At 37.8% G+C, this 57,171-nt stretch overlaps 2 protein-coding genes and 1 pseudogene across 2 annotated transcripts; all 3 read left to right on the top strand.

Annotated features, from left to right (window-relative positions):
• Positions 1–22,327: 22,327 nt before the first annotated feature.
• Positions 22,328–24,054, top strand: LOC143579279 (uncharacterized). Its single transcript, XM_077062627.1, has 4 exons — positions 22,328–22,892; positions 23,381–23,450; positions 23,567–23,658; positions 23,822–24,054. Exons 1-3 carry the CDS (start codon positions 22,713–22,715, stop codon positions 23,623–23,625), a joined length of 309 nt encoding a protein of 102 aa, XP_076918742.1. The 5' UTR covers positions 22,328–22,712; the 3' UTR covers positions 23,626–23,658; positions 23,822–24,054.
• An 802-nt stretch (positions 24,055–24,856) lies between these two features.
• LOC143579278 (copper transport protein ATX1-like) lies at positions 24,857–25,917 on the top strand. The gene is made up of 3 exons (XM_077062626.1): positions 24,857–25,044; positions 25,129–25,204; positions 25,286–25,917. The coding sequence occupies exons 1-3, from the start codon at positions 25,036–25,038 to the stop codon at positions 25,426–25,428; spliced, it is 228 nt and encodes a 75-aa protein (XP_076918741.1). The 5' UTR covers positions 24,857–25,035; the 3' UTR covers positions 25,429–25,917.
• Positions 25,918–27,253: 1,336 nt separating this feature from the next.
• On the top strand, positions 27,254–27,841 carry LOC143579277 (PRA1 family protein B3 pseudogene; annotated as a pseudogene).
• The last annotated feature ends 29,330 nt before the right edge of the window (positions 27,842–57,171 follow it).

The raw sequence follows: 57,171 nt of genomic DNA, 5'->3' as shown, positions 1-57,171 counted from the left end.
AAGAAACAATAAACATTCAATTCATAATATGTGGAATAAGAGAAATCGACTTGGACTAAATTCCGATAACGTCAGCGGCTAAGGCTTAGCCTTTAATACTTAAAAACACATATGTTTTAAAACTAAAAGTTTTTGGGTTGACCCGAAACCTAGAATTCAGACCCAAGAACCAACCCGAATACTTCGATTCAGGTTCGGGTTAGTATTTTCTTGAGTTCAAGTTTCTCGGGGTCATGTTAGTTTGGGTTCAGGTACGGGTTTTCTTGGCTTGGGTTTCATGTTACAGGTAAAAGTGGTGGCCCTACTTTCAACAATCTATCTGTTCTAATAAAAACCTACCATTTTTGTCACTTGTCAATACCATAGCACTCCGCACCTTTTTTTCAACCAATTTTCATATATCATCCTTATCTTTTAAGTCATTTCTGTAAGGCCCCGTACCCGGTAGCCCTACTTTAACGTCAGATTTACTCATAAACACAATTCTTACAATCAGAGTTAATAAAAACTTTCGCAGAAACGTTAACTTAAAGCATTCGTTACAAAACATTAAATCTTTTCTTTGATACCATAACACAAAACATTATATTTAAAACATCATTTCTTCCATCTTCAGATGTCAGCCGTTCAAACGATGCCATGTGCCATCCTCATGCTAACTCTTTGGTCAAATCACCTGCGTGCATACTAAAAGTCAGCTACGCTGAGTGAGTTCTAGTTAATCAAGCAACTTATCATACAACCACTACATGCATTATATACGTATCCGAAGACACATAGCCCACTATCTATCTAACTCGCTCACCTTACCACTTAACCTCTTATTTACCCCTACAGCTTAGCCACTTTAATAACGAATCACGTTATGCCACTTTAATAACGAATAACGTTATGCCATTTTAATAACGAATCAGGTTATGCCACTTTAACACTCTTACTAGAAGACCGCTATCCACTTCTATCTCACTCTGTCTCTACTTGTCTATGACCCACTTCCTATCGGTACATTATTTACGTAATAAGCAAGTCACACCATAACATTCACACACTTATAATCACTTAGAGATCATTTCCTTTGCCGACACGTGCAATATCCGAAGATCGTTCACGTACCGGCAAGCTTTCTTTCATAACGTTCATACATCATCCTTACATTACATACAATATTCATATCTTTATTTATAGCCTGACAGTACGTGCAATATCCGAAGATCGTTCACGAACCAACAAACAATCATTCGTATATGTCACATATATCATACATGGCATATGTGACAACTGCCCAATCCGACCCGACCCAGGTACCCGTTTTCGAATCCGATTCTTTTTATGATTTTAAAATTTGATTATTAATCTTTATAAATTTATTATATAATATATTGCTATTAATAATATTGATAATAATAAAATTTCCTTGTCGCCGTCCCGCCCTTTTCTCTCTTGTCGCCGTCCCGCCTTTTCCTCTCTTGTCGCCGTCCCGCCCCTCTGCTTAACCCTTGAGCCTTGAACTCCTTTTCTCTTAACTCTTTGCTTGTCCTTTGGTTCTTCCCGCCTAAGGATGTCTGCGCAGCTCCACGCGCCAGACTCCTTACAAGGAAGCCTGCGCGAAGACCAACTGTTCCTGCGATACGCGAGGCGAACTGTTCCCGCAGCGCGCTAAGAATGGTAGTTCTTCCCGCGGCGCGCTAAGGATTATAGTTCTTCCCGCGGCGCGCTAAGAATTGTAGTTCTTCCCGCGACGCGCTAAGGATTGTAGTTCTTCCCGCGGCGCGCTAAGGATTGTTCTCTGTCTGCCTTCGCCCTCGCGCGCGCTCGAGTCTTCTCGCGCTAGACCTTAAGTCTTTTCTTCAGTTTAAGTCAGCCTGTATGCTTTTGAAATATCTTATCTTTTGTATGAGCACTGTAGGTCAGTTCCGACATCTGTCCGAAAAGCCACTTTCGGCGCAGCATGCGCACCAATCCTATTGGTTGACAGAAAAAGTGACTGACATAATCTTTTGAAATCTTCTTTTGCATGTCTTGAACAGTGCTTTATCTGACACCTCCCATGCTTTGATCTGTAACCTGTCAGCTTTTCCCCATCCCCTGCAGCTGCCGGCATATCTTTTGATATCTTTTGCTTTTGTTTTCTTGTGCTTTTTAATATCTTTTGCTTGATTTGATAAGATCTTTTCCCCTTTTCAAGGGATTGTGTTCCCTTGGGTTTGCCTATAAATTAAGCTAATTTCTTGTTTATTAACACTACACACACTACACTTAAACACTCCCCAAATCTCTCTCCCTTGCTCTCTGCCGGAGATCCTCAGCGACGCCTCCAACTCCTCTCTTTGCTTCCGTCTTCTCTTCTGTTCTGCCCAGAATCTCGGTAAATATAAATATATATATTTTGTTTTAATTTGTTTAACTAACAAAAATCGATACTTACTGCATATATTCAAGACATAAAAACCAATCGTTAAACCAATAACCTCTTATTTATAGGTTAACTTGTGCTTGTTTAAAAAATTGGATTCTTGCATTGTCTTTCAACGCACCGTTTACAAGTGAGTAATCTCGTACTTAATCCCCTTTTATTTTTAACGTTTTGGGATGTTCATGTGTTCGTACAACTTGAGTCTTAAACTTGTTTATGAAATTTATGTGCGCAAAACCCCATGTGTTATGGACGTTTACTTGGCTGTTTATTTGTATGTGTGAATCATTAACCGCTTTGTTCGGCCTATTCCGAAGTTTTCATGGATCCATTAGATGAACACGGGAGACCTATCGTTTACGGTTTTTCTTGTCTTGTCTACACATGCACGTATGATTATTTGTTTTTGTGCTCGATTGGGAGCACGGATTGAACTATGAGCTATGATCTATTTAGGCTTGATCACAATCTGATTACACCCTATGTTAAACCCCAGTTAAGCACATGTTGCGCGCAGTGTTTGTTATTATCTATTTATATCTATTAAACTTGATTTCTCACCGACACGCAAGTGTTGACGTTTTATTTTAACATATGTTCAGGTTTGCTGTAGCTGCTTTTGGGAATCTCAAGGACACGTAGGATGTTTTCTTTTTTTGGACCTAGATTAAAATGTAACAAGACAAATTATGTTATTTGAATATTTTGAGTTATGATATGATTTATGTTACTTTATGAATTTGTGTTCTGCGCGTGCGCAATGAAAATGTATTTATTAAATATGGACACCCAAATAGTGTCGCGAGTAATGAAACAATACGTGGCGCCCCGATGTATAATCCGCCATCGGTCGGGGTGTTACAGATTGGTATCAGAGCTCCGTGACTTTAGGATAGGTGGTTAGACGTAACGACCTAGAATACCTAAGAGTCCCTTCTCGCGCATGAGAAAAATCTCATGTTTGCGCGCTAATTGTTAATTTACTCGATATTTATAAAATATGCTTGCGCATACGCAGCACATGATTTCATGTTTTATCCGCGATCTTTCGATTTTTATTGTTAAATTTCAATTCGTTTCTTTACTTACATATTCGTTTGTAGTTGGGACTTAACATTGAAAATCCGAAAAGTCATGGTGATACATGAATAGTTGATTTTCAATCCCCATTAACTTTATGTTTTAAATTGAAGATTTGAAAAGTCATGGTGATACATGAATTGTCAATCTCCAATATTCATTTACTCGATATTTTAAATTGAGAATTCGGAAAGTCATGGTGATGCATGAATTGTCGATTTTCAATTCGAATTCATTACCTGTATTAAGTTTGCATTTAAATTTATATTTTACTTCAAAATTTGATAGCATTTAACTCTACGAATCAAGCTTTACAATGATATACTTTGCGCCAAAACGATTTCCCATACCAAGATATTAACGAAAACTAAAACTTTTATAAAATGCCTCCGCTATCAGCTCGTTATCAGAGGAGAGAGGCCGCGCGCAGACGTAGGCAGCAACGTTCCCAGGAAATGGCCGCCGCAATAGCCCAAGCCTTAAACCAAAATAATACCAACCCCTCCGGATACAATATTAAATCCTTTAATGCGGGTAACCCTCCAAAATTCGCAGGGCTTGAAGGAGCCACCGTAATGCTCCAATGGCTCGAGAAAATTGAGAACACCTTCCTCCATACCCATTGCCCTCCAGACCGACGAACCTTATACGCCTCAAGTGTCCTGGAATCAAGGGCGCTTACATGGTGGAACGGAGTAGCTCATGCGCGTGGCGCAGAGGCTGCTTCTAGCATGCTCTGGGAGGAATTCAAGGAACTTTTGACTAGAGAATTCTGCCCTCCCAACGAAATAAAGCGCCTTGAGGAGGAATTTTGGAACTTGAAGCAGTACAGTGGCGAAGCGCGCGAGTACGCTACGCGCTTCCACGAACTAAGTTTGCTTGTCCCGCACCTAGTTACCCCTTCCCGCCGAGCCATCGAGAAGTTCCTTGGGGGTCTCCCCATGGAAATTCAAGATTCTGTATGGGCCAGGAACCCAGCAACCCTCTCTGACGCCATCGAGTTGGCCGCTGTGCTCAGCGACAACCATGTCAGGGCAGGAACCCTGTTTCTGCGGGGAGCCGAGAAGACCAAACTCACCAAGACTGTCCCAGAACCAACAGAAACCAAGCCAGAACCCTCAAACCGTAACAACCTCAAACGCAGGCGCAAACCCAATCATCAAGCCTACGCGCTTACCAACCCGCTCGTTGTCCAGCAACCCGCCTACCAACCTCCAGTATACGCTCCTAACCCACTGTCAACCTACCCAACACCCCCTGTAGTCCATAACTATGCCTTAACCAATCCCGCACTCCCTGCCCCGTCAACTAAGAAACCTTACACAGGAAACCAACCCTTTTGCCCAACCTGTAGACTTCACCATCCAACTCAAGTCCCGTGTCGACAATGTAACCGATGTGGCCGTACTGGTCACACTGCTGAGAACTGTAGAGTCCTTCCCGCCAACCCAATCTCGCAAACACCACCAACTTACCCGCTAAACCCACAACCAACATACCCTAATCCACGACCCAGGTCGTGCTATAACTGCGGTGACCCCAGTCATTTCCGGAACGCGTGCCCAAGACTACAAGTACAATTTACGCAAGCTAATCCGGTTAACCAAATTTCAAACCAAGTGACGCTGCGGACGAGCTTTTAATATAACCGCGCACCAAGCGCAAGCGAATAATGACGTGGTTAATGGTACATTTTTACTTAACGGACTATATGCATCTATACTTTTTGATACTGGCGCCGATAGAAGTTTTATTTCTCGCGCATTTGAACAAAAAATTGCGCGACCGCGAGTAAACTTAAACGAAAACTTTTCAGTTGAATTGGCTAATGGTGAAACTATTTTAATAAACTCCGTGATCAAAGATTGCACGCTTAACCTTAATGAGCATGATTTTCTAATCGACCTCATTCCCATGCCTCTTGGAAGTTTTGATGTGATTATCGGAATGGACTGGCTCTCGCAAAATCGCGCCGAAGTAATCTGCGCCAAGAAGTTGATTCGCATTCCTCAGGAAAATGGTCAAGATCTTCATATCTACGGCGAGAAACCATCTAACGGTCTTAAACTTATGTCATGCACTGAAGCCCGAAGACTTTTACGAAAGAAATGTGTCGCGTTCTTAGCTCATGTGGTCAAACCCGATGAAGGAAAGAAGAAACTTTCTGAAATTCCCATCGTGCGTGACTTTCCTGAAGTCTTCCCCGATGATCTTTCTGGTTTACCTCCCGCTCGGGAAGTCGAGTTTCGTGTTGATCTTGTTCCTGGTGCATCCCCCGTAGCCAAATCTCCTTATCGACTTGCACCCGCTGAAATGCAAGAATTAGCAAGTCAACTTCAAGAGTTGACCGATAAAGGATTCTTTCGCCCTAGCTCTTCGCCGTGGGGTGCTCCGGTTTTGTTCGTTAAAAAGAAAGACGGTTCGTTTCGCATGTGTATCGATTACCGCGAGCTGAACAAGCTCACCATTAAGAACCGGTACCCCTTACCGCGTATTGACGACCTCTTTGACCAACTCCAAGGTGCCTCTTGTTTCTCCAAAATCGATCTCCGTTCTGGCTATCACCAGTTGCGTATCCGCGAAGAAGATATTCCCAAGACTGCCTTTCGAACCCGCTACGGTCATTTTGAATTCTTGGTCATGCCCTTCGGTTTAACCAACGCACCCGCTGTCTTCATGGATCTAATGAACCGGGTGTGTAGGCCTTTCTTGGACCAATTTGTGATTGTGTTTATCGATGACGTTCTGGTTTATTCCAAAACCAAGGCCGAGCATGAACAACATCTTCTGTTGGTATTACAAAAGCTTCGAACCGAACAACTCTATGCCAAACTCTCCAAGTGTGAGTTTTGGTCTGATGAAGTACAGTTTCTTGGTCATGTTGTAAACAAGATGGGTATTCATGTCGACCCATCCAAAATTGAAGCAATCAAGAACTGGATTGCACCGACCACTCCTACCGAAATCCGTTCCTTTTTGGGCTTAGCTGGTTACTACCGGCGATTCATTTCGAACTTCTCAAAAATCGCCTTGCCTTTAACAGCATTAACGCACAAAGGCAAACCGTATATTTGGGGCTCTAAGCAAGAAGAAGCCTTTCAAACGCTTAAGCTATTGTTGTGCGAAGCTCCTGTTCTAGCGTTACCTGAGGGTACTGACGACCTTGTCGTTTATTGTGATGCCTCCAACCAAGGTCTCGGTTGTGTACTTATGCAACGAGGCAAGGTTATCGCTTACGCGTCTAGGCAACTCAAAATTCATGAAAAGAATTATACGACTCACGACCTCGAACTTGGTGCAGTTGTATTTGCCTTAAAAATCTGGAGACACTACCTCTATGGGACTAAGTGCATCATTTACACAGACCATAAAAGCCTTCAGCACATTTTTGATCAAAAGGAACTTAACATGAGACAACGCCGATGGAACGAACTCATCAGCGATTACGATTGTGAGATCCGATATCACCCTGGAAAGGCTAATGTGGTAGCCGATGCGCTCAGCCGCAAACCCAGTCAACTCAACTGTATCTTGCCGCGCACGCAGCTTCATTTCGCGCCGATCCAAAACGATCTTGAATCGCGCATTCGCGACGCGCAGCGCGCATCGATCAGCAAAGGCAACCTACGCGCCGAGTTAGCGTGTGGTGCAGAAGCGCATCTAGTCCCTAACCTGAATGGAATTCTCTGTTATCTCAATCGCATCTGGATTCCCAATGATGTGATTCTTCGCACTGACATACTGTGTGAAGCACACAAAACTCGGTATTCCGTTCATCCTGGTGCTGACAAAATGTACAAAGATTTGCGCCTTACCTTTTGGTGGCCCGGTATGAAAAAGGATATTGCTGTGTTCGTAGCTAAATGCCTAACTTGTTCTAAGGTAAAAGCTGAACATCAACGCCCATCTGGCTTGCTCGAACAACCTGAAATTCCTATGTGGAAATGGGAAAGTATAGCAATGGACTTTATCACCAAGTTACCCTTGACCGCAAGCAAACATGATAGCATTTGGGTAATAGTGGATCGATTGACCAAGTCTGCCCACTTTCTGCCCATTCGTGAAACCTACCGTGTTGAACAACTTGCGCATCTATATGTCAAAGAAATTGTCTGCCGTCATGGTACTCCCTTGAGCATCATATCCGATCGCGATGGCCGTTTTATATCTCGTTTTTGGAAATCTCTCCAATCTGCGTTAGGAACTCGTTTGGACATGAGTACTGCATATCATCCTCAGACTGACGGACAGTCTGAGCGAACCATCCAAACCCTTGAGGATATGCTTCGATCTTGTGTTCTTGATTTTGGAGGTAATTGGGATTCACACCTACCTCTGATCGAGTTCTCTTATAATAACAGCTATCATTCCAGCATCGGTATGGCCCCATTTGAAGCACTTTACGGTCGAAAGTGCCGCTCACCGATTTGTTGGAACGAAGTGGGTGAAGTTCAAATCACAGGACCCGAACTAGTTCAAGAGACAACCGATAAAATCGCCAAGATCCGTGATCATCTGCTGACTGCCAGAAGCCGACAGAAGAGTTACGCAGATCGCAGGCGGAAGCCTCTCGAATTTCTAGTTGGTGATCTTGTTCTCCTCAAAGTGTCGCCCTGGAAGGGTGTTGTCCGCTTTGGGAAGAAAGGTAAGCTTGCACCTCGTTATGTTGGTCCGTTCAAGATTCTTGCGAGGGTGGGAAAAGTTGCCTACAAACTGGACCTACCGCCCGCGCTCAGCAATGTGCATCCAACTTTCCATGTATCCAATCTCAAGAAATGTTTAGCTGACGAGAACCTCCACATACCACTTGATGAAGTTCAAGTTGATGAGTCTATGCACTTTGTTGAGAAGCCTGTTGAGATTATGGATCGCGAGGTGAAGCAAACCAAGCGCAGTCGCATCCCTATTGTCAAAGTTCGTTGGCAGTCCAAGCGCGGAGCCGAGTTCACTTGGGAAAGGGAAGATCAGATGAAGATCAAGTACCCGCACCTTTTCTCTGCGCATCCTACTTCGAGATAAATTTCGAGACGAAATTTCTTAAAGTAGGGGAGACTGTGACAACTGCCCAATCCGACCCGACCCAGGTACCCGTTTTCGAATCCGATTCTTTTTATGATTTTAAAATTTAATTATTAATCTTTATAAATTTATTATATATATATATATTGCTATTAATAATATTGATAATAATAAAATTTCCTTGTCGCCGTCCCGCCCTTTTCTCTCTTGTCGCCGTCCCGCCCTTTTCTCTCTTGTCGCCGTCCCGCCTTTTCCTCTCTTGTCGCCGTCCCGCCCCTCTGCTTAACCCTTGAGCCTTGAACTCCTTTTCTCTTAACTCTTTGCTTGTCCTTTGGTTCTACCCGCCTAAGGATGTCTGCGCAGCTCCACGCGCCAGACTCCTTACAAGGAAGCCTGCGCGAAGACCAACTGTTCCTGCGATACGCGAGGCGAACTGTTCCCAGCAGCGCGCTAAGAATGGTAGTTCTTCCCGCGGCGCGCTAAGGATTATAGTTCTTCCCGCGGCGCGCTAAGAATTGTAGTTCTTCCCGCGACGCGCTAAGGATTGTAGTTCTTCCCGCGGCGCGCTAAGGATTGTTCTCTGTCTGCCTTCGCCCTCGCGCGCGCTCGAGTCTTCTCGCGCTAGACCTTAAGTCTTTTCTTCAGTTTAAGTCAGCCTGTATGCTTTTGAAATATCTTATCTTTTGTATGAGCACTGTAGGTCAGTTCCGACATCTGTCCGAAAAGCCACTTTCGGCGCAGCATGCGCACCAATCCTATTGGTTGACAGAAAAAGTGACTGACATAATCTTTTGAAATCTTCTTTTGCATGTCTTGAACAGTGCTTTATCTGACACCTCCCATGCTTTGATCTGTAACCTGTCAGCTTTTCCCCATCCCCTGCAGCTGCCGGCATATCTTTTGATATCTTTTGCTTTTGTTTTCTTGTGCTTTTTAATATCTTTTGCTTGATTTGATAAGATCTTTTCCCCTTTTCAAGGGATTTTGTTCCCTTGGGTTTGCCTATAAATTAAGCTAATTTCTTGTTTATTAACACTACACACACTACACTTAAACACTCCCCAAATCTCTCTCCCTTGCTCTCTGCCGGAGATCCTCAGCGACGCCTCCAACTCCTCTCTTTGCTTTCGTCTTCTCTTCTGTTCTGCCCAGAATCTCGGTAAATATAAATATATATATTTTGTTTTAATTTGTTTAACTAACAAAAATCGATACTTACTGCATATATTCAAGACATAAAAACCAATCGTTAAACCAATAACCTCTTATTTATAGGTTAACTTGTGCTTGTTTAAAAAATTGGATTCTTGCATTGTCTTTCAACGCACCGTTTACAAGTGAGTAATCTCGTACTTAATCCCCTTTTATTTTTAACGTTTTGGGATGTTCATGTGTTCGTACAACTTGAGTCTTAAACTTGTTTATGAAATTTATGTGCGCAAAACCCCATGTGTTATGGACGTTTACTTGTCTGTTTATTTGTATGTGTGAATCATTAACCGCTTTGTTCGGCCTATTCCGAAGTTTTCATGGATCCATTAGATGAACACGGGAGACCTATCGTTTACGGTTTTTCTTGTCTTGTCTACACATGCACGTATGATTATTTGTTTTTGTGCTCGATTGGGAGCACGGATTGAACTATGAGCTATGATCTATTTAGGCTTGATCACAATCTGATTACACCCTATGTTAAACCCCAGTTAAGCACATGTTGCGCGCAGTGTTTGTTATTATCTATTTATATCTATTAAACTTGATTTCTCACCGACACGCAAGTGTTGACGTTTTATTTTAACATATGTTCAGGTTTGCTGTAGCTGCTTTTGGGAATCTCAAGGACACGTAGGATGTTTTCTTTTTTTGGACCTAGATTAAAATGTAACAAGACAAATTATGTTATTTGAATATTTTGAGTTATGATATGATTTATGTTACTTTATGAATTTGTGTTCTGCGCGTGCGCAATGAAAATGTATTTATTAAATATGGACACCCAAATAGTGTCGCGAGTAATGAAACAATACGTGGCGCCCCGATGTATAATCCGCCATCGGTCGGGGTGTTACAGCATACACTTACCATTTAAGGTAAGTGTATTAACTATCATATCGAGTATGCACACAGCCCCGAAAACATAACAAGGAAAGAGGCTAGAAACTCACATGGATCCTGTTCCTTTCTCCGTTTATCGTAATTCCCTTCTTTTACTGCGCCCTGCTAACTGTATATAGGGTACGCGTATTAATATTCACCCTTTTTGCATTCCAGTTGGAAATTACTAAGTCTGGTATGATCGGTTGGCCTTGTTTAGTTTTCATTTATATATTATTTTTCTTACAAACCCTCAAGTAATGTTTTATAATTATTTTATTATTATTTTCTCTTTCCTAAATATTTTATTATTTTCTTAAGACTCGATTATTTAAATATTCTTTTCTTTATCAAGTTCACGTCCCTCCTCGTAGACTATCATGTTTTTATAAGTATGTTCACGTTTAAACGTATGTGTGTATATTTAGGACACACGGGTTATCCCATTCTTGTGGACCTCCAAGTGTAATCTTAGGTGTGGATTTAAGCGAGTATTTCTTTCACATATACGTACTCTCGGGTTCTCAACGAGATCGATTACAAAGTAATCAAATCACTTCGTAACGTAATCGAATTATTAGTGATCGAGTGTAGGGAGTGTAATAGGGCTCGGGTTTGTATTTGGGCTTAGCTAGATCTTTGGGCCTGTGTTGATAATATAAGAAAAATAAGGCCCAACCTCCCCTGTTCTTAACCATCAGGTCCAACTTCTTTCTTCTTCATTTTTGTTCTTCTTCCTGCCGTTCAAGTAAACGAGTCCCTCAAGAGATCGATTACATAATGTAATCGAATGATGGTGTATGCGTACCCTTAATACAAGCGTCTGTAGCCAATTCGTAATCGAATTCCGATTGTATGCGACAGGTAGTTGTAATCGATAACGTAATCGGTGTCTGATTGTAATCGAATCTGCAATCGAGTTTATTGTGATCGATCTTCCATAGTAATCGGATTGTATGTATTGTGTCGAAGCACGAAATGAATCTTACCTGATCCATGACGATGTTTCCACGGATTTTGAGATGAACGAACCATGTCTTGATCTTCTTCTTCAGCTGCGCCTGTGACCTGCAATGGTTTTCGGGGGAGTGGAGGTGACTGCTAAGATATCCTGAGGATTTCTTGTTTACAGACACAAAAAGGTGGGGGTGGCTCTTATTGAGCATGACCTTTGATAAGGAGGTGGAGACCTCCTTATATAGAGTCTCATGGCCACCATCATGGTACCCTAATGGGCCTAGCCCAGTTAGGGTTACCTCCACAAAACCCCCTCAGCCCAATAACATTGTATTAGTCCATGTAATGAAATAAGCCAAACATAATAGATTTAGGGTCGTAGAACCGGGTTTTAGTACCATACCCCTACAAGCCCCCCAAGTCCAGTGTTGCTCCTGGGCGCGCAAGCGTCTAGGTGGAGCGCTGGACTTTATAAGGTGTGAGGCGGTTTTTTTCCCTTTTCTTTGGCCTTGTCTTTATTGTCTGAGTTTTGGGAGGTTTTCCCCATGATGGTGACAAGCTGTAAAAATAATGAAGCCTGCGCGTGAGGCGGCTTACGAGCTATAATAATAGAGCCTGCGCGAGAGGCGACTTGCGAGCTATGAGAATAATAATGCCTGCGCGCGAGAGGCGACTTACGAGCTAAGAATAATAAAGCCTGCGCGCGAGAGGCGTCTTACGAGCTGAGAATGATATAGCCTGCGCGTGAGGCGCCTTACGAGCTATGAGAATAGTAAAGCCTGCGCGCGAGAGGCGTCTTATTAGCTTTGAGAATAATAATTAAGCTGGCGCGCGGGGCGACTTACGAGCTGAGAATAATAAAGCCTGCGCGCGAGAGGCGTCTTACGAGCTGTAGCATAATAAAGCCTGCGCGTGAGGCGTCTTACGAGCTAAGAATAATAAAGCCTGCGCGCGAGAGGCGTCTTATGAGCTTTGAGAATAATAATTGAGCTGGCGCGTGAGGCGACTTACGAGTTGTGAAAGTAATAGAGCTTGCGCGCGAGAGGCGTCTTATGAGCTTTGAGAATAATAATTGAGCTGGCGCGTGAGGCGACTTACGAGCTGTGAAAGTAATAAAGCTTGCGCGCGAGAGGCGTCTTATGAGCTTTGAGAATAATAATTGAGCTGGCGCGTGAGGCGACTTACGAGCTGTGAGTATAAAAGCTTGCGCGTGAGGCGTCTTACGAGCTATAAGAATAATAACAGCTTGCGCGCGAGGCGTCTTATGAGCTGTGTGAATAATAAAAGCCTGCGCGTGAGGCGACTTACGGGCTGTAAGAATAATAACATCTTGCGCGCGAGGCGTCTTATGAGCTGTGTGAATAATAAAAGCCTGCGCGTGAGGCGACTTACGGGTTGTAAAAATAATAACAGCTTGCGCGCGAGGCGTCTTATGAGCTGTGTGAATAATAAAAGCCCGCGCGTGAGGCGACTTACGGGCTGTAAGAATAATAACAGCTTGCGCGCGAGGCGTCTTATGAGCTGTGTGAATAATAAAAGCCTGTGCATGAGGCGACTTACGGGCTGTGAGAATAATAACAGCTTGCGCGCGAGGCGTCTTATGAGCTGTGTGAATAATAAAAGCCTGCGCGTGAGGCGACTTACGGGCTGTAAGAATAATAACAGCTTGCGCGCGAGGCGTCTTATGAGCTGTGTGAATAATAAAAGCCTGCGCGTGAGGCGACTTACGGGCTGTAAGAATAATAACAGCTTGCGCGCGAGGCGTCTTATGAGCTGTGTGAATCATAAAAGCCTGCGCGTGAGGCGACTTACGGGCTGTAAGAATAATAACAGCTTGTGCGCGAGGCGTCTTATGAGCTGTAATAATAGTGGAGCTTGCGCGTGAGGCGGCTTACGAGCAACTTTATGTCACGCGCCACGTGCAGATGTTGCATGCGCGTGCGCGTAGACTTTGGTTTTGTGTTATGCGCCACGCGCAGATGTTGCGTGCGCGTGCGTGTAGACTGTGACATGTGTGAGCATGTGATGCGTAAGCATGCGTAATATGCGTGAGCATATGTGATGCGTGAGCATATGGTATGAGGATTCCCAACCCTTAAGTTTGGCGCGTAGCCATATGGGATATTATGAGGATTCCCAACCTTGAAGTTCGGCGGGTAGCCATATGGGATATCATGAGGATTCCCATCCTTGGCGCGTAGCCATATGGGATATTATGAGGATTCCCAACCTTGGCGCGTAGCCATATGGGATATTATGAGGATTCCCAACCTTGAAGTTTGGCGCGTAGCCATATGGGATATTATGAGGATTCCCAACCTTGAAGTTTGGCGCGTAGCCATATGGGATATTAGGAGGATTCCCAACCTTGGCGCGTAGCCATATGGGATATTAGGAGGATTCCCAACCTTGCAGTTTGGCGCGTAGCCATATGGGATATTAGGAGGATTCCCAACCTTGAAGTTTGGCGCGTAGCCATATGGGATATTAGGAGGATTCCCAACCTTGGCGCGTAGCCATATGGGATATTATGAGGATTCCCAACCTTGGCGCGTAGCCATATGGGATATTATGAGGATTCCCAACCTTGAAGTTTGGCGCGTAGCCATATGGGATATTATGAGGATTCCCAACCTTGAAGTTTGGCGCGTAGCCATATGGGATATTAGGAGGATTCCCAACCTTGGCGCGTAGCCATGAATCTTACCTGATCCATGACGATGTTTCCACGGATTTTGAGATGAACGAACCACGTCTTGATCTTCTTCTTCAGCTGCTCCTGTGACCTGCAATGGTTTTCGGGGGAGTGGAGGTGACTGCTAAGATATCCTGAGGATTTCTTGTTTACAGACACAAAAAGGTGGTGGTGGCTCTTATTGAGCATGACCTTTGATAAGGAGGTGGAGACCTCCTTATATAGAGTCTCATGGCCACCATCATGGTACCATAATGGGCCTAGCCCAGTTAGGGTTACCTCCACAAAACCCCCTCAGCCCAATAACATTGTATTAGTCCATGTAATGAAATAAGCCAAACATAATAGATTTAGGGTCGTAGAACCGGGTTTTAGTACCATACCCCTACAAGCCCCCCAAGTCCAGTGTTGCTCCTGGGCGCGCAAGCGTCTAGGTGGAGCGCTGGACTTTATAAGGTGTGAGGCGGTTTTTTTCCCTTTTCTTTGGCCTTGTTTTTATTGTCTGAGTTTTGGGAGGTTTTCCCCATGATGGTGACAAGCTGTAAAAATAATGAAGCCTGCGCGTGAGGCGGCTTACGAGCTATAATAATAGAGCCTGCGCGAGAGGCGACTTGCGAGCTATGAGAATAATAATGCCTGCGCGCGAGAGGCGACTTACGAGCTAAGAATAATAAAGCCTGCGCGCGAGAGGTGTCTTACGAGCTGAGAATGATATAGCCTGCGCGTGAGGCGCCTTACGAGCTATGAGAATAGTAAAGCCTGCGCGCGAGAGGCGTCTTATGAGCTCTGAGAATAATAATTAAGCTGGCGCGCGGGGTGACTTACGAGCTGAGAATAATAAAGCCTGCGCGCGAGAGGCGTCTTACGAGCTGTAGCATAATAAAGCCTGCGCTTGAGGCGTCTTACGAGCTAAGAATAATAAAGCCTGCGCGCGAGAGGCGTCTTATGAGCTTTGAGAATAATAATTGAGCTGGCGCGTGAGGCGACTTACGAGCTGTGAAAGTAATAGAGCTTGCGCGTGAGAGGCGTCTTATGAGCTTTGAGAATAATAATTGAGCTGGCGCGTGAGGCGACTTACGAGCTGTGAAAGTAATAAAGCTTGCGCGCGAGAGGCGTCTTATGAGCTTTGAGAATAATAATTGAGCTGGCGCGTGAGGCGACTTACGAGCTGTGAGTATAAAAGCTTGCGCGTGAGGCGTCTTATGAGCTATAAGAATAATAACAGCTTGCGCGTGAGGCGTCTTATGAGCTGTGTGAATAATAAAAGCCTGTGCGTGAGGCGACTTACGGGCTGTAAGAATAATAACAGCTTGCGCGCGAGGCGTCTTATGAGCTGTGTGAATAATAAAAGCCTGCGCGTGAGGCGACTTACGGGCTGTAAAAATAATAACAGCTTGCGCGCGAGGCGTCTTATGAGCTGTGTGAATAATAAAAGCCCGCGCGTGAGGCGACTTACGGGCTGTAAAAATAATAACAGCTTGCGCGCGAGGAGTCTTATGAGCTGTGTGAATAATAAAAGCCTGCCCGTGAGGCGACTTACGGGCTGTAAGTGTAACACCCCAACTCGGAACGGGCTGGCGTGTTACTATTACAGATATCAAATCAACGCCACAATCCAAAATAAAACAAAAATTAATGCAACCTACGTCATATTATTAAACAAAATGAATTAACTTTTAGAAGCTTGAACTTCATTTTTATCTCTCATCACTAAATTCCCCGAATCCCGGATTACCTGAAAACAAAATAAGAAAAACAAAACAAGAAAACACGGCTGAGCCAAAAATTGCCCAGTAACGGAAAGAACAATAGTATAGGTAAAGGCACACATAAGACAAAACACATACTGAAGTAAAACTGAAACTATTGCGGATATGAAACCACGTTTTAGACCGAACTATAATTAGATGCGAAACATAATCCGATACACGATCGGGACGTAATCTGAATATACTCAAATTTAACCAAATGCGTATACACATATCAAAACGGACCAGAAATATAGCGAAACAAAATATAATTACTAAAATACACGACGATGATGTTAAAATAAATAGGTCGTGTAATACGGAAGCACCCAGAGCCTAAACAGAGGGGTACACAGCTAGCTAGTCCATGCACCAAGGAGACGGTGTGGGTGGCGTGCACACATTGTTCCATCTCAAACAGAAGTCAGGAGTCAGGAGTCAGAAGTCGGAGCTAAGATCGATCTATACGCCTCTAAGTGGCCAAGGTACTACATGAGTACTTTCAGAGACGCCGTGAACTTTGATTACGCACTGTCACGATAAGTGCCATGTCAGGAGTTAGGAGTCAGGAGTCGGAGCTAAGATCGATCTATACGCCTCTAAGTGGCCAAGGTACTACATGAGTACTTTCATAGACGCCGTGAACTTTGATTACGCACTGTCACGATAAGTACCATGTCGTTGACGCCCCAACGACAAGTCAGAATTTGCTCGGGTAACAGAGTACAAAAACTAAAATCGTATAACTAAAAATATTCAAACAGGAACATGCAATAATGAATTCAATATATATATAACCTATTGCATGCTATAAAATTAATATAAACATATCATACGAATAAACCGAACTAGATCTGTAACTGACAGATAACAAAAATCCGCACTACGAAGTGACGGACATCGAATATAAAATGGACTAGAACCAATACTATGAGTGAAGAAAAACAGAATCCGTACCTTAATTTGAAGAGCAAAGGGAAAGTAAATAAAATACGGTAGTTCTCAAGTCGTGCTAGCACCTATATTATAAATTCCTTAAATCAGGTTTATGGGTCTTCAGTTTGGTTGTCATGTTACTTGACAACCACGGTTCTGGCGACGGAAACATTTGGGAACTTTTAATTAATTACTTTATATATATATTGTTGTATTTTACTTACTAACCAGTTTCCAAAATCATGGAATTATCATTGCCATCACAACTTAGTTGGAAATATTCAATATCCGAATTACCTACCACTTGATTAGTCAATTGTTGTTATATGACCCTGACCCAACTTCTTAAATATTATTTACTCACATACATATATTCTTGAAAAATAGATTCAATTAATTACTCTTATTAAACAAATAAACAAAGTTAGAAACTAAACAATTATGGAGTTTATGTGCCTAGGAATCCAAAGCTACATTTAGTGACCTTATCATCTTGAGGTCTAAACACCATCTTTTAGTCTACGGAACCATGAAGATAAAGTTGACAAATAAAAACCAAAACAAGCCAACAGCCGAAACAAGATTTATTAACATCATTAATAGTATGTTTTCTTTGTAAATTGAGTTTTGGATTATGCCATAGTCGCCAGAACGGGTGATCACCGAAATCGAATATCGGACTTTTAAGCATCGGATCGGAAGTGTTACCTCAAAATTCGAACAGCAGATAATGAGGAAGCAGCGGTGGTTCACCTTCGTAGTCACGTGACGATAACTGTCTCCACTAAAACAGAGAGGTCAATGGTTGTCTTCGGCAGCAGCGGTGGCGGCGGTGGTTGGCGATAACAATAGTCGGCGATAGTTGAAAAGAACCGAACCAACGGTGAAATAGCAGCAGCTGTGGTTAACTACAGCGGTGACAGAAAGCGGCGAGGAGGGTGGCGAAGGTCGCCGTTTTCCGGCGACGAGTTGCAGGTCGGCGGTAAGGGTGTATACGGCAGAGAGATACAGAGATTTAAGGTTTTGTTATCTTGGAGTCTTATCGAGTTTGTGTATGTATATATTAAACGAGTTATAAGCGTGATCAAATTCCTAAATAAGTTAGTTGTTTGTTGCTCAAGTTTTCGCTGGAATGTTACAAGTTGTAAACTTGCTCAAACTCAAATTCTTAAATTTCATATTTTATTCAAAACACTCATCCGTTGATGTTATTATTATTATTATTAATTATACCATTTACAGTTTAAAATAATATTTATATTAAAATTATGGTTATTCGTTTGTTATCTAATACAAAAGTTTGGGTTATTATAGTAAGAATAATAACAGCTTGCGCGCGAGGCGTCTTATGAGCTGTGTGAATAATAAAAGCCTGCGCGTGAGGCGACTTACGGGCTGTAAGAATAATAACAGCTTGCGCGCGAGGCGTCTTATGAGCTGTGTGAATAATAAAAGCCTGCGCGTGAGGCGACTTACGGGCTGTAAGAATAATAACAGCTTGCGCGCGAGGCGTCTTATGAGCTGTGTGAATAATAAAAGCCTGCGCGTGAGGCGACTTACGGGTTGTAAGAATAATAACAGCTTGCGCGCGAGGCGTCTTATGAGCTGTGTGAATAATAAAAGCCTGCGCGTGAGGCGACTTACGGGCTGTAAGAATAATAACAGCTTGCGCGCGAGGCGTCTTATGAGCTGTAATAATAGTGGAGCTTGCGCGTGAGGCGGCTTACGAGCTACTTTATGTCACGCGCCACGTGCAGATGTTGCATGCGCGTGCGCGTAGACTTTGGTTTTGTGTTATGCGCCACGCGCAGATGTTGCGTGCGCGTGCGTGTAGACTGTGACATGTGTGAGCATGTGATGCGTAAGCATGCGTAATATGCGTGAGCATATGTGATGCGTGAGCATATGGTATGAGGATTCCCAACCCTTAAGTTTGGCGCGTAGCCATATGGGATATTATGAGGATTCCCAACCTTGAAGTTCGGCGCGTAGCCATATGGGATATCATGAGGATTCCCATCCTTGGCGCGTAGCCATATGGGATATTATGAGGATTCCCAACCTTGACGCGTAGCCATATGGGATATTATGAGGTTCCCAACCTTGAAGTTTGGCGCGTAGCCATATGGGATATTATGAGGATTCCCAACCTTGATGTTTGGCGCGTAGCCATATGGGATATTAGGAGGATTCCCAACCTTGGCGCGTAGCCATATGGGATATTAGGAGGATTCCCAACCTTGCAGTTTGGCGCGTAGCCATATGGGATATTAGGAGGATTCCCTACCTTGAAGTTTGGCGCGTAGCCATATGGGATATTAGGAGGATTCCCAACCTTGGCGCGTAGCCATATGGGATATTATGAGGATTCCCAACCTTGGCGCGTAGCCATATGGGATATTAGGAGGATTCCCAACCTTGAAGTTTGGCGCGTAGCATGATGCGCGCATGCACGGCGATAGAGTGGTGACTCGTGAGTGCGCGTGCATGGTGGAGGTCTCTTGCGCAAAACCCAGATGGTGGTTTCCGCGGCGACACATGCACGGCTGCGGAGCGAGAATCCACGGGCGTGCGTACATGGCGGCGGAAGTCTGGTTATTTCTGGATCTGCAATTTTAGAGTCAGATCTGCAACTTTAGACCTAAAATCCAGGTCTGTAATCTAGACCTAGATCTGTAAATCAGATCTGGACAGATCTGAAGCCCGAAGCAGATTTAAAACCATCACAGATCTGGAGACCTGATCATTCGAACCAGGCCGTTTCTTCTTGCCCAGATCTGGAAGCCTCTTTTTAGATCTATGGATCTTTTTTATCTTTAATAGAACAAGCTTTGAAGCCTTTTTCTGTAAACTTCCAGATCTGTGTTTTTCTTGGGAGAGATCTGACAGCCGAGATGAAGATCGAAGGGCAGTTCGTTGCCGTCCCACGGATGGCGCCAATGTCGAAGCACGAAATGAATCTTACCTGATCCATGACGATGTTTCCACGGATTTTGAGATGAACGAACCACGTCTTGATCTTCTTCTTCAGCTGCGCCTGTGACCTGCAATGGTTTTCGGGGGAGTGGAGGTGACTGCTAAGATATCCTGAGGATTTCTTGTTTACAGACACAAAAAGGTGGTGGTGGCTCTTATTGAGCATAACCTTTGATAAGGAGGTGGAGACCTCCTTATATAGAGTCTCATGGCCACCATCATGGTACCCTAATGGGCCTAGCCCAGTTAGGGTTACCTCCACAAAACCCCCTCAGCCCAATAACATTGTATTAGTCCATGTAATGAAATAAGCCAAACATAATAGATTTAGGGTCGTAGAACCGGGTTTTAGTACCATACCCCTACATATTGTAATCGGGTTATGTGAAAGGCTCAATTGTAATAGAGTTTATAGATCTGCTTAAGACATTTGTAAGCGAATTATTGTTGTACCTGTGTAAGCGAGTCATGGTGTAAACGAGTTCGTTGTTATCGAGGTGGATGTTCATATGCATATTGTATGCGATTTATTTGGACAGCTCGTCCGTAATCAACCAAGGCACGAGTAATCGGGTCTCCGGATATTCGATTACAATGTAATCGATTTATGGCGATGTATATATGTATATCTATTTTGCGATTTCTGTTGTAACCGAGTCATTGGAGGTAGTTGAACTGACTTGTAATCGTCTCATCGTCTAATCGATCCACTACTTGTAATTGGCTTCTATTGTGTTCGAGGGTGACATGTTTGGCTGCAAGGAAGACGATGTCCAGATGGTTCTCCACTGTATTTAGGTTTGGGCTGGGCAGATGGGTTTTGGACACACGAGGGTTACAGGTTGGGTCCTTTAGACCATATTATTAATCCGTTTCCAGCCCTAATATATTTTGATGGCTCGGTATCAACTCGTTTCCACTTTCGTGACCGATCTTAGCTTAAACTTGGCCCGGAAGATCATAAAGTTTGAATTTTTAAGCTTTAAACGTTCAAACTAGATCTAGGGTTCATTTTTAGCGAGCCGTGTATTGTTATAAGTTCGTTAAGCTAATTTTAACTTCAAGTGTACAACTTTATGTTTCTTTTAGACCCGATCTACTATAGTTTTAAGTTTCAAGGCCAAACGTATATAAAAAGGTAAACTTTAAATATCACGAACGTACCTTTTAACGTTTTTAGGTTACACTTCCATATGTAATACGTAAGTTTAAGTAACGTAAAAAAATTGTAGTATTTTTTTACACACCGAATCGACTTATTACACATGTGTAACTAACATTAAACTTGTGTAATTATCAAAAATCTTTATTATCTCTCCTGATTCATTTTTTAATCAGATTTATTCTCAACGACATATTTCATACTCATTTAACTAAATGTGTGGTTCATATTGAGTTCTTAAAGTTCTTACAACTCATCAAAATTCTTAAAATATCTATTCCTTATATATATATATATATATATATATATATATATATATATATATATATAAGGTTTAAAATAAAAAGAAGTTGTTTCCTAGAAATGGTAAGAACCAATATAATTTTGACATTTGGCATTACAACCTATGGAGAAAGAACAATTTTAGAAAACTATGTCGGTTATAATGAAGAAAGAGTAATTGTAGGAAACTATGACGGTTTTTGTAATTTTAAATCTCAACCATTGATTGATATGATCCAATGGCTATGATTTATTCCTAGTCTTCTTATGAAACTACTTGTTTTTAGGATAACCCTCCCATATATATATATATATATACTAGTTTTTATCCCCACGTATTACGGGGGTTGTTTTATATTATTTGTTTGTATATTTATTTATTTTTTGAATTTTTATTTTTTTATTGTATGAAAGTTAATAATATACTTATGTTTTGATGATAAATTGTTTTACAAATAAATGAGATGTTATAACCTGGTTTAAAAACTATATGGGTTTGATGAGACTCAAAACCCGTTTATTTTTTACTATAAAATTGGTTTTTTAATTATAAATAATATATATCTTTTTTAAAATAAATCAGAGATAAAATTTTAGTATATCCATACTTTATAGGATTTTTATATAAAATATTTGGTGAGATTAGTTTTTAATTAATGAGATGTTATAACCCGTTTAACAAATGCATTAGAAACCTCCATTTACAAATCAAGCAAATCTGGTGACTCCAAAAAAAGGGGAGCGACCACATCGCGACACGTAGGATTTTTATGTTTTCGTTTGTATAGATTATATATATATATATATATATATATATATATATATATATATATATATATATTTAAATTATTTATGACGTCATCCAGGTCAAACACTGGTCCGTCCTCTTGGGTCGATCCGACCTTTGACCCGATAAGGCGTCCGGGTCGACGTCCAGACCGGGTCTGAAAAGATTAATAAAAAAGAGAGTATTATCCGGTTACTCTCCAAAGCAATATAATTATTAGAATTTTACGAGCCTAACGGATATCTATAGGGATCCGAATACCCGGTCCATAAACCTAACAAAATGGGGGAAAGTGGTTAGGATAAAATTGAGGAAGGAACTTTTCCGTCAAAGAAAGAAATTGAATCAAAAGAAATTATAATTATTACGTTTATGGGAAAATCGATTCCATCTTCTTCACCAAAGCTTCAAGATTTCGCCCGAATTATAACATCCGACCGGACCCAACAACGGCTCGCTAAATCCGTGTCCAACAAAACCCGGGTTGTCCCTCCACCCGAACCCGCCAAGCCCAAGGGGAGCCGGATTGTTCATTCCGACAAACATTGTTATTAAAGACAAAAATGGAAGAAGAGAGTTCATCGATGAACCGCCGGATTCCCTTGGCGGATGTGGTGCTGGAGTGCTCCAGACGGTGGTTCCAGGATACCCTTAAGGAGGCTAAAGCCGGTGACATCGGTATGCAGGTCTTGGTGGGTCAGATGTATAGTAGTGGTTATGGGGTTGTTAAAGATGCACAGAAGGTGTTCGACCATTTGCCTCGCTTTGTTATTTTCTTCTAATTATTCATTTTAGGTTTCACAAGGGTGTTTATTAAGTACTTGTTTATGCACTTCTTAAGTCATTATGAATGGCATTGTTATAGTCTCCATATCATAGAAAAAAATCATGTTTTTTTTGGCCTGTAAACGAATTGAACACGAACAACGGCTTGTTCGTGTTCGTTCTTTTTACTTTAAACAAGCATGAACACGAACACAAACACTTAATTGAACAAGTATTTGTGTTCATGTTTGTTCGATTGATTGAATGAACACAAACTTGTTGTTCAACGAACTACCCACCGAATGGTTGTTTACTTATCGGTTCGTTTACAGGTCTAATGTTCTTGATATATTGTCCTGTGAACAAATGGATACCAAATTGTCTTACATATATTCTTACTCTTTGTTAATGTTGAAAATAGACTGATTGGTGTGTACTAAGTTAGTGTTGCTGGTTTGTATGTTAGGGACAAGCTTGGATTAGTAGAGCTTCCAGGAGTCGTAGCTCGGTGTGGAAAGTTGGTGACAAGCATCCAGGTTTTTAATTGTTGTTACTCTTTTTGTTTCTTGTTTATGGATTTATGGGCAGATGTGAAGTTTATTGAGTGATGTTATGAATAATTCGATACCGTTTTTTGTTAATATTATGATAGGTTACAATGCTAGTGATTCAGATTCAGATGAAGTGAAGGTTGAGGAAAAACAAAGCTAAATGTTCTGTGTTCATCAAATTGATGGAAACTAGGTGAGTTTTATACTTGCATTCTTGTCTGATTTTATTGTTATTGGGTTTACTAAACTATTGAATTTGATTCGGTTGACTGCAAAAATTAGTTGATCTGTAAGTAACTTTGAAGGACATATTGCGTATTCATTTGACTGAAAATAATCTTTGTTTTGTTTCGCAGTGCATTATTGGGTCAACACACTGGTCAACCTCTTCAACAAGTCTTCTAGCCAAACTTGATATGATGCCTTTATACTCTCCTTGTATGACTTACCAGACTAGTATTTATGGCTTTTTTGTCTGAAAATTATTGATTTTGCAAGTCATGGTGAAAAGAACCTGTTCATATGTCATTCATTTCGGTTTTATGGGTTTGCTTTCCGATTGTTATGCTATTATGTCACATCTCAACGATTTTTTTGTGAAATTTATATTTTTTTATAACAAATTTTGTATAAAAGTAAGCGCGTATTTTTTGGTTGTTTTTCTACCTTAACCTGGGCTAATCCCCCACAATGTATCCAACCTACAAAATCAGTGGAGGATGCAAGAATTTTATTAAACCCGGTTTCTCAGAATGTTCATTGCATGATATTCCCTCAAAACTGGACTGGAACCCCAACTGTTTATTTTTACCAAAAAAAAAAACAGGGTTTCACTTTCTTTGACACAACCCGAAACAGTTTGGGCCAAAAACCTAGTTTGTGCACCTTTACCTTAGGTCATGACCCTGTGTAAAAATGCAACAAGAATAATAATTACAATAAATTATAGTAAATTTAACATGGGCTGGGTAGAAAGTAACACTTATGTAATGTCATGCTCGAATTTTCTTCAACAGGGGCGGAAACATGTCAGGTTTAACACAGGTTGTGTAGCCGTGTAGGCAAATAAAGTCATGCTGGGATTTTCGTCAACAGGGGCGAAAACAAGTCAGGTTAACATAGGTTGGGTAGACATATAAAGTCATGCTGCAATTTAAACAACAGGGACGAAAACGAGTCAGATCAACATAGGTTAGGTAAAAAACAATTACAAGGAATCATAACAAAGTAGGCCATTTGAAAAGGAAAAATAGCCTTCGTAAAAAAAGCCTTGTTATGCATGATTATTACATACCATATTCTGATTAGTTTCATTAAATAAAATGAATATATTTGAAATTTGGGTATATTCGTAATAATAGAAACCGCGTATTTGAGAATGATGGTTTTCTCCCTTTACACACATTACAAGATGCTTTCCCCTCAGAAAAGCACCAAAGTGGCCTCTATTTCTATAATTCATTCCCACCAAATCCAATTCCTCTTACAAATCTTTCCCTTCATATTCACATTCACATTCATTCCTCAAAAGCCATATTTCTAAGCTCACATCATCTTCCAAGCAAATCCAATGACTAACGTGAGTATCATCATCTTCATCAACTCATTTACACTATATTATTAACCCACCCTTGTGACTGGCTGCTAACGTTTAATAAATCAGGTGGTGGAATTAAAGGTGGGTTTACACTGTGAAGAGTGCATTAAGATGATCTTAAAATCCATCAAGAAGATCGAAGGTGCGGACTCTTAATTTTCCACTGCTAATATAATATTGTCGAAACAAATTAATTCATAAAGATTTTTGGTTACTTTAACAGATATTGAGACGTATGATGTTGACACGAGGTTAAACAAGGTGACTGTTACCGGAAATGTAACGAATGCACAAGTTGTCAAAGCGCTACACAAGATCGGTAAGCAGGCTACCAATTGGGAACAGGATTCGACCACAAGCTCCTAGATTACCTCATCTTGTACTAGTTAAAGGTTTTTAACAATGTTTCAACTTTTTATATAATTTGTGTTGTAATATATGATCTATATCTACCAGTAATAATATTTGTTAGCAAATCAAAATTTGGATCCAAAGAAAACCGAAGAACAAAGCAAACGAACTAATGTATTATTATGTATTAGGAAACAAAATAAAGTATCATAGTTCACTTTATCTGGCCCGGCCCAATAATTAAAAAAGCAAAGGGTTTGTTTATGTCCTAGAAGTTTTGGCCCAATAAATAAAGTTTTATTAAAGATATAGGTATGCGAGTATAATTCTTAAGGTTAAGTTTGTGCTTTATAAGTCGATTTATCCTCTCTTGGCTATCTATGGCTCGTTGTCAATTTGTCATAAAATATGACATATTGACATGTTTGTGCAGCCAATGAAGAATTAATGCTCAACTGATTGGTTCCTAATCCATACAACATACATGGGAGAACGAAAATTGGTTCACACGTAGTTAGAAATGATTGTTCATTAACTTTAGCCACAAATTATTTCACACGTCAAAATGACTTTTTCTTAGAAATCCATAATAAAATTGAGTACATTAGAAGTCTAACTAGTGATCACATTTCACAAGATAATAATTAAGAGTGTAAGAAACAAACTGCTTACCACTCGAAAAAAAAATCAAAAATGAAAGTAAAAATGGTTAAATATTTTAGGGCATACGTGGTGGGTTAGCGCCCAACTCCACCTAGGACAAAAACACCCCCAATACTTAAACTTGTGAGCCGGGGGTCTCACCGGAAGCAGCCTCTCTATCCTTATCGGGTAGAGGTAAGGCTGGCTACATCTTACCCTCCTCAGACCCTACTATAGCTTTGCTATTGGTGGGATATACTGAGTACGATGATGATGATGATGATGAACTGTCCGAACTAAGCAAATATAGACACTTCACACCTTTTTTATAATGCTTTTTTATTATTAATTATTTAATTTCATGTGAAACCAATACATGTTTTGGACGTTTTTCAACTACGTATCAATGACCGACGTCACATGAACATTACAATTTTTTTGAACCAGTAAAGATGGCCTTATTATTATGCTCTTAAATGAACTGCAATTTAAAGAACGAATTGATAACGGGAACACAAACGATGACACGATATTTAAGTAAACCTCTCGTATTATTATAATCAAGAAACTAGCTCAAAACTTTAATATAATAATCCCTCTCACAATACAATAACCCTAACATGGCTATGTATCTATAGAGTGACCCTAACTTAGCTAACAAGTAAGTACTAATATAAAGCCCAATTGCAACCTCATAGAACCATTACAACATTAATGAATTCCATAGGCGCAATAGGTCTAACCCGGTCACCCGCACGTATCTATTATAATAGAAATTACCAACACAATTCACTTTCTCGTCCAAAAACATAAGGGTGATGGTTAAGTCTTGGAATTGTTGAGGTCTCAAGTTTGAAACCTGACTTAAGAAGGTTTTCCACAGTTGCTAGTTTCTTCCTTGATAACGTTCTTGGGTTGGGTCGAGTTTTGACCGGGTGTATCCGGTCTGGTTCTAGTTCCAGGATGAAATACAATACCAGGTCGTATTCGCGGGTACGAACCGGTTCTAAGTGGGGTTCAGAACTTATTTTGTGCACCTCTATGTACTAAACGGTCTTAAAGAAAAATGAAAATAAAGAGTGGGAGGTTACATCTTCACTCTCAAAATAAAGAAGATCCAAGAGTTGCACCAATAACAAAAAACGCTCAGCATTTCTTCATACACCTTACCTGCGTCCTCCAAAACACGCCGATCACAATGACAACACCACCACCATCAATCCCTACCACCACCACCAACACAAACCACCCACCCACCTCGACCCTCCGCCACTCCCTCTCCCACCACCGACCGTGGCCCGAACTCCTCGACCGCACCACCTTCGCCCGCCCGGACTCCTTATCCGACGCCACCACACGCATCCGCAAAAACTTCTCATACTACCGCGTCAACTACACCACCATCCTCTCAGTCATCATCACCATATCACTCATCACCCACCCACTAACACTCTTATTCCTCCTTACCCTCTTAGCTGCATGGATCTTCCTCTACCTCTTCCGTCCCTCTGATCAGCCACTCGTCATCTGCCACCGCACTTTTTCGGACCGAGAAACGCTGGCCATATTAACGCTTGCTACTGTTGTCGTCGTCTTCTTGACGAATGTTGGGTCGGTTTTGATCTCGGCTGTTTTGGTTGGGTTGGGGGTGTTGTGTCTGCATGGAGGGTTTAAGGTCCCTGAGGATCTCTTTCTGGATGACCAGGATCAGGGGAATGGCGGGTTCTTGTCTTTCCTTGGTGGTGCGGCTTCTTCTGCTGCCGCTCCCACCGTGCCAAGGGTTTGATCATTCGAGGTTATGTTTACGTTGATTTAGTCATGTAGAAAAGTTTAACTGATTCTTGAATTTCAGTTTCTTTGTTTTGGTTTAGTTGAATTGATTTCTTACACTTGGTTTTGATATTAACTGATCAATGTCTAGTTGCGGTTTTGAATATGCGAAACATCTTTTTGCTGTTTAGAAAATTAGTGAATCGGATATAGGTGTTTATGAGTAGACTGTGAAATCATATGATCATGTGGTTAAAACTGTGTCTTTCAGACCGTCTGCAACGCAGCGCACTTAGGGCACACGCAGGCTAAGAATGTGGTTTATGTGGGCCAAATAAATGTTTTAAACCTTTTTTTTTTCTTTGGGAATAAATGGACTGTTTTTGGGGAGAATGGGTATGATAGCATTGGATGTAACATGTGATTGTTGGGAGAAATGGGTAGAAAACTAAAAATCCTATGTGGCGGGTGAGTAGGCTTGTTTGTGGGTAGAATGGGGTCTTAGCGTTATGGATAGTCAGTCTCATACCAAAGGTTTCGTGATCACTAGTCTAGACAAAATGTTTTGATAGGCATTTGGGGGTTGTCTTGCTGCACTCGGATATCCTAATCACCTTTCTCATAAACCGAGACCCAAGAGTTGTCTTTATGAAAGGTTGCTTTCGGACGAACCTGTCTTCAGTGGGAGGGGAAGATCTTGGCCTGGCTTCTGCAAGATGGCTGCTCAATGTGGTTAACTTTATAAGTAAAAGCATCCCCTCACACGATAAAATGAAGAAAATGTTTTATGTAATTAGGCTCGCATTTGACATGGCTTAATGTGTCCTGTACAACTATTCTTTTTTTTCTTTTTAAAGGGGAAAGGTACATCATTCATTACACTTATTTCTCTATGCCCTCATACATACTAGTACAATACTGCGCATGGTGAGATTCATTATGTTTGCCTTTGGAGTCATCTTTTGGGAGTTGTATTAACCGTGTATGTTGGTTTCCCGACTGAAGAACAAGGTTGCTGACATTATAAACAACCCATTAGCTCTCGAAGTTGAAGTCTCAAGGACCACCTTCGGACCTTTCGACACTCGAGTTACCTCTAGATAGAGAAGTAAGTGTAATAAGTGGTGTATGGAAATGGGAGATTTCTCCCAGCGAAGAGTGAAGGGAATAAAATTAAAATTAAGTTCAGGTTCCCTTGCATGATATGGATGATTAGAGGTGCACAAAAAAACCTTAACCCGGAACCGGACGTGCAAAAAAACCCGGAACCGGTTTTTTTAATACCCGGTTTTTAATACCCGAACTCGTACCCGACCCCACCCGTAGGGTACTGATAGGGTATGCATTTTGGCACTAAAACTCAAACCCGAACCGGACCCGATTTATACCCGGTAATACCCGAAAACCCGAACCGGTATATTTCCGGAACCGGGGGTTTCCAATACCCGAAACCGGGTATTTCAAATGCCCGATGTATACCGGAAAAATATCTTAAAAATACCCGGAAAATACCCCTAAAAAGTGCAAACTTTAAAAAAATCCAATCTATACCCGAAAAATACCCGGAAAAAAACACGAAAAAACCTGTAATTAGGGTTTTTTCAATGCCCGATAATATGGTATTCAAATACCCGGTTTTAGAATACCCGGTTCTATACTCGACCCGAACCCGATGAATATGGTATGGTTTTTAGAGACAATACCGACCCGAACCCGACCAGATTATTACCAATACCCGGTCATACCTGAACCCGGTTCCATACCTGAACCCGGGTATTTAAAAAAACTCAATTTGTGCACCTCTATGAATGATTAGCATTCTTGGTGGGCCGAGTAACGTTAGGCGAGTGAACGAGTCCAATGTGATGGTATCCTGATAAGTCAATACTGTTTTAATATTGAATCAGGCCCCGTGAAAAACCAAGTTACACAAAAACCTATTTCTCATTTTGTTGTATGAAAAACCAACTTCTTTTTTAAGTTAATTTATTGGGTAAAGTGTTATTTTCGTGTTTGTGGTTTGGCAAATAATGTGAATTTAATCCAAAAAAATTATTTTTTTCATATGGACCCTCTATGTTTCTCAGTTCTTGCCAATTACATCCAAATCACTAACTCCGTTAAATTTAATCGTTAAGTCAGGGGTAGACATGTCTTTTCACTATTTCCTTATTATAATACTTATTTTAGTGAATTGCGGTTTTCGTCCTTGTTGTTTGTCCAAATATGCGGTATTAGTCCAATAGTTTCAAGTTTGCAATTTTCGTACTTAGAGTTTCATTTCACTTGCAATCAAACCTGAATTTATTAACCTTGTTAATTTTGGTCGTTAATCCATTTGCGCGCCCCTCACGTGACGACCAGTTTTGTCGTTTCTCTTTTTAAATAAACTTCAGTCTTAATTCGCAAGCCCCCTCACGTGAGGGGCTGGAGTGTATTTGGGGAAAAGAAAAAAAAAACAAGGAACAAAACTGCCCCTCACGTGAAGGGCACACTGATGGGTTTAACGACCAGACTTAACGATATTAGGGAATTCGGGTTTAATTGCAAGTGAAATGAAACCATAGGGAAGAAAATTGCAAATTTGAAACTATTAGACTAAAACTGCAGATTTGGCAAACTAGAGAGATGAAAACCGCAGTTCACTAAAATAAGTATTATAATAAAGAAAGGGTGAAAAGACATGTCTACCCCTGACTTAACGATTAAATTTAACGGAGTTAGTGATTTGGATGTAATTGGCAAGAACTGGGAAACGTGGAGGGTCTATATGCAAAAAATAAACTTTTTGTACTAAATTAGCATTATTTGCCAAACCACAAGATGAAAATGACAATTTACTCTAATTTATTTGATCATTTCCTTTTCAATTTTATGGTTATTGTTAGGGCATTAGGGTGCTCATCTAAAGTGACCTGGAAGTCTGGACATTATGCTCTATCACCCTACTTTTTCATCAACTATTATGAAATATTCCCTCCGTCCCATTTTAAATGTCATGGGATCCAAAACACATAAATTAAGAAATGTTTGATCATTATATTTTATGAGCTGTAAAATGACAATAATGTCCTTTAAGTTATTATGGTTAAAAACCATTTTGTAAAATGAAACATCTAGTATATGTAATAGTAAGGGCACAATTGGAAATTGAATTTATATGTATAGAAATGATATTTAAATTGGGACAACCAAAAATGGAAAAATGAACATTTAAATTGGACGGAGGGAGTACCCTATAAGACTATCCGTAATGGGGCGCGAGTTTGGGCGAGAAAGGGCGACAAAGGAGGAGCACACCGCCCCCCTGGGCGATATTTGGGCGAAATGAGGCGGGGGCGAGGAGAAGTTGTCGCCCAAAAAGAAGAAAAAAATAATATTATTATATTAATATGTGTGTGTTATATATACATATATGTATATATTATTATTATATTACTATTGTAGCCCCTACACCATTACACCCCAAAAACAAATTTTCACCCCTTGCTAACCGGACGCCAACAGCCCAAAACGCCCTAATTTGTAGCACCTCCACTACACATAGCCTAAGTCTATACTAAGGCATCACTCCTTTCAAATATCGTAGACTATTATTTTTATTCTTTATTTTTAATAAAAAATATTTATAATTTTAGAATCAAAATTAAAAATACTTTCATTATATTACATCCAACATTACACCGATGACATGGTAATGCAACTCCTTAAACTTCTTCAAATCCCGATTAAATTGTTTTTCCTTTACTTGAGCATGTTGCCCGTTGCTTTGCCAACCATTAAGCATACTCAAATGGTTGGAAGTCTGAAGTTGGAACATGTACATATGTGGATGATGTGTAAACATTTGTTGCAGTTGACTTTGATTCGTAGTCGACCTCGAACCACTTACTATCAAGCTGATACCACCTCTTCACGTGCTAGCTCCTCGATATCTCTTGCTTCCACAAATGTTTGTTTTTTTTAACCCATAGAGACTTTTGTTGGAAAACTTGTATTATAAATTCCAGAAAATTGAATGAAAATAAACAAAACAGTAAACCGGGCTTGTGTTTAACACAATTCCCTTAAACAGATTCTCGGTATGTTCCCAGGGTACTCCGGTTCGAAACAGAACCGGTGCTCTGCTGGACTCGGACACTTGCCTGAAATGCAACCGGAAATAATATTGTTGTAGAGAAGTAGAAGAAGAAGTGTGTTTGATTTTGGTGTGTCTAAACTGAAGAGTTGGTCTGGTTTATATAGCCATACAATCAAATAATAATAATCAATACTGTTAATGACCATTAAATAATAATAATATCAAATAATGGCCATTAGTGTAGATTATAAAACTGTAAGTCATAATCATTCTCTTAATGATTATTAATTGTATTGACTGGACCAGTTTTGAATTTCAAAAACAAATTCAAAAAATCGTCTAACGCGAGCTCGGGTTTTCGGAGTTGCATTCGTGTCCGCGGGACGTGCGGGCACGCACGAGTTCGATGGATTTCTAGTCCAGAAACCAAAATTTGCACTCCCCCCCTGCGCGCGCGTAGGACTTGTGGTAAAACATGTCAAAAAGAATTCAAATGGGTGTAAGGTCACTACCTTATAAACCATTCATTATTTTGTTCCCAAACCGATGTGGGACAAACCTTTACCACTTCCACCACTTCCTTCATTCACACACTAAAACTTTCAACAATCCCCCACATGAATGGAGGTCGAAACAACCACATTATTCCGATTAGATTTCAACAGTTGAATCTTGCATACAATAGGTAGGTGTTATCCTTTGAACCTTTGCTTATGAAGCATACTTAGCCCACTGGCTCTGAGTAGACGGTGATGTCTTTGAACTCGAGGCCGTTTGTGTAGACGACAATACACTTCACACAAGACTCTCCCTGACAAAGTCAAGTCCTCATAGTTATGTTCGTTATAGTCATGAACATGCGCCTGGTTCTGCAAGAGCTATTAAGTATTGTGCCCAACAATACCCTTCGAAGCAACCCCACTTCTCTCTCACATAGGTGATTCACCATGTATGACTACCTTGGTCGAATCATTAAAATCCATATGCTTAGCCTCACACTTGTCACTTTTAGGAATGGACTAGGAAGGTTACATTTCCACGTGGTAAACTCCCTCTTAAAATTGTAGGGTTATCCCCCCCCCCCCCCCCCACAATGACCACACTAATTCATACAATTAGGTTTTCCTATTGAACTCAACTCTTGGGATCTACAGTCTGTTGAGTTAGGTTTTCTTCGCATGAACTTTAATTTTTCAAGGGCTTCAGTCTCATTCCCATGGACGACTTCTGAACTAACTCTCTACTTAGGCCTTTTGTTAGTGGATCTGCAATATTATCCTTTAACTTCACGTAGTCAACAGTGATAATTCCAGTAGATATTAGTTGTCGTACCGTATTATGTCTACGTCTAATATGTCTATTCTTACCATTATACATTGTGCTATGAGCTCTGCCAATTGCCGATTGGCTATCACAATGTATACAGATGGCCGATGCCGGCTTAGGCCATCTTGGTATATCCTCAACAAATTGACGTAACCATTCTGCCTCTTCGCCCGCTTTATCTAGGGCGATGAATTCTGATTCCATCGTGGATCTAGCTATAACCGTTTGTTTAGACGATTTCCACGATATACCAGAACCTCCAAGTGTGAATACATACCCACTTGTTGCTCTGGAATCATTCGTGTCAGATATCCAAATTGCATCACAATGTCCTTTGACAACTGCTGGATATCTGTTATAGTGTAACCCATATTCTCTAGTGTATCTTAGGTACCGAAGCAACCGAAACACACAGTTCCAATGACTTGAACTTGGGTTGCTTGTGTATCTACTTAGCTTCCTCACAGCATATGCTAAGTCGGGTCTAGTGCAACTCATAAGATACATCAAACTGCCAATAATTCTTGAGTATTCCAACTGGTTAACTGGTTCACCTCTATTCTTAGCTAGATGTTGACTTGTGTCAATGGGAGTTCTAGCTACATTAGAGTCATTCGCATTAAATTTCTCAATTTACGTAATGAGATTGACTTAAAACAAGTCAATTTTGGGTTCGTGTGATTTTAACTCCCAAAATCACATCCGAAAGACCCATGTCCTTCATGTCAAATCTTGCTTTTAACATGTTCTTAGTGGATGTTATGATTTTGTCATCACTACCAGGAATAAGCATCTACATATAGACATAAAATGACATATCCATCGGATGTGTCCTTCACGTATACACATTTGTCACATTCATTGATTTTGAACCCAGCATCAAGCATGACATGATCAAACTTTTGGTGCCATTTGTCACATTCATTGATTTGACATGTCCTTCATGTCAAATCTTGCTTTTAACATGTTCTTAGTGGATGTTATGATTTTGTCATCACTACCAGCAATGAGCATATCATCTACATATAGACATAAAATGACATATCCAACGGATGTGTCCTTCACGTATACACATTTGTCACATTCATTGATTTTGAACCCAACATCAAGCATGACATGATCAAACTTTTGGTGCCATTGTTTAGGAGCTTGTTTCAATCCATACAAGGATTTCACAAGTTTACATACTTTCTTTTCTTGCCCAACGGCTATGAAGCCTTCGGGTTGTTCCATGTAAATCTCTTCCTTTAGATTTCCTCCAAGAAAGCCGTTTTTACATCCATTTGGTGAACTTCCAAGTTTCTAATGGCGGAAATGGCAAGCACTAACCTTATAGATGTTATTCGCGTAACCGGCGAATATGTATCAAAGTAATCTAAACCTTCTCGTTGTTTATATCCTTTGATCACCAACCTTGCCTTATACTTATCGATGGTGCCATCAGGTTTCATCTTCTTCTTGAAGATCCATCGATATCCTAGTGGTTTACACCCTTGAGGAAGATCCACTAGTTCCTAAGTATGATTTTGTAAGATAGAATCTATCTCACATTTGATGGCCTCCCTCCACTGAGGTCCTTCAGTGGAGTTCACCGCTTGTTGATACGTTTGAGGTTCCTCTTCTACCATGTAGGTAAGGAAATCAGGGCCGAAGGATTTTTCAGTCCTTTGCCGTTTACTTTTTCTGATTTCAACCTCCTATGTCTCAGATTGTTCCCGAGGTTCATCTCCAGTACTATCGTTTTGAATACTTTCCTCAACCGGTCTAGAATAGCTCGGTAAACATGGGAACTTATATTCAAACCATGATGCATCCTTTGCTTCTATTATGGTGCCATTGTTTATTCCGGGATACTTGGAATCATGCACAAGAAATCGATATGCACCACCGGGAAGGGTATATCCTATAAACACACAATCCACGGTTTTGGGTCCTATTAGTAGGCGTTTTGGTGGAGTCACCACTACCATGGCTAGGCACCCCCACACTCGCAAGTATTTATATGGTGGTTTAATTCTCGTCCATAACTCATATGGAGTTAGATCTTTCTTCTTATTCGGTATCATGTTTAAGACATAATTAGCCGATAAGATTGCTTCCCCCCACATGTTCGGGCTTACCCCAGAACTTATCATCATGGAATTCATCATTTCTTTCAATGTTCGGTTCTTACGTTCCGCTATGCCATTTGATTGAGGGGAGTAAGGAGGCGTGATTTCATGTATGATTCCTTCTTTTTCACACAAGTCAATAAAAGGTGAAACATATTCACCTCCTCGGTCACTCCTTACTCTTTTAATTTTTCGAGTTAGTTGATTCTCAAGTTCGGCTTTAAATAAGATAAACTTATCAATAGCCTCATCCTTACTCTTAAGTAAGTAAACATAGCAATATCTTGTACTATCATTAATGAATGTGGTGAAGTACTTGTTCCCACCACGAGTAGGAATTGTTTTTAGATTACACACATCGGTGTGAATCATCTCGAGGGGTTCGGTAAATCGTTCAATCTTTTTGAATGACGATCTCGTTTGTTTTGCTTCGACGCAAGTTTCACATTTATTATTTGAGTTGATATCGAATGTTGGCATGTATTTAAGTTTAATCAAACGTCAAATGGAATTAAAATTAACATGACCTAGTCTACCATGCCAAACATTAGAAGACTCAAGCATATAAGCAGAACTAGTAGCATTCTCATTCATTTTGTTAAACACGGTTACATTCAACTTGAACATACCATTAAGGGCATAGCCCTTACCAACATACACACCATTTTTGGTCAACACGACCTTATCAGACTCAATCACCATTTTGAACCCAAACTTGTTCAACTGCCACCCCCGACACAAGGTCCTTACGAATTTCGGGAACATACAACACATTTGACAAAGTAAGATCCTTTCCCGAAGTCATCTTCAAAACTACATTCCCCTCACCTTTGACTTCGGCCGTAGCGGAGTTTCCCACAAACACCTTTTCTCCATTAGTCACCTCTTTGAAGGTGCTAAAGAGACTTTTATCAAAGCACACATGACGGGTAGTCCCCGTATCGACCCACCAATCTTTGTTATTTTGCCCAACCAAGTTAACTTCGGTGACCATAATCGAGAGGTCCGTGACCACCGCAACAAGGTTCTCAACCTCACGAATCATGTTAACTTGTCGAGCATTTTCTTTCTTTGGGAACTTGCACTCATTGTCCCTATGGCCTTGCTTCCCATAATTATAACAAGTTTCTTGGAACTTCTTTTTCTTCCCAACTCCCCCCCTTAGGACCAAGGTTGAAGCCTTTCCCATGATTTTTCTTTCCACCATTTTTACCCTTTGAAGATTGGCCATGTTCAACAACATTGACCTTTGTTGTTCCGGGATCGTCAATTATTTTTAAAGCAATTTTGTTATCTTCTTCAATACGAAGACGAACAACAAGATCTTCAATGGCCATCTCCTTTCGCTTATGCTTGAGATAGTTCTTGAAATCGACCCAACTTGGTGGTAGCTTTTCAATGATACAAGCAACTTGGAATGTCTCACTAAGCGACATCCCTTCCGCATGAATATCATGAAGAACAACTTGCAAATCTTGGACTTGACTCATAACAGTTTTTGAGTCTATCATTTTAAAGTCCAAGAACTTAGCCACCACGAATTTCTTAGTACCGACATCTTCGGTTTTGTATTTTCGGTCCAACGACTCCCATAATTCTTTGGCAGTCTTGGCCTTACAATAAACATTATAAAGTGCATCAACCATGCCATTCAAAACATAGTTCCGGCACAAGTAAATCCGAATGATTCCAAGCCTGAACCGCGCTTACCGACAGCGCATCCGTTGCCTCTTCATCAACATGAGGAACGGTTTCAGTCAAGAACCTCGCGAACTTCAAAGTGGTCAAATAAAAGAACATCTTTTATTGCCACTGTTTGAAATTCACACCGGTGAACTTCTCCGGTTTCTCAGCATGAGACGTGACAACACTCGGCAACGGAGCAACCGAACCAGTTGTGACAGCAACCGCGTTAGTCACGATGGCAGAAACAGCAGCGCTCATGGTTGGGATTCCATTCTGAAATGAAAAATACAAGAATAATAATAAGTAATCTGTTTAAGTTTGTTGGAAAACTTGTATTATAAATTCCAGAAAATTGAACGAAAATAAACAAAACAGTAAACCGGGATTGTGTTTAACACAATTCCCTTAAACAGATTCTCGGTCTGTTCCCAGGGTACTCCAGTTCGAAACAGAATCGGTGCTCTGCCGGACTCGGACACTTTCCTGAAATGCAACCGGAAATAATATTGCTGTAGAGAAGTAGAAGAAGAAGTGTGTTTGATTTTGGTGTGTCTAAACTGAAGAGTTGGTCTGGTTTATATAGCCATACAATCAAATAATAATAATCAATACTGTTAATAACCATTAAATAATAATATCAAATAATGGCCATTAGTGTAGATTATAAAACTGTAAGTCATAATCATTCTCTTAATGATTATTAATTGTATTGACTGGACCAGTTTTGAATTTCAAAAACAAATTCAAAAAATCGTCTCACGCGAACTCGGGTTTTCGGAGTTGCATTCGTGTCCGCGGGACGTGCGGGCACGCACGAGTTCGATGGATTTCTAGTCGAGAAACCCAAATTTGCACTCCCCCCTGCGCGCGCGTAGGACTTGTGGTAAAACATGTCATAAAGAATTCAAATGGGTGTAAGGTCACTACCTTATAAACCATTCATTATTTTGTTCTCAAGCCAATGTTGGACAAACCTTTACCACTTCCACCACTTCCTTCATTCACACACTAAAACTTCCAACAACTTTTAGGCTTTGTGTTTGTAAAATATTAATTAAACAAATAGGTTTTTTGTTGAATTAAATTGGTTAAAAGAGTGTGGCATTTAAATGATTATTATTTTTTAAATTACAAATACATTCTCTATTATTTAATATATATAAATGACAAGTTTGGTGTCGCTAAATCGTCGTTGGGTCACTTGGCGGCCGCCTATTTGTCCATATCATGTTTGTTTTATTTTTTTATTTGCTTATTTTTCGTTCCAGTACCATAACAAACATAACGGAAGCCAACTGAACGACAATTATGTTTTTTTGTTTGTATTAATTATGATATTGTAACGAACTTGACATAAACCGACTGTATTCACATAGATTCACTGCCTCAACACCCGAGACTGACAACCCTCGGGTTTTACCAACGCCCCAATTTATCGACCGACGCCACCCCATTATTCCAATCAACGCCTCAACGCCCGGGACCGACAACGCTCGGGTTTTACCAATGCCAAACTTAACAACCAATGGCACTCCATTGGTCCACTCAATTTTTGTATTTTTTTCTCCGTTTTAATTTCGGTACCATAACAAATGTAGTTGAAATGAACCAAATTGGTGTCCCCGTAAGTGCCTAGTGGCCCACTTGGCGGCACTTTATTAGTCCATGAATTTTGTTATTATTTTTAATTTGTTTTATTTAGTTGAGTTACCATAACGAACGTAATGAAAATTGACAAAAGGTCATTAGGGGTGCAAATGAGCCGAGCTGCTTGCGAGCTACTCGATATCGGATCGTTAAAAAGCTCGATCGAGCCGAGCTTAATCAAGCCCGAGCTCGAGCCTAAAAGTAAGTTCCTTTAATAAACGAGCCCGATCCTGAGCTTCACTTATCGAGCTCGAGCCAGCTCGCGAGCCAAAACGAGCCTGCCAGTTATATAATTTTTTTAAAATATATATTTAATGGTTATTAATTATTATATATATAATGTTATGAAAAAATAAATAAAAATAACAAAATAACACATATTATTTTATACATAAAGTTATAATAGAAAAAAATATATAAAATAATTATAATTATATAAAAAATAATTGATAGATAGTAAATGAGCCGAGCTCAAGCTTCACGATCCATTCACGAGCCAAGCTCGAGCTTTGGAAATAGAGCTCGAAACGAGCCGAGCTCGATCTCTATGTAAGTTAAACGAGCCGAGCTCGAGCCTAGTCGAGCTCAGGCTCGGCTCCGCTCGTTTGCACCTCTAAAGGTCATGACTGTAGTGAAGCTAGTGGAAACCGACCGAATTTGTCTAACGCCCCTAGGCGACAACACTTGGGTTTTAACTACGGCCAACCCCACCCCACCCTGCGTCTCCCATTGGGACGCAAGTGCCTTATTAGACCACTTGGTGACACCATAGTAGTCCATGCATTTTGTGTATTTTTTTAAAATATTAGTTCAGTTACCATAATGAACATAATGGACACCCCCTGGTCATCTCAAACTTTTTATATTTTTTCTGTTTTAAGCTTCGGTTTCGTAACGGATGTAATTGAAATCGACTGATTTCGTGTTGAGTTACCACCTCAATGTCCAGAACTGACAACACTTGAATTTTATTACCACTTGTGTTTGCCAACCAAATAAAGATCGTTTTAAACATTTTGTACATTTTATATGTTCATTTGAGGAATTAATTTTTTGGGTTTTAACGTTCAAATTTTACCAATGATGTCTATACCGTAACAAACTCAACCGATATCGACCAAATTCGTGTCAACTCACCATCGTAATCCTCATATTTCAATGATGGGGTTTTGCCAACTGCCCTAACGCCACGTGTGGGGTAAAAAAAACTCGTTATATATAGATGTTGTCCAATGGCTCACACCCATCTCTCATCGACAACAAGTAACCGAGATTCCCACAATTAGCGAGTACCCGCATGGCTAGTGGCGGTGTACCCGCTAGGCAAACCCAACCCGCCATGGGGGAGCCCGAGAATGCTCCTACCCGCCTTATCATATCAACATTGAAGTCGATATTTATTAATGTTTGTATTTAAACTAGTTCAGGAGTCATCGTTAAAAATGATGACTTGCTATACTTGTCACCTTTGCCGTTGGACTTGTACGTATTAATGTTCTTCTTTCCTTATTAATTTGAACCCCATTTTTGACACAACGCTACCTCTATTGTCCTCTACCAGTTAAAACTAAGCCGCCCTACCAAAATGATACTGCCAACCATATTGCCTACGCTAACAAAATTAGCTGGGGATCAGCGTATGATACACCGGTTTTCGCCCGTTTCCACGTTTGCTTTGGTGATCGATGTGAAATGGCTCGCTTCGTATGGGCTTGATATTAGCCTTTACTAACTAATGTAATGAAGTTTGGATATGGTGAGTTAACGGGTAAGACTTCCTTTAGGCCTGAGGTGGCACAACTCCCTCCGTTTTTTTTTCTCAGTAAAGTGTAAATTACATGTTTTTGTAGGAAATGCTGAGCCCTTCCCCTTCCGTGTTCGGCGTTATATTTTAGAAATGATTTATGCGGGAGGTATCAAAGATGTACGCAACAAATAGTTGTATCTAGTAAAATTTTAAAAGGGAAAAAATAAAAATTGCAAATTATGTTTATATATAACAACAAAATTAAAAAAATAAAAAAAAATTAAAGTAGCTTTTATTTTCTCAAAAAAAGTTAAGCCGGAGTTTGTTGTTATAGGAAACATAATATACAAAGAGAGACAAAAACAAAAAGTGTGTGAAGGATTTGCAGATTAAAAAAAATCCTAAAAAATTTCAAAAAAAAAAATAAAGAAAAAAAGCATACCTCAAAATATAAAAAATAACGAAAAAAATTAAAACTAAAATGTTTTTCCCATCATTCATGCTCCAAAAAAAAAGAATAAAAAGAAAAACGAAGAATACATACAATGCCGAGAAAAAAAGGCACAATGACGAAAATTAACATAAAACACAATTGATCTTAAAATATAACACAATATTGAGTAATATAACACAATATCCAGAAAAAGAAGTCACAATGTAAAGGAAAAACGATAATATCATTGACGAAAATAAATAAAAACAAAATGATAAATAAAAAGCACAATGATCTTTTTCCTGACTATTTTTTTTAAGTATGAGAAAAATGGTGGAAACATTTTTGTGTTTTTACTTCTTTTCATTTTTTTTATTAAAGTTTGAGTTATAATCTTTTTATGATTTTTTTAAAAGTTTTTTTTACAAGTCATTCTCATCCGTCTTAATTTTAACTCACTCTAAGACCCATCGCTATGGGGCGCCCTTCGGGATTTTTTTTGGCGCTGTGGGCGTCGAACACCAGCGTGGGGCGCGGACGGAGGAGGGGCGACGAAGATCCGGTTGTTGTAACGGCCGGAGCGGTTGATGTAGTTTTGGTGGGCCCGCTTTCAGCATCTCTCTATCTCTCTCACACACATACATACATACATATGCATATATCTACTCTATAATAAAAGAATACCATCTTCAGCCACTTGTCACTGTTTCAGAGCTTCTCACCACTTTAACCCATTTTCAAGATTGGATCCTGACTTAACCCGACTCAAAAGAAAACCAACAGCCCATAATTTAACACAATGGTCATAACTCTCTCTCTCTGAACGTTTACAGGGCAGAACCAACAACTCCGGCGGCGTCATCATCCTTCATATTACTAGATCTTTCCGCGTCTGAAGCCGGTTCATCTTCATTCCCACCGCCACTGCCGATTTGGATCAACATCTCACCTCTTACTAGAAGCCCTAGGTCGTTGTCATTGTTGCAAAACCCGATTGCTATCTTCATCCCCACGCCCGCTGCTGATTTAGATTATTATTTGTTCTCCAATTGCAGCACATCATGGTTAGTAGATTTGATTGTTTGGTTCATTACAAAAATCTGTTTAATTTGGTTTTGTGAAATTGTTGATTTATGTGAATTTAGTTACCTTTTTCATTTGAGAACATACTTGTGTTACTTGAATTGAAAGAATTGAGTTTGGAGGATTAAACCTATGTTTTTACTGCTAAAATTAGAAGTCTTAAATTACATGCACATAAGGTGCTCGAAGAAATGCCTCAACTAAATTTTATGAAAAAACTAATGAATACATGAACGTTTAGGATAATTCATATAGCGAGTAAAACTAATATGTTTAAGTTTTTATGCTCTTTAGAGATTTGTTTTTGATTAAACGAGTCGCCATGATTACTGTTATGTGGTAATGCTATTATTTGCGAAGTGTTGTACAACAAAGATGCATTATGTTTAAAGATATAATGGTATATTGAATTGCACTTGGTCTATGTTTGATTAATAAGGAGGACAACAAGGGGGACCAAGTAACCAAGACACCAAGCACGTTTCGGATAAATGTGAGTATTTGTATCCATTATTTTACATGTAGTAGCCCATTGCTAGATGAGAATATGAGAAAAATGAGATTATTTATTTGATATTTATTATCATAACGGGTCATAAGTCATATGACTCGTATGGTGAATGAAAAAGAATTTACCAAGGCATAGTGCATCTAACAGATTTACCAACTCTGATTCGATTATGAAAAGCTTTTGATTTGATTATGAAAAGATTTTGATTCGATTACGAAAAGGATTTTATTCAATTTCGAAAATGATTTGAATCAATAATGAGAAGTATGTAACTTTTAAGGATGTGAAATTAACATGATGAATTTTGAAACAAACACTAGGATTGGTCTGGATTTCAAAACTAAACATGGCGACCTTCCGTGCGGTGATTTAAATTAAGATTTTTGGGGCATGTTTGTTGGGTATTTGACATAGAAAAGTTGTCAATAATAACAATGCCTGGGATTTCAGTTTTCTTTCGATTCGATTCATGGGATTTATAAATATGTCTTGAGCATTAAAACGGCCTACGTTCATGAGAAAAATAAAATTTGATGATTAAGAACGTTAAACGTTAAACGTTAAATTTGACTGGTGTTTCAAGAATGGTTTAAGTTTGTTATTATATAGCCATTATACTAACAGTTTTGTTTTTCTTTTTAGATAAATATCATATCTAAAAGGTGCAAGATGATGAAGCTTGGATAGAACCTATCAACACATCCTTAACTTTTATATTTCACTTTTGGTGGTTACATAAAAAAAAGTATGAATAGTTCTTTTTTTTATAAACTAAGTTAGTGATGCATTTTGAATCCTACTTTAAGGTTTTGATCCATAAAACACCATTGGCAACAACAAACAACAAAATAGTATTTAAAATTCAAAGACGTCAGTTTTCCCTTGCAGCGTGTTTCACGATGATCATAAACAAAGCCAAGGTCAATCATTGTCTAGAGTTGGTTATACTTGAAAGAACCCATGCTCTCATACGGACAACTATATGTGGTCTTATTAAGAATTACACGTAGACATGGATTAAAGATTTTGATTCTTGATAAACAAAGTATATTGACCAATACAACTACAAATGTGGTATACAAGGAATTTTTTGAATATTTGTAAAACTTTTGTGTAATGTTCGTTTTGTAATTTTAATATAACTTGTAATTGTATTAACAATATATAATAGTTGCGTTTTTAATTGTATTTTGGTTAATAATTAAAGTTTATAATTTTCATCTATTCCCTGTGTAATACACGAGACTCAAACTAGTATATATATAAGGGGCGGAGGTGGTCGGGGTCGGAGGTGGTCGGAGGTCGGAAGTGGTGTTCTTTGTTTTGGCAGAGGAGATGGTCGGAGGTGGTCGGAGGTCCAGACAAAACCCTTTTCATCTCAGATCGCTTCCTTTTCATTGACGAGATTGAGATGGAGATGGTCGGAGGTGGTCGGAGGTCTTTATTTTGGCAGAGGATGGATGAGGTTGAGTCTGATATATGGGGTTTGGGTGTTTTGGCAGAGGATGATGATGAGGTGGGAGGTCTTTTTTGGTTTTGTGGGATTTGGGTGCTTGGTGTTTTGAGTTTGATATATGGGTTTGGTTTTTTAGTTTTATAAAAAAAAAAATTAAGGGTCGAAGCCCCCACACCATAGAGGAGCATCTTTGGGGTGAGGCTTTGAAGCCCCCAGTGTCCACGTGACACTGACGTGACACTGGGGAAGGGCTTCGAAGCCCCTCACCATAGTGGATGGCCTAATGTCCAAGTGATCTTTTATAGAACCGGATTATAATCATCAATACTAATTTTAACGCTTTACACCTGACTTATCAGGAAACATGTCACTATATGTAAGACAAGGACGACACTCAAGCCATGTTTTTCTACCGAGATTGTATTATATTATTAAAAACTGCTGTTAATCTATTCTCAAACAAACGTGCAAGTGTCTTTTTGTAATTTTTCGTCAGGGTGACTAGGTATTTTGCCGGTCCCCTTTTTATATCGTACTGTCATTCAAAAAAGTCATTCTAAAACAAATTACTAAACTCTCAAAATTAAAACAAGATTGTTAAGCATGAGGAAGCGTGTTTGAAAAATCAGCACGTGTTCATTCCATTTCCCTTCGACACATTTGGTTCCCTAGCTCTCGAGGTGGTTCGCTTTTTGGAGCGGGTGCAGAAGGTGGTCCACAGTGACTCGCAGAGCCCGATGAACCAATGATTGATATTTAGTAGAATATGCTTTGCGATTTTTAAAGGGGATGGCGGCGCAACTTGTTGCTCGCTTACCCATTATCCAGATGTAGCTCGGTTTGTGTTTATATGAAAAAGAAACAAGATGATGTTAGAATGTTTGGCCGTCAACAACCTGTTTAACTCGGACGCGTAATTTAATTAAAACTAACTTATTTCCTAACTCATGATGGAAAAATATGTTAAGGGCATTCTCTTTAGCATCCAAATTTAAGGGAAATAATAAACATATTATCTAAATTTCTCCCATCAGGATTCCTAAAATAAGAAACAGTTTTATGCAAGTTACAGTGATTCCACAAATATAGACATTCACCATATAATCTATGTATTTATTCCACGTATTTTTTCCCAAACATGAACAGGTTCGAGAGAAGATGTGTTTTATGGCTAAATTATAGAAATTGAAGATAAAGACCCGAGTTTGATCGTTTGAATGCTCTTATTGGCCATCATGTTTTATGTCCATATTTAGTTCTTGCCTCTTCGGTTTATCTTCAAGAGTTGAATGTGTGTTACTACTTAAGTAAGACGTGTTTCTTTTCTTGTTTTCGAAAAACTTAATATATTAAAATGTGTAGATTCTGCAGCAAAGGTTGACGACCCGAGAGAGACAAAAATTACACTGGAAAGTAAATAACGACTGCATAAAATACATTACATGACAAACTTTAAAATTAAAATACATTAAATATTAGTATCGTGGATCACACTACCCCTTAAACTACTTGGTTAAAAATAATAAAATAGAAAGTATTTAGAACCTAGATGCCTACAACAAATGGCAACGCTAGAATGCTTTTTCAAGGGTGCCCTTATTACTTCCGATCCTCTTGCGGGATGGAGTGATGAGTATCCAAATGAATACCGGGGTAAGGGTTCCCTCCTATAACCTTTTTTTTTATTACTTCCGATCATGATGGTTTTCAAGCATTTGGTAAATGGCATAGGTCATTTGTGAAAGTAGAAACCATCTATCCATTCTTATGAGCTATTGAAACAACATATAACACAATTAGTGTCAGACCCGTGTATTACATGTAATAAGTCAATGCATAAATTACAAATGATCGTATGATGCAAATAAAAAACACAATTTAAGATAAACGGTAAGTAATGTAGAAGTTTTTAATTTACAATTTACAAAGTTGAAAAACTCCCTTTTGTAACTATATGAGCTTATTTCTTCACATATCTCGCGATGACCTTGGGACATCGGGTTTGACCAGTGCAAAAGCACGACCACCTTTTTGTCCAAAATATTATAAAAGTTAATATATTATCAATAAAAGTTTGATACAAAGAAACGGTTCTAAAGTAAATAAATATTGTTAAAGAAATGACCTCTTGATTGAAAAAGGGCTTGTAGGCTATCAAATTTTGAATTAGGTTCTTGTCGACTAGTATCCGAGACCGATTATTCGCTGACTGTTGACCTCTTCCTCATCAGTCCTGGCTATCGGGCTCAGAGTGGTGTGCCTGAGGTTGACTTGGCACATGCAATTACATATATACCATTACTAGCTTTTGAATGTGTATTAAATAACGCTTGTCAAATGATAAAAATAGATAAGGTCCGTTATCTGAAATAAACGAAAAAAATTAAAAGTAAAAAATGAAATATATAATACAAACAATAAGAATTCTAGAATCTCAAATTTATAAATATGAAAAAAAAATTATCTTTATATACAACATTTGTTTATATACAACATTTGTTGTGTTTATCACAAATACTCTCATCATCATTCAATATTAAAAGTGTTAAACTACGTCTGCTAGTTACCCTGTATAATGCAACATATAGTATCCATAGAAAAAACTAGGGGTGTCAATGACTCAATCGTGTCGGGTTGGCGTGCTGAGATTCTTCAACCCTAACCCAACCCATATATCTATTCGTGTCGGGTCGGGTCGACTCATTTAAATTCGTGTCGTGTTCGGGTTGTGTTTCGGGTCAACCCATTTTACGTTCATTTACGTATATGATTAATATCTAGTGGCTTAATAATACCCTAGACAATCTGTTACTCTTATTCACATATAAAACATTTTTATAGTTTTGTGATTGATATAATTGTTTTTGTGTATTTATCTCTCATTTCCAATTAACAAACTTAGGTTCACATATTTTTCTTAAGATAAGAATAAGCGAATGAATTAATAAGAGAATAGACGGTTAGGACTAATAGAATATAAATACTGGAAGTGAAGAGCGGATAAAAATATTTGAAAAATAATTAGTTTATTTTTTTTAAAAGTTAATAGATATATGAAAAATTATAAATCAAAGTATTTAACTTTAAAATTTAACACTTCTTATCTCTAAATCAAAATATTAACTTCTGTAAAATTTTTAAATGGGTTAACAGGTCAACCCACTTTTTGACAGGTCGGGTTCAAGTTGACCCATTTTTAGACGGGTTGGGTTCGGGTTGACATATTTAAGAAAACAGGTAGTGTCAGCTAACCCAAAACCTATATTTTTTTCGTTTTGGGTCGTGCCAAGAATTGACGCCCTAGAAAAAACTGGATATCAAATGAACAAACCAAACAAAAAAAAAATTCTTGGCTATTTTCTACTTGTTTCATATTTCTATTTGTTTGATTTTCAATAAATATTTTATTGACTGGTCAAAGTATTTAACTTTAAAATAGATATATGAAAAATTATAAATCAAAGTATTTAACTTTAAAATTTAACACTTCTTATCTCTAAATCAAAATATTAACTTCTGTAAAATTTTTAAATGGGTTAACAGGTCAACCCACTTTTTGACTGGTCGGGTTCAAGTTGACCCATTTTTAGACGGGTTGGGTTCGGTTGACATATTTAAGAAAACAGGTAGTGTCAGCCGACCCAAAACCTATATTTTTTTCGTTTTGGGTCGTGCCAAGAATTGACGCCCTAGAAAAAACTGGATATTAAATAACAAACCAAACAAAAAAAAAATTCTTGGCTATTTTCTACTTGTTTCATATTTCTATTTGTTTGATTTTCAATAAATATTTTATTGACTGGTCAAAGTATTTAACTTTAAAATAGATATATGAAAAATTATAAATCAAAGTATTTAACTTTAAAATTTAACACTTCTTATCTCTAAATCAAAATATTAACTTCTGTAAAATTTTTAAATGGGTTAACAGATCAACCCACTTTTTGACTGGTCGGGTTCAAGATGACCCATTTTTAGACGGGTTGGGTTCGGTTGACATATTTAAGAAAACAGGTAGTGTCAGCCGACCCAAAACCTATATTTTTTTCGTTTTGGGTCGTGCCAAGAATTGACGCCCTAGAAAAAACTGGATATTAAATGAACAAACCAAACAAAAAAAAATTCTTGGCTATTTTCTACTTGTTTCATATTTCTATTTGTTTGATTTTCAATAAATATTTTACTTTTAATTTCTTAGATATTCCATAACCCATTTGTCAAAATGGTTTTGACCCATGGATAACAAAGATAAACGAGATAGAGATTAGAAAATTATAAGAGAAATTTGACTATTTTATTACCCAAAATGCTTAAATGGTTTTCACCCATGATCATTGGATAGGTAGGAAGAATGAGAAGAGAAATTAGAAGAGAATGAGGGAAATATTGAAAAAAATAAATGTAAGTTGCCATATTATCCTTATTATTTTCGTTTATTAGTATAATTAGATTATATATGTGAGAATTGACTATGAAATATAAGAAATATAGTTGAAGAGCTTGCACGTTGCGACAGGACGCAATAGGGATTCGGTTGGTACGAGTTTGTTTTATTATATAAAAAAATTATATTCGCTATAGTTTTCTATACAAAAGATGATAAATTTATATAACAACGTAATCATAAAAATAGATTAAACACAACTACGTTTTAATTATTCTTTAAGTTTAAAACGTAGCTAATGTATATACCTAATTAATGTTTACTTATATAATAAAAAATACCTAAGTATGAGTTAAAAGTTTAAATTCTTGCGGTAGGGGTGTTCTTCGGGCTTTATGTTTTCGGGTCGGGTTCTTCGGGTTTCAAAGTTTTAAATCTTAACCCGAAACTCAACCCAAATATCTCATGGATTTTTCAGGTTTGGCTAATTCGGGTTCGGCTTTTTTCGAGTTGGGTTAACCAGGTTTCAAGTATCATAGAAAACAAAACAAAAAACAAAAAAAATTAAAAATTTCAATGCTAAAATTAAAACAACATATTCTTCTTTGCTTGTCACACAAATAACCAAATAATAAATCAACATAGTGTCACACCCCAACCTACGGCGGAAATGTTGGGGCGTGAGCTGATTGTCCACAGATCTCAAGGTACTATTATGTAATATTATAAGTTTCAATATATATTAAATAAATTTCAAATGAAACAATATTCATACAATATTTAAACAAAGCAAAATGTACATGAACAATCAAATTCATAAATAATATTTCTCGTTAATTTTTCTTCTACCATAAATCCTTAAGTGATCTTGTACTTCAGTTACTTCACATCAAACGATAACCTGCATATGTGATGCAGCGGTAAAATGAAAATGAAGATCTAAACACATTGATTCGACGAATTCCCGTGTTGAACTCCCAAACTCCCAAATTCCACCCAAAAGGCTAGGGAAAATGAAGAGGAAAATATTTATTTCTCAAATTCAAGTCTGTCTTTCTGAATTACATAACCAACATATAAATAAGTGTTCTAATACGAAATGAGCCTAAAACGGGCCATGGGCCAAACACAAAGCCAAAAACAAAAACATAAAAACTGCTGAAAAAACATTAAAAGACCCATAACTTTATTTAGAAGGAGTTTTTGGGCTTCGGACAGGGGCCAAACCTCCATAGGCCATTTTTCACAATGTGCTCCTCATCTCAAGCTTCGATTTGACTGGTGATAGGCCCGAAACGGAGCTTTGTGGGCCAAGTTATGCCCGTTTTCGTGGGCCACTTTTGGAGAAACGATCATGGGCATCCAAATATAACATGGCCTGTTCGTCAATACTTGGGCCTTCATCAATATGCGCTGAAAATAAAGTGGTTTTGTCAACACAAGGTTGAGTGAGCAACACACCAGTTTAAGTGTACATATAGTATATAAAAAAATATAAGCATTGCAACAAGTCATATGAGAATAACAAATTAACCAAATGAGCAAGTATAACTGAGATGTCGAGAAGCACAAAGCTATAACGACTGGCGTATGATCATACTATTATGAGATTATGTTGGACCTCTCCGAATGCGGAAGCATATAAGCACATAAACAAGTAAAGTATAAGTTGTTAACACATAAGACAATAGTTGCAGTTTGGTGTATAAGTATATATGAGAAATATAAGTTTTACGCTTATGTCCCCAAAACGTGAGAAAACGAGTAAAAGAGGGGAATGTGGTACTCACCTGATCAGATTAACGAAATACAAATGAGGATGATGAGAAAGATAAACCCTTCGGGATATACCGTCAAGGATTCCTAGTTAAATAATAATATGAGTTAATTGTAAATTAAATAACATGCATAATAGATTCGGATTTCGACACGAATTGAGTTATGATTGAGATTATAATATTATGGATTAGAACGATTGGTTTCTATAGTGATTCTTATTGCAAATATTAATATTATTGTTTATCATATCTTTATAAAATGATTAGCTTAAATATGTATATAATACTAGTAATATAAAACTTATAAATAAAAAGGAGATATAATACACTTATATAATTATTAAATGTTTAAATAAATACAATAATTTAATTAAATATAAAGTGAGATATACTTTTAATTATTTGAATAAATATGTACTAATATAAATAAATAGATAACCATAATAAATATAATATGTAGTAAGATGTAAATAAATATTTTGTATAAACCTTATAAGGAAAAATCTACTTAATTCGTTTACATAATATATATATATATATATATATATATATATATATATATATATAATATAAACAGATTTATAAAGACGTTCAATGACGAGAAAACACCAATAACGGTGTCGGATTTTTAAATAAAATAACGATGATTTATTATTATTAAAAATATGCTTATAATTCATACACAGATACATACATACATACATAGGATTGATATCTTTTAATACCTTTTTTAGTTTTAAGAACTCGAAAAAACTCAACGTAATAAATTTTTTTTACACATGTCTAATACGTAAGTGTAAGTAATGTACAAAATATTACAGTATTTTTTTAGATACCGAATCGACTTATTACACATGTGTAACTAATATTAAAACTTGTGTAATTATCAAAAATACTTATTCTCTCTCATGATTCATTTTTTAATTAAATTTAATCTTAGCCACATATTTCATATCATTTAATTTAATGTGTGATTCAAATTTGAGTTCTTAAAGTTCTTACAACTCATCAAGTTCTCAAAATATCCCTCCCATATATATATATATATATATATATATGTATGTATATATACACAAAAACTTATACGCGAGATTGATTTACGAGAACATTATCTTTAAAGGTGTCGATTTTATAAAATAAAGTTTACTTGATGATTAAAATAATTATAAAGCATTAATATATTTAAAATAACAAAATAAAAATAAAGAAACAAAAAGGGGGCTGGCCAGGCTCGAACCTAAGCTGATGGCCGGCTCACCAAACACGCACACACCTGTAGCCAACTGAGTTAAGTGATCAGTTGATTATAAACTGAAATTAAAACCTTAAAAATACATTACTGACAAAAACCCCAAATATTTATAAATCCTAGATTTTGCAATTGGATAGACGGATCGTTGTTTGCTTAAATTAGGGTTAAGGACGACGAATAAATGATGATTGTAACCATGAATCTAATTACCTGCAGTGCGGATGAATCGAGGGTCAATTGAGCCAACAAGCGCCGACGAGAAAGAAGCTTACAAACTGTTAATCACAAGCTGCGACAACGAAATTCATTATGGGGTTTAGATTGGCGAGGTGATAAGGGTTGTATATCTCCGTTTAATTGCATTAAGATGTTCATTATATTATAAAAGGATTTACGATATGTGTCGGGTCAGTAAATTAGGCATTACGATCAATATTGATTGTTGTTTCTTAATTGATTGTGTCGGTGAGGTTCGTCTTACGCGCAATATCGATCTAAACAAATCACATCCCAAAATGCAACGAAGATTATGGATCAAGAAAGGAAATCGGGTATACGGGTTGAACCAAACGGGTTTGGGTTAACAAATACATATTTGATTAAATGTATATTATAATATTTTAGTTTAATTTACAGATTAGTCCTTGAATGTTATGTATGAATACAAAATTAGATTAAAGCTTAATTTAGGATAGTTTTTGCCATATCTTGAAAGGTATATATATATATATTACACAAGTAAATAAAATAATGTTATAATAATTTGCTTACTCGATAAACGCAATAATTTTATTTATAAAATTTCACGAACATATATACGGGTCGGTAACGATTTTTAAAATAATAATATAAAAGTACGAGTTGTTACAGTTTTCCCTACTTTAGAGAATTTCGTCCCGAAATTAAAGAATACTATAACAAACCATTACATTTTTAAGAAAGGAAAATTTTAAAATATAATTTAAAGATTTATCATGACACAGAACTTTGAATAGTTAAAACAACGCTCCAAATGAAAATTCGATAAGGACACTTATATATAAGATGTACCAGCGGCGTATCTACCATGTCCTTATCATCTCTACGTTTGTACCGTTATTCCAACTACATTCGATTCTATATTATGACACACAATTGCACACATTATGATTTCCATGCGAGGATTTGCATAATTATGTATGCATCCATAATTACTTAGATCGTCGGATAGTCCACATAACTCGTCCCATCGTGTGGGTTACAAAACATTTGAAAGACATGATTTTTAGAGAAAACAAAAATCTTAAAACGTTTTGGTTATAAGTAGAAGATAGACATTGTATAAAATATTGCGAAAAATGGATTAAATGTTTTTTGAGTTGTTTTAAAAATATTAAAATTTTCCAAAACATCTTTTGAAAGTATAGTATTGCAAACAGTTGTCTTTGAAAAGATAGATTTTATTGTATGAGTATACTCATTTAAAATTAATAAATTATTAGAACTGAAGTTTGTTTAAATCCAAAAATCGAATGAAGAATTGTTATAATGAATGATTGAGGAAGACAAAATATGTTTAGATAAAATGACAAAAACATCTTCTTTGATAAAATTAGTTATGATTGATTTGATTTATCTGATTTAACATAACTTGATTAATTATGTCTATAAAATTTGAATAATTGAAGTTGATTGAATTGAAATAATTTGATTAGGTTGAAAAGTAGGGTTTAATAAAATAAGTTTTGAAATCTTGAGCTCAATGAACATGATTGAATCGAGAACACACATGGCATAGATGATTATGGTTTTCACCATTGTAGCAAGTACGGGTAGTAGATGTGTAGGGTTGAGCAAACGACATAGTATAGGTTTTAGAAATAAACGACATAGATCGTTGTGGAACGTCTTGTGGTAGGTGGCAAGTGTTAACAAGGTGATCGAACGATTATTGGGTACAATCGTTATGAGAATTGAATTGAATAGTGATAGTGACAAGTGAAGCATAATGAGTGAATTTTGACGTAAAGTTTCTTGTTTGAGACGTTATGATTTTGTTGGGACCGGTAGTTAATTTGATTAACAACATATAGTTGATGTTTAGACTTGCGTTTGTTATTGTTGTTGTTATGAGCATGAGTAGAGGTAAAATAATTGAATTTATTAGCGAAGAAGTTAATGAACAAGATTGAATTGATTGTATTTACGTTTTGAAAATTGAGTTTATATTTTAGAGGTTGTAGGAGCTATCTCCATGATTACATATGTGGTCATAAGGCGGTTATAGAAAATAAATGATTGATGTTGTTTGGTGTTGGGAAAACGTTACATGATAAATAAAGATGAGATTTAATGAGAAGATTGGGTAGTTGTGTAGATTTCATATGAGTTATTGTGTAAAAGGGAACTTAGATATGTTATGCTGATGTTTATTCATAACTTAAGGATAAGTTAGAATCTAAATTGATAATCGATGAGTTGATTTGATGAGTGAATGAGTTTTATCAAATTTTGACATGTTTTAACAAATTAAAATTTGAAGTTGAATACTTGAAATATGTTTAATAGTTTATGTATATGATACCATGAGTATAAGAAAGTCATTCGATTATTAGATTGTGTGATAAGATGAATATGAAAACCAATTAAATAATAAAATGTAAATTGTTTTGACTGGCTCGTGATAACCGAGTCTTGATGAATGAAGAATTTGTATCTGATCAGGAGAATAAAAATGTTTTTGAGTGTATGAATAGATCGAATCAATAAATCTTGATTAAAAAAAATTATTTAGTAAGTAATTGAATAATTTAATAATATAATAATAGAATAATTAAATCAAATCAAATCATAAATCATTTCGTATGAAATTAAATGAGCAAACAAATAAACAAATAATGGATGTTCTTCGAGGTGTTGGGTTTCCCATGAGCTTTCCATGACATTTTGTTTCCCCAACTTATTAGCATACCAAAAAAATGTGTGAGTTAGCCCCCCATGAGTGTTACATGGAAATTGAATGACCCAACTTAATTAACGAATCAACGAATCAATTGAGTTTGTCGGCCCATGAGCGTTACATGGCGATTTGACCGACCAAACTAAATAACGAATAAACGAACTCAAGCATAAGTAGTTGAAACATCTCGTGTATCAAAACGGATGATAATGTTCCAACAAAATATCGCAAATATAACAAATTGTGAAAATGTACAGTTGGCGTGTCAATGGCGTCCCATGGGTTTTACACCCGACTAGAGATTTTAAAAACAATAAAACACAATAAATGGTGAAACCGTTTAGCCGATTACGTTAAACACTTAAATTGTCGGTCGCGTGACAATTCCCACTATGGGGGTGGGGGGAATCTTGCCACACTCCCTAGTTTTAAGTGAAAAGAGTAAAAACAAAGATAGGAAATTCTCAAGGAAATTTCAGACAATAAAAGGCAATCTAATAGAATTAAATAGAAATATTTTAAGATTGAGGCGTAGCCTCAGAGTTATAAAAATATTTTGAGAATGAGACATAGTCACGGAGTAATAAAATATTTTGAGAATGAAGCATAGCTTCGAAGCTGTGTGTGCATGACAATAAAATAAATAATTAACTAAGTAGTTAAATGAGTAACTAATCTAACAAGTAATTACGCAAGCTGTAAACAATCAAATAGAACACATCAGGTAAACAAATAAGCACGTATGGAGCTCCTAAGCATGTTACTAAGGCACCACTAACGTCCTATCTTAAACATTCGGCTCTGATACCAATCTGTCACACCCCAACCTACGGCAAAAATGCCGGGGCGTGAGCTAATTGCTCACAACTCTCAAGGTACTATTATGCAATATTATAAGTTTCAATATATATTAAATAAATTTCAAATGAAACAATATTCATACAATATTTAAACAAAACAAAATGTACATCAACAATCAAATTCATAAATAATATTTCTCGTTAATTTTTCTTCTAGCATAAATCCTTAAGTGATCTTGTACTTCAGTTACTTCACATCAAACGATAACCTGCATATGCGTTGAAAATAAAGTGGTTTTGTCAACACAAGGTTGAGTGAGCAACACACCAGTTTAAGTGTACGCATAGTATATAAAAAATATAAGTATTGCAACAAGTCATATGAGAATAACAAATTAACCAAATGAGCAAGTATAACTGAGATGTTGAGAAGCACAAAGCTATAACGACTGGCGTATGATCATACTATTCTTAGATTATGTTGGACCTCTCCGAATGCGGAAGCATATAAGCACATAAACAAGTAAAGTGTATATTGTTAACACATAAGACAATAGTTGCAGTTTGGTGTATACATATATATGAGAAATATAAGTTTTACGTATATGTCCCCAAAACGTGAGAAAACGAGTAAAAGAGAGGAATGTGGTATTCACCTGATCAGATGAACGAAATACAAATGAGGATGATGAGAAAGATAAACCTTTCGGGATATACCGTCAAGGATTCCTAGTTAAATAATAATATGAGTTAATTGTAAATTACATAACATGCATAATATATTCGGATTTCGACGCGAATTGAGTTATGATTGAGATTATAATATTATGGATTAGAACGATTGGTTTCTATAGTGATTCTTATTACAAATATTAATATGTATATAATGCTAGTAATATACAACTTATAAATAAAAAGGAGATATAATACACTTATATAATTATTAAATGTTTAAATAAATACAATAATTTAATTAAATATAAAGTGAGATATACTTTTAATTATTTGATTAAATATGTACTAATGTAAATAAATAGATAATTATAATAAATATAATATGTAGTAAGATGTAAATAAATATTTTCTATAAACCTTATAAGGAAAAAGCTACTTAATTCGTTTACATAATATATATATATATATATATATATATATATATATATATATATATATATATATATGTTTAAGTTCAAGAAAGAAATCAAATTATTGAAAGAAATGAGAGAAATGAATATCAGGTACTAGTTTTATTTTAGGTTTAAATTATTTAAAAATAAATAAATAAGATGTAAATGCAACAATAAATGCACTCTCTCACTCAAATTAATACAACTAATATAACCATAATAAATATCTCTAATTAATATATCTAACTAATTAAACTATAATAATTAAAAAGAAAAAAAACACTACTTTAGTTTTATTTTTTATTTGCACATTCTTCATTTTATTCAACATAAATAAAATTTATTCATATAATACTATATTTTTAATTATTAAAAAATAATTTCCACTTAATATTTTAGCATATATCAACGTATTTAAGTTCAATAAATATACAACCTACACAAAGTTATATAACCTACACTTGTTTTGAGCAATTAAAACGTACAACATACAAAAAACATATAACTTATATATGTAATTCGACATCAACAATTATATAAACTACACAAAGATACACATACCCTACACACGCGTAGGTCATATGTTTTTCGTATGTAAGCTATATGTTTTCTTATTCTTAAAACAAGTGTAGGTTATATGTTTTTGTGTAGGTTGTATATTTTTTATTGAAATTTAATGCAACCGTATAAGATAGTTTTTTGTATTATTCATCACAGTGTAATTACGTGTTGATGGATATTGATATGTTGAATTTGAAGAAATTGGTTTTTAAAAGAAATTAATGTATGAATAAATTGTATTTGTGTAAGATAAAATTTCCGTGTGTAAGTTATATATTTTTTGTGTGTAGGTTATATGTTTTCGTGTGCGTGTGTATTTTATTGATGATGAATTTTATGTGTAGGTTAAATTTTTTTCGTGTGTAGGTTATATGTTGTCGTATTATTGAAACAAGTGTAGATTATACACTTTTGTGTAGGTTGTA

This window comes from Bidens hawaiensis, unplaced genomic scaffold, assembly GCF_021521415.1.
Source record: "Bidens hawaiensis isolate Kalapana, Puna unplaced genomic scaffold, B.hawaiensis_p1.1 tig00029644_1, whole genome shotgun sequence".
Classification (NCBI taxonomy): Eukaryota; Viridiplantae; Streptophyta; class Magnoliopsida; order Asterales; family Asteraceae; genus Bidens; species Bidens hawaiensis.
This window is presented reverse-complemented; position numbering and strand designations above follow the sequence as displayed.

What these genes read in the sequence shown, in the direction of transcription:
- LOC143579279 (XM_077062627.1), top strand. Translation starts at nt 22,713, where the DNA reads ATGGAAGAAGAGAGTTCATCGATGAACCGCCGGATTCCCTTGGCGGAT. An exon ending in TTGTTAAAGATGCACAGAAG is followed by an intron (nt 22,893 to 23,380) that starts GTGTTCGACCAT and finishes TTTGTATGTTAG; the next exon opens with GGACAAGCTTGGATTAGTAG. An exon ending in AGTTGGTGACAAGCATCCAG is followed by an intron (nt 23,451 to 23,566) that starts GTTTTTAATTGT and finishes ATATTATGATAG; the next exon opens with GTTACAATGCTAGTGATTCA.
- LOC143579278 (XM_077062626.1), top strand. An exon ending in ATCCATCAAGAAGATCGAAG is followed by an intron (nt 25,205 to 25,285) that starts GTGCGGACTCTT and finishes TTACTTTAACAG; the next exon opens with ATATTGAGACGTATGATGTT.